General features: G+C 52.1%; 2 protein-coding genes across 2 annotated transcripts; both read left to right on the forward strand.

Moving 5' to 3' along the window:
* The first annotated feature begins 13,001 nt into the window (after positions 1-13,001).
* LOC101545901 (keratin, type II cytoskeletal 2 oral) lies at positions 13,002-21,179 on the forward strand. Its single transcript, XM_055129334.1, has 9 exons — positions 13,002-13,654; positions 14,732-14,952; positions 16,227-16,287; positions 17,010-17,105; positions 17,666-17,830; positions 18,207-18,332; positions 18,560-18,780; positions 19,803-19,837; positions 20,228-21,179. The coding sequence occupies exons 1-9, from the start codon at positions 13,043-13,045 to the stop codon at positions 20,785-20,787; spliced, it is 2,097 nt and encodes a 698-aa protein (XP_054985309.1). The 5' UTR covers positions 13,002-13,042; the 3' UTR covers positions 20,788-21,179.
* A 23,095-nt stretch (positions 21,180-44,274) lies between these two features.
* Positions 44,275-51,764, forward strand: LOC101543616 (keratin, type II cytoskeletal 3-like). Its single transcript, XM_004601832.2, has 9 exons — positions 44,275-44,973; positions 46,363-46,583; positions 47,207-47,267; positions 47,912-48,007; positions 48,169-48,333; positions 49,291-49,416; positions 49,935-50,155; positions 51,017-51,051; positions 51,311-51,764. The coding sequence occupies exons 1-9, from the start codon at positions 44,275-44,277 to the stop codon at positions 51,652-51,654; spliced, it is 1,968 nt and encodes a 655-aa protein (XP_004601889.2). The 3' UTR covers positions 51,655-51,764.
* The last annotated feature ends 6,881 nt before the right edge of the window (positions 51,765-58,645 follow it).

The following is a 58,645-nucleotide window of genomic DNA, read 5'->3' on the forward strand; positions in this document are numbered from 1 at the left end:
CCCCATCAGATGCACCAAAGCGTTTCACGGTCAAGATACACCAAAGCGTTTCCCCATCAAGATGCACCAAAGTGTTTCCATGTCAAGATGCACCACAGCTTTTCCCCATCTAGATGCGGGTGGGGTGCAGATGGGGGTGGGGGAGTGGGAACTTCTGGGGTTCCCCAGAGTCACTGTCTCAAAGTCCATTCCATGATTTTATGGAACCCCAATCCATTGCAGGACTTGACAAAAAAGGGGGGTGCAGTCTTCCTTGTGGAACAGGTATCAAAGTTCTGAGAAGCGGCGGCATGGATCACTGCTGTCTTCCCGACAAATGGCCCTTCCTGTCCCTGAGCAAACACCCGAGCACCAGGCCGGTGTGAGCTGCAGGGTCTTCCCTGGACAGCAAACCCTTTTCCGGCAGGGTGAGCCGGCCCTGGGAGAGGGTCCAACTGCCCAGGCTGCACGGAGGCCGAGAGCTTCCTTGCAGATGGGAGGCTCAGAGCCAGCGTGGCTTGCCCAGGGTCAGACGGAATCTGAGTGGCTGTGCAGGGGAAGGCGTCTTTTTGGTCAGTTCCTGTAAGGGGACACAGGCGGGAGACCCCATATCTGCTTCCCATCAAAGGGCTGATTCCGTGGGGGTGAGCCAGGCAGGAGGGGACAGTAACTCCATCCTGCAGAAGGCATTATGGGGCTCCTTCCTTCCTTCCTTCCTTCCTTCCTTCCTTCCTTCCTTCCTTCCTTCCTTCCTTCCTTCCTTCCTTCCTTCCTTCCTTCCTTCCTTCCTTCCTTCCTTCCTTCCTTCCTTCCTTCCTTCCTTCCTTCCTTCCTTCCTTCCTTCCTTCCTTCCTTCCTTCCTTCCCTCCCTCTTTTCCTCCTTTCCCACAATTAGCATCACTGTTTAACTTCTGGCACCTGTCTAGATGTTGGTGTTGCTTTGGGGAGTGAAGATCAGATGTGTGCCCACTCTCATTTCAGTAGGAGTGCCTAACCACAGTGCAAACACATGCAAACACACGAGATGGTTTCAGAAAAGCGTGTGAAGAAAGAGGGTCAGACTCAAGAAACGGCAGGGCAGGATACTGACTGTAGGTGGAGAGGGTCAGTTCAACCCCCGGGGCTGAGGATGCCCCTCCCCCACTGTGAGGGGTCAGGCAGCCAGTGGTATCTCTTCCAAAGGTTAGAGAAGAGGAGCAGGGGGTGGGTGTGAGGAGAGACTTGGGGATCTTTGGTTTTGAGTTTGGGGGAGGGCGTTTGGGCCACACCTGGCAGGGTTCAGGAGCTACTCCTGGATCTTTGCTTGGGGATCATTCTGGCAGTGCTGGGGACTGAACTGGTGATGACCGCATGCAAGGCAAGTGCCTCAACCCCTGTACTTTCTCTGGTCTAAGCATTTTTATGGATGGGTTGGAGCAGTTCACAGGATAGTGAGAGGAGATACCCAGAGGCTGCACTTGGAGACATGAGAGTGGGCCGAGAGGGACCCCACATTTGGACATCACTGGCGTAAGGACGGGGACAGATGAGTGACCCCAGAGAGAGGGCACGGAGAAGGCTGAGGCCGGGCCTCAGGGAGGCCCAGCAGGGGGAGTCAGGAGGAGGAGGAGGGCAGTCAGCCATTCAGGAGAGTCTCATCTGTACGTTTCAGACGCTTCCAGTGAGAAATCAAGGGTGTCCCTGACCAGGACATCCCAGAATAGAGCCAACCTTCCCGAGACCCTGGGCCCCCAGACCCACATTCAGACAGTTCTCACCTTGGAGCCTCCTCGCTAGATTCTGGCCCATGGCCACACTGTGGGGGGGTCTACAGAAGGACCCCACTACTTAAGAAGCCTGCAGTGGAGGGGCAGAGGACCAGGAAGCCGTGAAAGCATTTGTGCAGCATCCTGCCAGAGACAGTGCCTGGGGGCTGGCACAGGAGGAAGACCCCTAGAGGGTGGTTTCTCAGGGGTGTCATTGTCCTAGGGGATGGCCGGGTAGGTGACCTGGACACCAGAATCTGAGTCTAAATTCTCCTCCTCCTCCTCATTCTTCTTCCTTCATCCCCTTCCTATCTTCCTTCCTTCCTTCCTTCCTTCCTTCCTTCCTTCCTTCCTTCCTTCCTTCCTTCCTTCCTTCCTTCCTTCCTTCCTTCCTTCCTTCCTTCCTTCCTTCCCTCTTCCTCCTTCTCCTCCTCTTCCTTTTCCTCGTCCTCCTCCTCCTCCTCCTCTTCCTTCTCCTTCTCCTCCTCCTCCTCCTCCTCCTCCTCCTCCTCCTCCTCCTCCTCCTCCTCCTCCTCCTCCTCCTCCTCTTCCTCCTCCTCCATTAAATCACCATGAGATACACAGTTACAAAGTTGTTCATGATTGGATTTTGGTCACACAACATTTCAACACCCATCCCTTCACACCAGTGCACATTTCCCACCACCAATGTTCCCAGTTTTCCCCCTTCTACCCTTACCCTAATCTGCCTCTTTAGCAGGTACTTTTTTTTTTTTTTTTTAGGTTTTTGGGTCATACCTGGCGATGCACAGGGGTTATTCCTGGCTCTGCACTCAGGAATTACTCCTGGCAGTGCTCAGGGGACCATATGGGATGCTGGGATTTGAACTCGGGTTGGCCGCGTGCAAGGCAAACGCCCTACCCACTGTGCTATCGCTCCAGCCCCTAGCAGGTACTTTCTCTCTCTCTCTCTCTCTCTCTTGCTCTCTCTTTCCTTCCTTTTGAGCATTGTGGTAGGCAGTATAGGTACTGGAAGGTTATCACGTACATCCCTTTACCCACTCAGCCCTGGTCATTTCTCATCCAGACTGAGAGCACCTTCTGGGGAACTTGACCCTATTCCCAGCAGTTTTCCTTCTTGGGCTCCAGCAATCAGGATTTCTTGACGAAACCTCATGCAGAGCCATGTAGGCCCCGATGTGGGTTCACTCTATTGTGCTTCACTAGAAAACCCCCTTTTTATGGACCAGTCATGCTGACAATGCTACTAGGGACAGAGCTTCACACTCTGTCTGTGGGACTCACTGCACCCTCCACCCTGTCCCAGTCCCACCCACCTTCCAAGGGCCCCTACTCGCTTCTCCCCCACAAAGCTCTCCTTTCCTTCCAGCAGCCACTGGTTTTCCCACTGAACCGGGGAGTTAATTACTATTATTCTGTCTGTCTCTTTGCCTCAGTGATATTTAGGCATTTATGAGGATATCTGCGTGAAGCCTTGTGGTGATCGTTCACTTCCTTCCTTGTTTCACTTAACACAGTCACCTCATGCTCTGCCCATTTTTGTCCCAAATGACACAGTTCCGTAGTTTGGGTGGCTGAGCAGAAGCTCCACCATTTCTTTATCCACTGAGCAGACTTTCCATCGTGGGAGAGAAAGGCACTGGTGCTGTGCTGTCTATTCCTGCTGCGTCCTCATGGGCAAGTTTCAGTTTGCCTACGGCAGGAACCGAGAGCCTGGGCAGTGCTGACTGTTCGGTCTGAACTTGGATGTGGGCCATGGGCCATGGTCAGTAGGTGTTTCTTGTGTTCTCTCAGTTTTGTTTCCGACCTGTCTTGGGGGTCCAGTGGCACATTCTCTTGTGCCGAGACCCAGAACTATCTCCCACCCCGATCCAGCCCTCTCAGCCCACCTCCCTTTGCCACCAACCCCCCCATCTCCCCCCCACCCCCAACTAGAAAGAACCTTTTGAACCAAACTACCCTGGCTCCAGGAGTTTGCTCACTCAGTGGATACCACATCCCCTGATGTTCAGGAGATAAAGATTATTTCCTTCTGGATTCTTCTGGATCCTTCTGGAATATGAGCTACAGATCAGAGCAAGACAATTCAGTGATGTAGACACAGGCACTGAAGACTGTAGCACTGTAGCACTGTCATCCCATTGTTCATCGATTTTCTCAAGAGGGCATCAGTAACGTCTCCATTGTGAGACTTGTTGTTACTGTTTTTGACATATTGAATACATCATGGGTAGCTTGCCAGGCTCTGTCGTGCGGGCGGGATACTCTCGGTAGCTTGCCGGGCTCTCCGAGAGGGATAGAAGAAGCAAACCCGGGTCAGCTGCACTGAAGACTAAGTGAAGGAAACCTGAGCATGGGTTCCCATGATACTCATCCCATGAGACAGATGCTGAGGACAGAGGCTTGCTCAAGCGTCTGTAGCTCGCTCTCTGCAGGACTTGGCTCAGGGTTGCCGGAACTGGGTGGGGTTTTTGCCAGCCATCAGCAGCATTCTTCGTCGGGGATTTGGCCTATCCCTCCTGTCTGCCTTCTCAGCATGCCAGCCCAGGGAGAATCTCTCTGGACCAGCCACGCAGACACCTTGCAATGGCGGGATATGGGAGACAAAGTCCCATAGTTTAGGTAAGCGCTTTCACAGGGTAGCTGTAACACAGCTCGATCCCTCGTGAGCCCTTCTAGAATGCAAATTCTGATGCTCTGAAGATCAAACTCCTCACCATCACTTCTGCACAGGCTGAATGCTGAGGGTACATTGGTGGTCTCATTGGTGGCAGCAATGGGATACCCCTGCAAGTGAATCCATGGTGACGTCCCCACATGAGGATGGCGTCATCAACAACTAGAGAAGAAAGGGGTGGGAAAAGAAGGCTCTGGGAGGCCAAAAAGCCATGGTTCCCTCCCAGGGAATGTCAGGAGGCCTTATTTGACTGTCAATGCTGAAAGAGAGTGATCAGTTGATCTGAACATCCTACCACGCAGGTGACACGTCCACAGCAAAGCACTTACCAACCTAAAGTGTCTGTGTGACCGCTGAGAAGGCTCAGCAAAGCCCTGGGTGCACCATTCAGCCCTGCCGGCAGCAAGGCCCTGGCTAGTGGGATGTGGGGGCGGAGCTGACTGGAGACCCTTCTGAAAACAAGGCCATGCGTGTTTGAATGTGGGAATGCCTCCTTCCCCTGACAGGTTTTGGAGATGAGCTGTCAGGCATGCAACGTGGCTTACTGTGAACCTTTGGGACACGAGAAACAGTTAAGGGGCTAAGGTGTCTGCTTTGCCTGAAGTTGGTCCTAGTTCACATTCCTGGCACCACGTACGATGTCCGGATCACTCCAAGGGTCAGTCCTGAGCAGAGTCAGGCATAGACCCTGAGCACACTGGGTGAGGGAAACCAAACCAAACTAAACAGAGGTGTGGGCCTTTCAAGGCCCAGGCCCTGGGCCCACAGCAGCCCGCAGTGCTGGTCAGTCTGCTGCTCTGTGTCTGTGAAGGCCAGTTCCCTGGCCAAGAAGCCCTCTCCACCCTTGACTACCGAGTTACTGAGATGTCCTGACCTCTCCTTGAGGATCTCAGGCAATTCCTCCTGAGAGCTTTTCCGGACCCTCTTGAGGCATTGAACATCTGTTTCTATACAATTTTGCTAGCCTTCCATTGCCACTGGCCGTAGGAAGTTTGTTTTTTTGTTTGTTTGTTTTGTTTCATTTTGTTTTGTTTTGATTTGGTTTTGGTTTTGGGGCACACCCAGTGATGCTCAGGGGTTACTCCTGGCTTGCACTCAGGAATTACTGCAGGCGGACCATATGGGATGCTGGGGATTGAATTTCGGTCTGTGTGTTTAAGAGAAGTGCTCTACCTGCCGTACTATCACTCCAGCCCTTTTGTTGTTTTGTTGTTTGTGTTACACGCTCGGTGGTGCTCAGAGACTACTCCTGGCTCTGGGATTGGGAGTCACTCCCAACAGTGCTCGGTGGTACCAGACCTCCTACATGCAGAGCCTGCGCTCTGCCCATTGAGCCATCTCTCTGGCCATCTAGAGTATGTTCTGATGACTAGTTTCAGTGTCCATTCTCCACACTAGCATGAAAGCTACTAAGGGATGGAAAAGCCTTCTTCATCTTTATGCCTCTCCATGTCCAGCTCTGCGGCCACTGTGAAGTCTTTGTTTAGGAGGTGCTTGAAAGGACAGGGTGGACTCTGAAAGGCCGCTGCTGTCCTGTGGCTTTGAAAAAGGTGACATGATTGGACAGTTTATTTGATACTTACTAGTGTGAGCCGTGGTCTGGGGCATTTGGCACGTGTCATCTCATTTAATCCTCAGGACTACCAGGAAAGGTAGGTAGCAATTATCTTCATTTTTTTCAGAGGAGGAAATGGGGCTTGGGAAGGCAGAGTGACATGCGTGTCATTGGGAGAGGAAGTAGCCAACTGGAGCCTCAAAACCAAGGCCTCCACATGTAACTCCAGTGCTATGCTGCCTCATGGGGCTGCCAGCTTCTAGCTCTCTGTTTCCTGGATCTGGCACGTGATGCCAGCCACTTTCTGGACCACAAGGAGCCAGACATAAACATGAAGTTCCTCTGGGAAAATGGGAGGTTTCTTTGTGCATGTGTGTGGCAGGGTGGGTGGGTGGGTAGGTGAGGGGGTCCCCATTAACTCGAAAGAGTTCTGATATCCATGGATAATGCAGAGTTGGAGTTGGGGAAATACCTTGATATATAGGTGCTTCTCCTTGACCCCCAAGAGGAATCCATAAGGTTTTAAAACCATTTTCATTTTCCCAAGTGGATATGTCAAGTTATGTCTGCTCATCAGGTGCTATGGGGTGGCTTCTGCACATATCAAAGAAGACATTGTTCAGACATGGTATCATCGGACTTACTGACAGATCCATGATCCGTGGGTTTATGTCTGGCTTTGAAGGTGGACTGTTGGATTATATCCCAGTTTGGTCAGCTAATGGACTTGGGGCTGATGAATTAACCTCCCTAAGTTCATGTCCTTCATTGGTGATATGACTGAGAACTCCAGCCATGCAGAGTTTCCATGGCAATAAGAAAGGATGCTGGCAAGGGTGCAGCCGAATTCAGTGCCTGACTCAACCCAGATCAGTTCCACATTCTTTTCACAGTCAGGTGAAGGGGATCAAGGTTTGAAAGAAGATGTTCCCTGGACTAGATCTTGGTCCTCACAATTCTGGGAAGTTTCAGGGAGCTTGATAGCTCTGTTGATGGGTTGATTTCATGACTGCTGAGTGCTGATTGTGGGAAATCGACTTGGTTGGTCATGGCAGAATGGTGTGTAGGTAACTCAGGGGACAGATACTGTGATTCCTGGCAACTTCTTGCAAACATCATCTGCCTTGAATACTGCCTTGATTGTAATTGGGGCAACTGGTAGAGCTGCTCTCTCCTCTTCAGGCTTCAAATGAACAGCTTTCAGGATGGCATTGCACACTGACCCCTTCGTCACAGGGCTGCTGGTGCTGACCCCCCAGTCCGTGTAAAAGGTAGCTTATCCTCTCCCTTACAGCTCTGTTGCAGTCTGCTGAGGTTCTACAAACCCAAATTTATAGGGGAGAAAAAATCCTTAGGCCAGAGGGTTAAAGGACATAGGGTAAGTGCTGAGGCTGGGATTTAGACATGGGCTCACTGCACAGCCTCCATAGCTCCCCCTCTGAGCTGTGAGGAAAGAGAGAGAGAGAGAGAGAGAGAGAGAGAGAGAGAGAGAGAGAGAGAGAGAGAGAGAGAGAGAGAGAGAGAGAGAGAGAGAGAGAGAGGGAGAGAGGAGAGAGAGAGGAGAGAGAGAGAGAGGAGAGAGAGAGAGAGAGAGAGAGAGAGAGCAGAGAGTCGTCTGAATTCCACGAAGCCAGGCTGCCTCTGAGAAGAAATGAGGCTTCTTTCCCACGGTGCTCGTGAAGGAAGATCAATGGCTTTTGAATGACTCCAAAGATTCATGGGTGGTGAGAAATATTGCTGGGCAGGAGAATGTCCCCCAGGACCTTTGCTGTGTCCCAGCCCTCTCAGACCTTCTCCTGGCTTCTTCACCCACAAACTTCTTCACCCACACCCAAGTTTTCTTTTAGCTTCACCGTCTGACTTGGAGCAACTGCTATCTTTCCAGGCACGAGATGCGTTGGCTTTATGTCTTCACCCCATCCGTTATGTTTTGTCCATGCCAGCAGGTAGATTAATGTTTTTCCAAATGTTTTAGTGGCATGTTGTGAGTGGTTAAAGAGGATTTTGTTGTGAACTTTGGCAAGTTTTGAATACATAGAAGAAATTTTTACAGGGCTTGTTAGGGATTTTAATACATTAATAAACTTATTAAAAATAAAACCGAAGAGAAAGCCATTGAATTTTCACTTCCCCAGTCGATTTGATCACAGAATATATTTCTTCTTTTTATCTTGGCTATCTTAGGGAACTTAGGGGCTGGAGCGATAGCACAGTGGGTAGGACGTTTGCCGTGCACATGGCTGACCTGGGTTCGATTCCTCTGTCCCTCTCGGAGAGGCCGGCTAGCTACCGAGAGTATCCCAACCATACAGCAGAGCCTGGCAAGCTACCTGTGACGTATTCGATATGCCAAAAACAGTAACAACAAGTCTCACAATGGAGATGTTACTGGTGCCCACTTGAGCAAATCCATGAGCAACGGGATGACAGTGACAGTGACATTTTAGGGAACAGAATTCTGCCCCAGATAAGTCCTCGGAGAGTACCTAGATACAGAAAATGATTTAGGGATAAGTTGAAGAGTGAGGTATGGGAAGGAGAACTAAATTAGAATAAATGGTGATTCCAACAGCTAAGTCTTGTAACAAAAGGTATGCATTGTCCTGAAATGTTTACTTTCCTGGGGTGGGGGTGGGGTGGGGGTGAGGACACACCTGGTGGTACTCAGAGCTCACTCCTGGCTCTGTGCTCAGGGATCACTTCTGACTGGGCTCTGGGGGACCATCTGGAATGCTAGGGATCCAACTGGGCCTGCTGTGTGCAAGAATGCAAGGCTAGTGCCAGACCTGCCTATCACTTCAACCCTACAGTGATAATTTTTCGTTCAGGGGAAGTGTAGCAAAAATGAATGTCCAATTTTGTAAAACGAAATGACTTTCTTAAAAATCGTATCAGTGAAGCTGATTAAATGAAGGGTCATGTGATACCCTCACCCTCGGCTATCATCCCCACCCTGCTCCTAGGGGGAGAAATTTGAATGCCCAGTTTTTTTTTTTTTTAAGTCAAACAAGTTTATTGAAAGAGAGAGGTAGATTAAGATACAGAAGATACAGTTGGAACGTTTGCCCCTTCTGGCAATGCTAAAGATTATTCCTGGCTCTACACTCAGGAATTACTTCTGGTGGTGCTCAGGGGACCATATGGTATGACGGGGATCAAATCTGGGCTGGGTTTGTGTAAGATAAGCACCCCCCCCACACCCCCCCCCACACACACACTGGTCGTGATAGCTCTGGCCCTTTGTCTGTCCAGTTTGACGTAGAGACAATGACAATGACAACTGTTGTGTGCTTCATCCCCCTGGTCCCGTTCATTTTCTAGGCCAAGCTTTATCGTTTTATCATCCTCACTGAAACTGAGCACCAGAGAACACCTTGGCTCAAAGGAGTACTCTGCTAGGTAATAATTCCCCAGATACTCTAGGCAAGGACATGTGGAGCCGGAATTCTCAGTCACATGACAACCTTTCCACAGAAAGTTCTGACAGACGAGGGATTAGAGCACAGACTGCTGACAGTAGATAACTCATTTAGATGCCACTTCTCCAAGAGATCCTGCAATGAATAAGGAAACTGTTGCCTGGGATGCTAACTCTGGATGCTGTCAGCGGCTTCCATCAATTGTTGAGAAAACAACCCCAACCTGCTAAATCAGGCGATCCTTTGGCAGGCTCGGGAGATGTGGATTAGGAAAACCCAACCCAGCCCGTGCTTTGGTGATCTGCCCATCCCCTGCTTCCATCACTCTTCTCCAGCATGTGCCAGAGTGGCAGAGCGCAGCCACCCGCAATGGGTTCAAGGGAGGGGAAGGGAGTCAGGCACAGAACTTGTTTGTTTTGGGCTCTCACCTGGGGCTGCAGGTGAGCCTGGCTCAGCTTTCTTCCTGGGAAAAGCATTTGATCTTTGGCTTTTGATGGAATTGCAAAGAATGTGTGAATAAGACCTCACCAGCTGGCATCCAATTAGAGGGTGGAGTAAATGTCTCTTGGAGGAACCCAATGCAGAAGGTCCTGTGCGGCTAGTTGGTGGAGGGATCATGCGGATTGAAAGGCAGACACTATCTATTTAAATTTCAAGATCATCTTTCAAGTAGGCTAGAAGTCTCATTTTCCAAATACCAAGAGAGAGGCTCAGAGGAGCCAAGTTCCTTGTTGAAGGTGACTACAGAGTGAGCCCTAGGAAGGAGGTTGAACCAGGTCTTCGGAGGTCACAAGCTGATAGGCTTTTTGTAGGGCTACATTTATCAGGTTTCCATATGGCATTGGGCGATTTTCCAAGGTCTTTCACTGTATCTCAGGAAGCGAAGGATGAACCATTGAGGTAGGAAGAGACTGGGAAGGTCAGAACACCAGAAACAAGGAGAGCTGGGACTAATGGGTTTGTTCAGGGCCTTCCATACTCAGGAAGCTAGATGCACATCTTCTCTAGTACTCATGGAACATTCTCCAGGATAGATCACATCTGAGGATGTAAGTCTAACTTACATAAATTCACATATATAAGAATCACACCAAGCATCCTATCAGACCACAATACCACAGATTTAGAAATTAATCATAAAAAAGATGGGGAGAAACTGTAACACCAGGAGACTGAACAACATGCTGCTACATAACAGCTGGATCAAAGAAGAAGTCAAGGAAGAGATAAGAGTCCTTGGACTAATAATAATGAAGAAACAAGTTACCAAAACCTATGGGACACAGCAAAAGCAGCACTTAGGGGGAAACTCATAGCAGCACAGGCCCACAAGAGGAAAGAAGAAAAAGATAAAATCAACAACCTAAAGACACACCTTAAATGTCTGGAAAACCAACAACAAATGAGTCCAAACACTAGTAGAAGAAAAAAAACCAACAGAGCAGAATGCTAAACATCGAGACACACAATGAAACTTCTCCAGGCAGAGGCTTTTTTTTTTCTCTTCACCACCCTGGCTTGCTTCTCTTTTGTTCACACTCAGCTTCATTTCTCTGCATCCTTTGGTGAGGTTCACAGGAGCACAAAATAGTCTCGAGACTACCCAAGGTCAGGCATCGGGATACCCTACCTCCATGCCCACACCAGAGCACCAGCAGTGCCTCCTGTGTATAGGGCAGTGCAGGATTTATTCAGTTTCAACTAAGCCCTTTATGTCTATCAAATCTCTTCAGTGAGGACACTCACTTGACAGAGTATCGGCTTGTATCAACCCCATTTAACAACTGAGGAAACCAAGACACACAGAGTCCAGGGACTTGTTCAAACTCAAAGGGCCTAGAGAGTGGGGAACCAGGAATCAGCTCTGGGAGAACTAGAGTCCTGAGATTCACTTCCTGGGACATTTTTCGGGACCTCTCAGACCAACAGTGGGCCCCAGATTGTCCCATCACTGTTAACGGGGCTGGTGTTGTGGGGATAGACCAACCACCTGTTTTGATTGACCTCCTCTTGTTCCTGCCTAGTGAGCGTTCTGAGGGCGATAAGCGTCCAGGAGCTTACTCTTGCCACGTGTGGGCGTGGGGCAGAGGTGGACGGCCACAGGCTGGGGCGCAGTTCTTTTGTCAGAGGTTGGGGCAGTGATGCTGTGTGTCCACTCCACTAGCCAGGCTCCTCCAGCTTTCAATCCTAGGTCCAATTGGAGCAGCCTAGTCTAGGCCAGCGTTTCTTAACCAGGGGGCACAGGGTCTCCTGTGGGCCTTCGGGATATATCAAGAAGCCGCAGGTGAAAATAACCTAAATGGGGAGGGGGGAGGGAAGGACACTGCACCAGACAAGTGAGCCAAGCAAGTAGGACAAAGTGGGGGAGTCAGTAAGGAAACAAGGTTGGGAGGGGGTCGGGGAAAACTGGCTGAGAAACACTGGTCGGGGGCTGGAGCAATAGTACAGTGGGCAGGGCATTTGCCTCACACATGGTCAACTCAGACACTCCAAATGGTCCCCCAAGCACCACCAGGAGCAATCAGAGTAGAGAGAGCACTACTGGGGGTGGCCCCCAAAACAAAAGCAAACAAAAAAAAAAAGAAACATTGGTCTAAGCTAAGGTTTCCCAAACTTTCGCAGTCATTAGGGTCCCCTGGAGGGCTTGTGGATGCTGTAGACACCCAAGTCTTTCCCCCAAAGAGGAAGACTTCCCAGAAGACTGGAATGGGACTTTGGTATAGGCATTTCCATTCTGAGACTGGGACCATCAATTGTGTGTGTGTTCACCCCAGGTGAGCAGCTGGCCCTTTAAGGCTAGGAGGACTCAGTCGTTTCCTGGGTGAGCTCAGGACCAGGTCAAGAACTGAGGTGGGGTGATGGAGCCGGACCAGGTGCTGGAGGGGCTGAGGTGCAGAGGCCACCAGCTCTGGCATGGCCCACAGAGTAAGATGAAGGGGCCTTGGGGCCGAATATGGGCCAATTGGAGGGTTCCCATCTGTCCCCTCCAGCTTTGGGTGCAAAAATAACCAGATGGGCTTGGTCTGAACGCCTTCCCCCTTACATCCCTTCTTCCCACGCCTCACATCCCTCACTTCGTCCCACTCCTTTGCCCATCCTTTCACAGAAGATGCCTCTCCGTGAACAGGCCCCTTGGGGCCACTGCACCTCTCTGCCTGCCCCCCTGCTTCCCTCTGGACGTTTCTCTGGAGAGGTGGGAGAGGGTGTCCTGCCGCTGAGCCCCGGTCCTCGGGCCCTGCAGGGAGGGCCCAGCTCAGGCGGAAGAAGTTGCTGGGTCCTCACCTCTGCTGCCCAGTCAGTGGCTCCTAATCCCCCGGTGTCAAAATCTAATTCCGCCCTCTGGGTCAGGTGGCGTTTGGGTTCCCGAGACCCTTGAGGAAATCACCTGGAGGGAGGAGAGCGCCACTCTTTTGTCAACAGAGGCAAGTTTGGGTGATTAAGCTAAGAAAGCAAAGTCATTTGGGTCCAGAGGATTATTTCTGAGGTGTGTTGGGAGCCTCCAAGCAACTTATTGCCTGGGAGGCAAACCAAACCCAAGATGACTCTCAGCTAATTGCCCGCCTCTCCTTCTGCCAAGCCAGGCTTCGCGGTATATAAGGGCCGGTCTCCTCCGGTGTCCCCATCCAGTCTTCATCCCTCTCAGCTCTTGCTCAGTGCCTGCTAGCTCACCTCCAAGCCTCTCGCCATGAACAGACAAGTCTGCAAGAAATCCTTCAGCGGCAGCAGCCAGGGCTTCTCCGGCCGCTCGGCGGTGGTCTCCGGGGGCAGCAGCAGGATGAGCTGCGTGGCCCGCTCTAGGGCAGCCGGTGGAGGGGCGTGTGGGGCCCGTGGCGGTGCGGGCGGCTTTGGCAGCCAGAGCCTCTACAACCTGGGTGGCACCAAGAGCATCTCTATCAGTGTGGCCGGGGGCTCCCGGGCCGGCGGCTTTGGGGGAGGCCGAGGCAGCTGTGGCAGTGGTTTTGGTGGGGGCTTTGGAGGAGGCTTTGGTGGTGGCAGAGGAATGGGAGGAGGATTTGGAAGTGCTGGTGGCTTTGGAGGTGCCGGTGGCTTTGGAGGGGGCTTTGGAGGTGCTGGTGGCTTTGGAGGTGCTGGTGGCTTTGGTGGGCCTGGTGGCTTTGGTGGGCCCGGTGGTTTTGGCCCTGGTGGCTTCCCTGGGGGAATCCAGGAAGTGACTGTCAACCAGAGCCTCCTGCAGCCCCTCAATGTGGAGATCGACCCCCAGATCGGACAAGTCAAGACGCAGGAGCGGGAGCAGATCAAGACCCTCAACAACAAGTTCGCCTCCTTCATCGACAAGGTGAGGGTTAAGCCCAGCTGTGATGGCTGGTGGGCTGCCTAGGGGATAAGTGGGTGCCAGTGGCCAGGCCAAGTGTCAAGGCAGGGGTGCTGGTCTCTTGAACTCATTCTGTCTAAGCCCCTAATTTGAGCATGTTCTTGCTCTTAGCATTCTGTTCTCTTAGCTGTAAAATGGGGTGAAAGAGTTCAGTTCCTGGTTTCCTTCTCTATATAGGACCAAAGACATAAGATGAGGGGAACCAGCACGCCCCAAGCCCATGTTCAGAAAGAGGCATTGCTGTGATATTGCAGAGTTGACTTTCAAGTACTCTTGAAAAGTAAATACTTGCTCATCTAAACCAAGCACTGGAATAGTGAGTCTCAGGGCTCCCCGTTGGGAGGTTCACGTGGGGCTGACTCTCAGTGAGGGGGCCTGGAGCTAGGGATGTGGCACACGAGGTGAAACAGGATCTGAGTGGAGGTGCTGTGCTGAGGGTGGAGTCTAGGATTCAAACCTGGACTAGCTATGAGCTGAATATTGAGCAGAAACAGTACTGAGAACGTTCTTGCTTCCAGACAGGCAGTGAAAACAGTCAAGGTCTAATTTGTCCTGCCTGTCTGGGAGCAAAAATGTTTTCAATTCATTAACTCTTTTGGGCAACTTTTCTCAGCTCTCTGAGTCCCGAAGGTTGTTAGGGGCCTTGACACAGCTTTGTAAGACTCACCTCACTTAGGGCAACTGAATCAAGTTCCATGAGCCTGGCTTTCCTGATTGACAAAAAGAGGGCAAATGATAAGGACAAATAAGGACAGATAATAATAAGGACAAATAATGAGGACAAATATAATTTAAAAAACGATATTACTTGTCACAGGGTGGTTGTGAGGAGGAGGTGATATAGAGTATGGGAAACCAGCGTGTAGAGAGAGACCCTGCCCATTCCACAGCCCCCCCTTTCACAGGCATCCCCAGTGCCCCCAGACAGGGAGGTGACATTGCAGAAGGATGAAGGGCGTTCCTGTCCACCCTGCACCCCCTTTGGTAGAGGTGGCCCTGCAGCCTGGTCCTGCAGGCTCACCACCTTCTCCCCCTGTCCAGGTGCGCTTCCTGGAGCAGCAGAACAAGGTCCTGGAGACCAAGTGGGAGCTGCTGCAGCAGCAGGGGACCAGCTCCGGCACTGGCACCAACAACCTGGAGCCATTCTTCGAATCCTACATCAGCTTCCTGCGCAGACAGCTCGACCTGGCTGTGGGGGAGAGGGGCAACCTGGAATCCGAGCTGAAGAACATGCAGGACCTGGTGGAAGATTTCAAAAAGAAGTGAGGACCCCTCGGGGGGAGGCCTCCGTCTGGGGGATTAGCAGGGAGGCCTGGCTCCTCTTTGGGGTCGCCACTGTTTCCCACTGCACCCTGGGTCAACACTCCCGATGGGCATGGCAGGGCCAAGCAGGGTGCAGCAGGACGGGCTCTGAGACTGCGGGGGGGCTTCTGAGCATGTGGCTTGAAAGCTCCAGGCAGGCCCCTCCACTACCATTCCCAAGGGACAGATAGGAGCGTCCTTCTGGAGTCTAAAGGTTCACAAGTCTTGCATGCTTTCACCCTGGAAGTGTGTTGAGAATGCACATCCTGGGTTGCAGTCCCAGGTACTCTGAGTCAGCAGGTAAGGGACAGGCCCCCAGGTCTGTGCTCTGCTGCTGCCAGGGATCCCAGGCAGATGGTCAGGCTTCACTGGGCACTGTTCTCAATGCGTGTGAGCACATTTCTCACCCAAGCCCAGCTCTTCCAGTATTCGGTACCTTCTAAACGCATTGGGTGGTATTCAGTACCTTCTGAGGCCTGTGGGTAAGAACAGGGCTTCCCTCCATAGGGTTCCAGGTCAGGGCCCCAAGCACGGAGTCCCTGTTCTGGAAAGGCGTCATTACAGTTAGGTGGTACAAGCCTGCTGGCACTGCGGGGGTGCTTGCTTACCCTGTGTTGAGCCACGGGCCAGGCTCCAGGAGTGTGGGGGCAGATCAGAGCCTCCTTGTCACAGAGCCCCATTCTGTAGACTTTTCCATTTCTCATTCTTCATGAAATCCAAATTCTCCATGGGAGATGATTATAGTCAGGGAAAAGGCTGAAATTCCGTCAACTTGATGCATTCAGAAGATACTGGTGGGTGGGAGAGACAGTACAGCATTTAGGGCACTTGCCTTGCACACAGCCCACCTGGGTTCTATCCTCAGCACTCCATATGGGCCCCTGAGCCCTCCAGGAGTGATCCCTAAGCACTGAGTCAGGAATAAGCTTTGAGCACCACCAAGTGTGGCCCCAAACGAGCACAATCATAAAAAGAAGATAACGGGCTTATTCTTTACTCAAATTCTGCTAAGAATCAACTTGAATGCAAAGAGGGGTGGCGGAAACAGGTAGAGATTCTGGGGACCGTTCCCCTCTCTGGGTTTTCCACCAGTGCCCATAGTGCTTTGGGCACACTTGTGAAGCCGGACCCGATTCCCAGCAGGGAGACCGTGCAAGAGTCATTGGGGACCTCAGTAATTTTATTCGCCACTTCTGAAATTGTCACCATGCAAATGTGTCTCCTTCTGCCCCAGGTATGAAGACGAGATCAACAAACGAACTGCTGCAGAGAATGAGTTTGTGGGACTTAAGAAGGTAAGGGGAGCGAGCGCGTAGAGCCAGCTGGGGGCCCCGAGAGCTCAGCTTCCATCTTCCGACAGGGTGGCAATTGAGGTATTTGATGAAGGAAGTGATGACTAATGAGCTGACTAGTAATGATGCAGGAATAACAAATGCTTTATGTGTGGCATTAATCAAGATCTTCAGTTTATCCATGTAGCCTAGATGTTATTAATAATCAGCAAATACTCCTGGTTTGTTTAAACTCGTCATCAAAACTGTGAAGTGGTGAGCATTCCATTTTCTCTAAACAGGAGGCTGGATGCTTTGTAACCCAGGTTACATATAAGTGTGATTATTTTTCTATCCTGAGTCTATTTGTTAATGGTTTATATTTTAAGATACTGGATCAAAGCAATTAAAAGGGGGAAAAAGCCCTTCAATATTTTGGTATTTTTTTGCCATACCCAAAAAGGGTATGTTCAGGGCTTACTCCTGGTTCTGTGCTCAGGAATCACTCCTGGCAAGCTCCAGAGAACATACAGGATGCTGGGGATTGAACACCAGTTAGCTGTGTGCAACTTGAATGCTGCCTACCTGTTGTACTATTGCTCTGGACCCAATTTTCTTCCTTTAAAAAGGGAGATGGGAAGTCAAATCGAAGAAGGGAAGGAGGAGAGATGAGGACTTAGGAAAGACTTATGGGGGGGTGGGGCTAAGGCCATTCTTTGGGTGTCTGACCCATCCCAACCCCCCAGGATGTGGACTCAGCCTACATGAACAAGGTGGAGCTGCAGGCCAGGGTAGACGGCTTAACAGATGAGCTCAACTTCCTGAGGACCCTCTATGAGATGGTGAGTCCTCCCTTTGGCAAGCTCAGAGCCTTGCTATCTGCCTTTCCCTGAGCCTGCACCCCAGGTACAACTGTGGGGGGCAATCAAGTGGCAGGACACTCACAAAACCAGCCTAGAGCATGGCCTTCCTAGGAAATGCTAACTGAACTGCCTCAGCCTGCAGAGACCTGGCAGTGGGCCCTTCTCTGTTCTGTTTCCTCTTTGTCCTTAACCTGTTTTATTCTCATACCCCCACTGACTCCTTCGCCAGGATGTCAGCCACTTCCGTCATCCTCTTTCTGCTGCCTGTCCATGGGAACCCACTGTGTTAGACCCACTGGCCGACACCTCCAGGCTGATCCCTGATGATATTGGTGCATTTCCTTTTTCTTTTTTTCTTGAACCTTTCTGCCTGGCAACGCTTTGTGTTTCTTGTGCCTCAAGTGAAAGATTATTTTTCTGTCCCACACCTGCCCCCATCATTGGGGACACCTCTGCGAGTAGAAGATTCTTGAATGTTACCATTCCTGGCACTCCCTACTGCTAGGGGATGGTGAGAGTGATTGTCATGCTCCCCACAGGAGCTGTCCCAGATGCAGAGCCATGTCAGCGACACGTCCGTGGTCCTGTCCATGGACAACAACCGCTGCCTGGACCTGGACAGCATCATCGCCGAGGTGCGCGCCCAGTACGAGGAGATCGCCCAGAGGAGCAAGGCCGAGGCCGAGGCTCTCTACCAGACCAAGGTGGGTGCTGAGAGTTTCTTATCCATCCACGGAGGGTGTCAGGGAGGCTGTGATGGTCAGTCTGGGGGCCATGGGGGAGACTCCTGTTGGCTGTACCCTTTGCATCCACTGCTCTAACTGTTGTCCAGTTGTACCGCACTCTCCCCCACAGTGGACACAGTTCTACCTGATACTTCCAGACCACGCAAGGGTCATGCAAGGCCACACAGTGCTGACTAGCTGACTCCGGGGAAGCGGGGTGGGAGAATCTCATACCATGGTGGCTCCATGCTCCCTGCCCTGCTGCCTTGAAGGAGTCTGACTGAAATTCAAGTCTGAGTAGATGATGCTGGGGCCACACTGTACCAACGTGCCACGGTCCCATCTGTCCCTCCAGCTGGGAGAGCTGCAGTCCACGGCCGGCAGACACGGGGATGACCTGAAGAGCACCAAGAGCGAGATCATGGAGCTCAACAGGATGATCCAGAGGCTGCGGGCAGAGATCGAGAACGTCAAGAAGCAGGTGGGTCTGCGCCATAGGGAGAGGTCCTTGAGGTGTCCTCAGCCCTGGGACACAAGAAGCAAAACCCAAGCCTTGGCCTCAGAGTCTCTGTCCTTAAGTGGTGTCACATGTGAGATGGTTCTGGCTAACAAAGGGACACGGGATCCTGGAAGATATCTGTTTGACTTAGTCAGCTGTTTGTCTCTGGGTCACTGTGCTAACTGGTCTCTGACTGCTCCCTGCCCCAGAACGCCAGCCTGCAGGCCGCCATCGCCGAAGCAGAGCAGCGCGGGGAGCTGGCCCTCAAGGATGCTGACGCCAAGCTCCGAGGCTTGCAGGATGCCCTGCAGAAGGCCAAGGACGACCTGGCCCGGCTGCTGCGCGACTACCAGGAGCTGATGAACGTGAAGCTGGCCCTGGACGTGGAGATCGCCACCTACAGGAAGCTGCTGGAGGGCGAGGAGTGCAGGTGAGGGGTGCAGTGGTGTCAACGTACTGCCAATAAGGTCTTTGTTTTTGTTTTTTGTTTTTTTTTTTTTTGCTTTTTGGGTCACACCCGGCGATGCACAGGGGTTTCTCCTGGTTCTACACTCAGGAATTACTCCTGGCAGTGCTCAGGGGACCATATGGGATGCTGGGATTCGAACCCGGGTCGGCCGCGTGCAAGGCAAACGCCCTACCCACTGTGCTATCGCTCCAGCCCCCTGCCAATAAAGTCTTAGAGTGGACTTTGATGATGGAGAAAGTGGGCAAGATGACAAGGAGAGGACACGTCAAGGGACCAGGAGACTCCAGGAAGACAGAATGTAGGAAAGATCTAAACCCCCTGCCCGTGTGTGTGTGTGTGTGTGTGTGCGTGCGTGCGCGTGCATGTGGTGCTGAAGGTTGACCCTAGGGCTTCACATGTGCCAGGAATGAGCTCTGACACTGAGCTATAATTCTGGCCCTGAAACCTCACTTTTTTTTTTCATCCAAACCATTCAATTCTCCAACTGATTATGGACTTGTAGTAGACACCTTTGTTGGGTCTCACTGTGTGTACCGTGTATACAAAAGTGCTAGTACTAAGCTCTGGAACTTTCTAATGCCGTGTTTGGTAGCTGTGCTGTGCAATTCAGTAACCTGTAGCCCCGTGGACACTTGAAATGTGGATAGTGAAACTGAGGAGCAAAATTTGGCATTTAGTTTTAATTCAATTCAAGAGACTCACAAGATGAGTGGGTAGCTTGCTTGGAAGATAAAATATTGGGAACTAAGGATACAAGATGGAGAAAGCATGTGTTGGTGGAGTTTCTGGAATTTTCCACTCCTTGAAGTAGCCTGCATTCCTGGGAGACCTGGTCACACCAGGAAGAGGCTTTGCAATAGCCTCTCTTCCTCAGAAGTTTGACCCCTTGGAGGGCAAGTGGGGAGAAGGAGGTTCCCAAGGTCACGGACCATCAAGTCTAATGTCTCAGTGTAGAATTAATGCACATCTCGTTCTCTCTTTAGGATGTCCGGAGAGTGTCAGAGTGCCGTGTGCATTTGTAAGTAGCCCTTCAAATGCCCGGGGTAGAAGAGGTAGCATAAGACACCCTCATGGGCTGACCATGCCCTATAGCCAGGCCACCCAAACAGAGTTGGGGGACCTGGGTCATGACCACACCTATCACCCTAGAGCTATCCAGCAAACTGTTGGCTCCAAAGGGCAGCCCAGTTTGTGGGGGATGCCGAGACATGTTTGTGGGAGCTCCAGAAGTGTCTATGCACTGAGCAGGCGCTCCCCGTCCAGGTTCTTTCACGCTTCACCCCTTGAGGCCTCAGGGACGTTGCACGTCTTTCGTCTTTCTCTAAGTCCCACAGCCAAGCCGAGCAGAGCTGGGCCCCAGACCCAGGCCTGCGAGCCGGGTGCTGAGCGCCTGTCCTCTCTCCCACAGCCGTGGTTAGCAACGTCTCCAGCAGCAGCAGCAGCAGTGCTGGCGGGAGCCGGGGAGGCTTCGGAGGGGTCAGTGGCAGCAGCAGCGGCAGCTTCAGAGGCGGCAGCAGCAGCAGCGGCGGCAGAGGCAGCAGTGGTGGCGGCTATGGCAGCGGCAGCAGCAGCAGCGGGGGCCGGGGCAGCAGCGGCGGGTTCCAGAGCGGCAGCAGCGGGTTCCAGAGCGGCAGCAGCAGCGGGGGCCGGGGCAACAGCAGCGGGTTCCAGAGCGGCAGCGGCAGCAGTGGCGGGTTCCAGAGCGGCAGTGGCGGGTTCCAGAGCGGCAGCAGCAGCAGCGGGGGCCGGGGCAGCAGCGGGTTCCAGAGCGGCAGCAGCAGCAGCGGCGGGTTCCAGAGCGGCAGCGGCGGGAGCAGGCTGGGCAGTGGAGGCAGCAGCTCTACCAACCAGAGTGGCCTGGGCTCCAGCTCCGGAGGCATTCAGACCTCGGGCAGCGGCGGCTACAAGTCTGGTGGTGGTGTGCGCTTCTCCCAGACCCCCAGCTCCAGCCAGCACAGCTCCAAGTAATCCCTGGTCATGTCCCCCCCTCCCCGCCTCCTGCAAAATGGTGCACCCCTCTCTCTGCTAGCCACCCTCAACCGCAAGTGCCTGGAGGCTCTCTCCCCTCACCCCCTCCCTCCGGATCTAGGTAGGGAGGCTCTACTGCGAGTCCAGGAGGAGACCCCTCCGCGGAACCCCCACAGTGGCCCCGACTTTGGACACGACACATGAACTTACACCAGTGTGGAGCTTCCCAGTGAGACCCCCATCCCCTCCTTCTGAGGGGCTGGAGCTGTAGGGATGACGGTCGGGCTCCAGGACAGCTGCCTTCCTGATCCCCACCTCCGTGTGTGGGATCCTGCCTTACCCACCTCTCCCCCATCCTTTGGTGGTGATGATGTTGTACTTTCCTGTTCTCAATAAATTGCACTGTATTTCACATTCTGGGGTTCAGCTTTCATTGAAGGAATCTTAGAATAAACAGAGGTCCCGGGGCGGAGGGAAGCAGATGGGGAAAAGGCATCTTTCAGAAGTTCACTGGTGGGAATAAAGGACCCAGATTGCTCCTGACTCTTCCTGACCCTTTGTTTGGGTTACTCTTTACCCTTCAAAGTATTAAGGGGGCTGGAGAGATAGCACAGCGGGTAGGGCACTTGCCTTGCATGCAGTCGACCCCGGTTCGATTCCCAGCATCCCATATGGTCCCCTGAGCACCGCCAGGAGTGATTCCTGAGTGCATAAGCCAGGAGTAATCCCTGTGCATCTCCAGGTGTGACCCAAAAAGCAAAAAATAAAAAAAAATCAAAGTATTAAGAAGACTCTCTTCCTGCCAACACAGTGCCTGGGATCTGAAGGGTTAATATGCAACATCTCCTTTTTCTCTGCTCAGGTTCTAAGTGAACAATAAAAAAAAAACTCTGCTGAACACTGAGGATAGAGGGAAGTGCTGTTTTACAGGGGGTTGGAGCAATAGTCCAGCCAGTAGGGCATTTGCTTTGCATGTGGCTGACCCAGGTTCAACCCCTGGCATCTTTTGTTCCCTGAGCATGCTAGGACTGATTCCTGAGTGCAGAACCAGGGATAACCCTAGAGCATAGCTGGACATGGCCCCCAAACAAAAAATAGAACAACAACAACAAAACCCAATAGATTGGGCCTACTGAATACCAACATTGTCCTTATTAACAACAAAGTGGTGTTGAGAATATGGCTTAGGAACGGGTCTACCCTTTAGGCTATACTTCCCTCCCGGAAGGTGGGAACTAGTTCTGAAGACTGTTCTGGAGACGGCGCACCAAACAGATTTTGCACAATGAAGTCACCACTAACCCACAAGTCCAGTTGTCAGCCTTATTTCATGGCTTTGTAGTCCAGAAACATCTCTGTGGCTTCTAGGAAGCCCACGGATATGAGCATCCTGTCCTTGGCCACTTCATCTTGATGGTGCCTTAGTGTCGTGAAAGTCGCCATGCTAAACCTGGGGATCCTTGCCTGCAGCTGTTCTTCAAAATACTTCCCACCAAAGAAAGGTATTCATAAACATTTGATGTGGAGGTGAGCTTATTCTCTTCAAAGTCCTGGTCACACATGCCCAGAAGATTTCTCTGCAGTATCTGGGACCCAGGTACATCCATGATGACGTCTTCCCAGCACCCAACTGCTGTGTTCAAGGTGGCTTTGGAGGCAGAAGAGACATAAGATGTAAGACTCTCTTCCCCCACCACTTCCTTCTCCTCCACTGGGTGTATCCTGTGTAGGCACAGGCGCAGACAAACCAAGCCTTTGGCCTTCCAACCTGTGAGGCCTGGGCAGTCTGCACCTGCTCACTGGGCCTCGGGGGCCCGGCCCTCAGCTCTGTCCCTGGCCCTTAGCAGACCTCAAGTAGCCACAGTCCATCTCTCATAACCACAGGCAAGGTCATCATTCTCAGTGACTGCACAATGTTCCCTGCTCTGGGTAGGGCACACGTGGAGCTGTGTGTCATACCTACTTATCCCACTGCCTCACGTGCATTCTCTGAATATTTGCTCTCTTCTTCAAGATACCCATAGGAGATCCATGTTTGACCCCAAGCATCACAGGAGCAGCCCCAAAGCAGCTGCTTAGAGTAACACCTGAGGACAGCATAGCCCCCAAACCCAACCCAACCCAACCAGCCCCAAACCAAACAAGCTGAGCAAACAAAACTTCCCAAACATGGTGTTGCACTAACATTGTCAAACAACTATCCAAAAAATACTGTCCCAATAAAAATAGAAGTCATGTGTGAAAATTCTCTCCCCTCAGTCTTATGAACACTTTGTACCTCTCTTTTAATTTTTTGAGGGGAACTACACTTTAAGGTGCTCTGGGGCTTCTCCAGCCCTTCTTTGGAATTTTTTGACACTTTCCCAAGGTTTTAGATTTCATTTCTTTGACTACTAATAATGTTGCACATGATGAATATTCTTAATAATTTAATTTTTATTTTCCATGGATCCTCCCTCCCTCCCTTCCTCCCTCCCTCCCTCCCTCCCTCCCTTCCTTCCTTCCTTCCTTCCTTCCTTCCTTCCTTCCTTCCTTCCTTCCTTCCTTCCTTCCTTCCTTCCTTCCTTCCTTCCTTCCTTCCTCCCTCCCTCTGCCCTCGCTCCCTCCCTCCCTCTCTCCTTCCCTCCCTCCCTTATTCCCTCTCTCCCTCCCTCTCTCCCTCCCTCCCTCCCTTATTCCCTCCCTCCCTTTCTCCCTCCCTCCCTCCCCTATTCCCTCCCTCCCTCCCTCCCTTTCTCCCTCCCTCCCTCCCCTATTCCCTTCCTTCCTTCCTTCCTTCCTTCCTTCCTTCCTTCCTTCCTTCCTTCCTTCCTTCCTTCCTTCCTTCCTTCCTTCCTTCCTTCCTTCCTTCCTTCCTCCATATCCAAGCTGTGCTCTGAACTTACTCCTGACTCTGTGCTCAGGGATCACTCCTAGTGGGTTTTGGGGGCCATATGTAGTGTCAGGCATAGAACCTAGGTTGGATAGATGCAAAGAAAGCAACTTACCCAACTGTATTTTTAAAGTCTACTTCTGTTTGAGAAAATTATTTTCTTATCAATCTGTACATAGTATATGGATGAACAACTATAAAATATATTTTAAGCAATGTCCTTAAAATGCAGCCCTGAGGGCTGGAGCCATAGCACAGTGGGGAGGGCATTTGCCTTGCACGTGGCTGACTTGGGTTTGATTCCCAGCATCCCTTATGGTCCTCTGAGCACTTCCAGGAGTTATTCCTGAGTGCATAAGCCAGGAGTAACCCCTGTGCATCGCTGGGTGTGACCCAAAAAGCAAAAAATAAATGGAGCCCTTTCTGTAAATTCTACTGTATATAACTCCTGTTGTGTTATCAGGATTGGGTGAATTGGGTGAAGGAACAATGTACATGTATTGGCTGTCTTCCACATCCTAAGTATTGTGGAAGATCTGGGCATTCACTGATGTATCAATCTTTTGTGCCGAAAGAGTGATTCCACCTGTTCCAGCCTCCGCAGGAACTGTCCAGAGAAGACGTGCATGCTTCAGAATGTGTCTGGATTCTCCTAAAGGGACAAAACTGGGAGAAGATGTCCTGGATGGAGAGGGGCTTATCTTGATGCTATTTGTGGCAGGTTGATGTCTAACTGAGGGGGTTCGAGGTGGCACAATCACCCTTCTCTCCAGGCCAGATTCTCAATCTCTATCTTGCTTTTATCTGTTCCTGCCAGAGGACTGTTGCTCATGAGACCTGGATCCTCGAGACTCTTCCCCAACAGTGAGTGTCACTGAGCCTCGCCCCTGTCTGTGGAGCTGCTTCCGGGCGCAGCTGTGGTGCCTCCCCTGCAGCACCTGAACAACTCGAGTGCAGAGTCTTAGCAACATTCAGAAGTGCGCCTGGATGAGTGCCTTGTGGGGATGCTGAGAATTTTTAGGTTGCGTTGAGGAAGACAGGGGAGGAAAGCTGGAGGGGATGACAAGGGTGCACAACTGTGTGGAAATGGGACCCCTCCCAAATCCTCAGTGGGAGCTGAGACCACAGACTAAGCAAAGCAGAGGACCAGCCTGCAGAATTAGCAGCCTGTAGTGGATGTAACTGGGCCAATCCACTGTGTCCAGCACGGTCCATGCCTGCTTATGTTTCCATGTGAGGGTCAGACTGTTTGCTTCCAGGGCACCCACCACACATTGACCTCTCCTCTGAGCACCTTGTGATTCGGGCCACAGCAAATAGAATAGAACTGCTTTTAGGGGACCTTCAGCTCTCTTGCCATCTGAGGGCCCCAGCGTGGCTGCCTTTGCCACCTGTCTGTGAGAGTGGCCCTGTCATCTCAGGAATGAGTCCCATGGGACCAGTGTGAGACCCACTTGACACTCAGGTGTGAGGCAACATGTATCTCCCAGCTGTGAAAGCAGCCCCTGGAGATGGGAAGAACTCAGTCTCTCAAGTGCACCTGGCACTTCCTGTTCCTTCTTTACTGCCCCCATCAAATTATTTTTTAAAAATTTAATTTAAATTTAGATATTTTATTTGTTTTATTGAATCACCACGAGCTACAGTTACAAAGCTTTCATGTTTGAGTTTCAGTCATACAATAATCAAACACCCATCCTGGCACCATCCCTACATTTTTCACCACCCATATCCTCAGTATCCCTCCCTCTCATTCCTCCTCACTCCCTGCCTCTATGGTGGCAAATTTCCCTCTTACTCTCTCTCCACGTAGCCTCCATGAATTTAAATGACTCCCCTGCACAGGGTCAGAGAGCAGCGGATACACTTTACCACTCTCAGCATCCTTTGATCCCTGAGCACATGCAGCTGGGAATCCCAACCTCCTGACCTCTGGGACCAACAGTTTCCCTGTGCTCATAGCCTTGGCTCTTCTGTCTTCTGGGCATTCCCTCTCTCCCTCTTCCTAAATTCAAGGATGTGTTCAACAAGCACTGGGAGGATGACGAAGACCACATGGGACTGAAGAAGAACAGGAGAGCAGGGGGTCTGCAGGGAGGAGAAAGTGCTAGAGAGGGGAGCGGTGGCACTTTTCAGGGGTCCCGAGGCTAGATGGTACCATCCTCTCAGGGCAGGATTTCCAAGAGGCATCCTGGAGATGATGGCCAGAGCCCAGTGCCACACACATCTGCCTTTCTGCTGCCCGGGATATTCTGATTGCAAATCCAGGGGTAAGCCCTGAGCACTGCTGGGTGTGCCCCCTCCCTGGAAAGAAAGCCATCTTCAGGGAACAATTACTGACACTGGGCACTCAGTGACCAACTGCCAATCAGCCTTGTCACCTTAGGGGCAGCCTATTTTAGTAAACCTTTTACTTGGGGGGCACTTAGGCTAGGGTGTTGGGAGAATCTCATAAAATCGTCCCCATGTTCTCATTCCTTATGGGTCAATAGCAATCAGCCCTCTCCCCAGCAGGACCTGCTCTGTAGGACTCTTCATGGCTCTCCCATTCATGCCCTGAGATCTCAAGGCTCTGGAAAAGAAATGTATGAGTTTTATTTAGTAGTTGTCCAGAAATGGTCCTGAAATGAAAGTTCATTTCATCCTCCCAGGGAGGTAGGTGTGGTCCTCCCCATTTTGCAGATGGGGAAAGGAGAGTCAAAGGTTGCAGTTAGCAATTGGCAGAGCCAGGGCTTGAACACGGGAAGTTAGAACCTAGCACATGTTCTTGTGCTTCCCATCGGTGCCATAAGTACATGCATAGGTTTGATCTTTCATGGTAGATTTGAGTAGTGGGGCATCTACAGTCTCGATCACATGGTCTCTGAAGCACACCTTAGTCAGGAGCCTGCTCTGTCCGTGGTGCTGAAACCTAGCACAGCACCTACCAGTCTCTACTTCAAGATCCCGAGGATCACTACTGTTCCTTCCACACTCGGTTTCTCTCAGGTCCCTAAAGTTTTCTCCCTAGTTCTGACTGTTTGCGTTTGTTCACATAGTTCCTGGCTGAGATGAAGTGAGCATTTAACCCAAAACTTTAAGCTTAAGGATGGGAATAAATAAGTGAAGGGGGGCATTAAAGGATAAAAATTTCTAGGTATAGGGCTAGGGAGATGACACAAAGGGCTAGAGTACATGATTTGCATGCTGAAACCCTGGGTTCAATTCTTCTTTTTTTTTTTTGGTTTTTGGGTCACACCTGGCGATGCACAGGGGTTACTCCTGGCTCTGCACTCAGGAATCACTCCTGGCGGTGCTCAGGGGACCATATGGGATGCTGGGATTCAAACCCGGGTCGGTTGCGTGCAAGGCAAACGCCCTACCCGCTGTGCTATCACTCCAGCCCCTGCCCTGGGTTCAATTCTAAGACCAACCTCTGAGTTCTGAGCTGGGAGTGGTCCCAAAACACAACCAAGTGTGCGACCCCCAAGTTTCCAATTATAAAAAAGAGTACATCCGGGATCCAAGGAGGTGTCTCAAGTGGCAGAGCACATGAGACCCTGAGTTTGACTCCAATACTGTATGTCTGCCTCCACCTCTCAGCACCATTGAGTGTGGCCCCTATACAAATTAAACTAAGTTTTGGAAATACATTATAATATAATGTAATATATATATATTTGGTGGCCATAATTATGACTACATTTGATATATGAAAGTTTTAAGAGTAACTTTCTAAAATTAGAATGTATGAGGAGAAAATTATTCTTGTCTCTGTAAGATGATGGATATTGATTAGAGTTTTGTGATGACCATTTTGAAATGTCTGCAAAATAAGATCAGGGCCAGAGAGATAGTACAGCCAGTAAGGTGCTTGTCTTGCCTGTGGCTGAACCAGGTTCAATCCCTGGCACTTCATAGGGTCCTCTGAGTCCTGCCAAGGGTGATCCCTGAACACAGAGCCAGGAGTGAAGTCCCAAGCACTGCTGGGTGTGGCTCCAAAACTAAAAAAATGGAACCCAGACCAAAATGAGACTATTGTGTTGTATACCTGGAGCTAATATTATATTATGCATTAATTATAACTCAATTAGACAAAGGGAAAATAGGGGGGATATTTTGTCTTCTCTTGAAAATAAAAAAGACAGACAGAAAGGAGTCTGTCTGTAAACTATTTATGGATAATAAAATATAGTATGTTTTCTCTTTCACAAATATTCTTTCTGTGAATGCTATTTGGACTCAGAACACTTGTTGACTCTTTAAACATGTGTCGTTTTACTTCAACTCCTGTATTACTTGGATAAAAGGAACATTGCAAAAAACAACACCTAGTCTTCTTTTGATTCAGAAATGCATGTTGAACAGTACTAGGAACTGGGAACTCACTGAGAAAGGGAACAGTTAAATATTAGCTATTTAATTATTAATGTGTAATTAAAAATAATATCTTCCTCCAGGGATCCTTCAAGAAATATAGGAAACAATAAATGCAAAAGTACCGTATAAAATGAATGACATTCATCTATTGTCCTACATGCAAAGTTTGGTTAGCAGTTAGATTGTAGTCCTTAAAGAGCAAGAGTTTATCACACACTGCTTATATGTAATATAAAAGCGTGCACTCCAAAAGCACCAGATGACCAATAGACTCAATCTCAGATGGTATGTGAGAGCTAGACACAGCCCCTAGAATAAGCTAAGTACTCAATAAATGGGAACTATTACCTGTTAGATATGCATATGATCATGGGAATAAGTATGCGTAATTTAAAAAATGCATTAGATAAGCCTGCAGAGAGGGGTTGGTGAGAATTATTTATGGGAACTTTTTACTCCACAAGAAAGGAAAGCTGGCATCATTTGGGAAGAAAACTTCTGGGACAAGGGTTGTAGAAACATTCTTATCTTTGCTCCCTCACCCAGTGAAGATTCCTTTGAGATAAATCTCTTTTTAAAAGAGATGTCTCTTTTTGACACTTCAGTAGATTAGCACAGAGAGGCAAATGTTTGTAAATGTTTGCCCCTGTTTGTCTGAGGATTTGGGTTTAAGACAATAAATAAGGCCTGTGATGGAGCGCCAGCTCTCTCAGTGCACGAGGCCTCCTGACCTGTAGCTTTTTCTCTCTCATTTCAGTCTCTTTTCTTAATCCATAGATCTATTCACCAGGGGCTTCCCCTGATAATTACTGCTTTTAGGGCTGCCATTGTTAATTGATTTCTGAGTGTTGAGGAAGACAATCAAGGAAACATGAACTCTTTTCGACCTGGGAGATGGACCTGGCTGGACAGACAATTGGAAGTTCGTTATCATCATCCCAACCTGGAAATGCTTTCTCTGCTTTCCATACTCTACAAAGCCACCCAAGAACATAGGTCCAAGAGAACAGCGTTTCTAAGACCACCCAAGTGGTGCAAGAGATTAAATTCAATTAAAGTCTTTATCTAAACAATTTTGGGGTTTAGTGCAGAAAATTCTCTTGTCTCATGGCCACTCAAAACAAACCCTGTACATAATGAACGTTGGCTATGAGAAGATTATTAGAGGCTCACTCCATTCTGTCTTACACTGAGGAATAAGCCTCTGAAGGCTAGGAAGACTCAGAGGCCACACTGAGGGGTCCCCACTTAGATTCTGGAACCCCTGGAAACACTGCCCATAGCTGGCAGTGCTGTCCCTTCCTCCCATAGAGTATGTGAAGCTGAGTCCTTGTAAATTCTGCTCATCAGTCCATCATGGGCCTCGAGAGCAATCCTAGGTCCCTGCTACATGAAGGTCTGAGGGTGTTGGAGGAGGGTCTTCCCATCTATCAGATTCCTTCTCCAAGCACAGCATGTCCAGTTTCTCCTTCATTCTGGGGAATGCAACAACCCCGCCCTGACTTCCCCTCCATTTCCCTCCCCCCGGAGCCCCTCCCAACCCAACCTTCCAAGTGGGGCTTCCAGGCCAGGATAGTGGTGGGCATGGGCTCCCCTCGGAGCACCCTCTGAACCTGTAGCGGGCTTGGCATACCCTTCCTGCTTCTGACTCACCGGGACCTGAGCCTCTTGGTGTAACGTACTGATGTTGTTGTTTGATTGCACAGGCAGGGTTTTTCATTTCCATTAGTCTCTGTTCAATCTTTCTGCTATAGTGGGCTCAGGTTGAAAACTGTCAAGTCATTTTTGGGTTCCAACCCTTCATTCATCTAGGTTCAGGCCAGTCATAGATTTGAACTGTACATGTACAAGGGTACAGTGTCCAGGCTTGGTTGCTCAGGGAAGAAAAACTGCTTCTCAAAACGAAACTGCATTACTTTTAACAGAGAAGGCATTAGATTTAGAAATAGTTCAGCAAAATCCTTTGTTCTGTGGAGAATCTCAAACCAGTATCAAAGCAGAGATAATAATATGACAATGTCCCCTGCCCCCTACACCTAGCTCCATGGTCAGCTCAGGGTCATTTCCTCTCCGCACTATCCACTCCTTCCATACCTCTGGATCATAGTGAAGCAAATTCTAATTTTGCAGATTCCTCTAAAGGATAAATATCCTAACTCATATAACCACAATTTATAGCCCTGTGGGAGATATGCACAAACTTTGAACAGGATCAAACTTCTCTTTGGGTTCCCGTTCCCACGGCACGTCTCTGGGCCAGGGTCTGAGCAGTACCCATGTGTTTTTGGGCACATTCCCAGTCCTCTCTCATTCTGTGAAACTGAAATTTGTCTTAGACTTAACATCTTATTGAGTTACTGACTCACCCCTGCAATAATCTTGTTCAAAATGTACCTTTCTCCCTTGTATATATGACACATTATCTGACATTAAAATGAACCTCATATACATTTCTAGAAATATGCACCCATACTTCTAGAAATACTAATGCAGATATATATGTATACGTTCTGTTTTTCAGGGGAAGGGTGTCCCAAGCAGTGTGAGGGAAGCCCTGGGGACTCTCCTGGTGATTCTTGGCCAACAGGGATGATGGCTCAATACATGGGTCTGTGGTGCTTGGCCGCAAGCAAGGAAGGTGTCTTCACCCCAGTGATACCTTTCTGGCCCCATGTATGGACTCTTGAAGCCACCACAACAATCAGGATAAGATAACCATTCCACCATCCCCCAAACTCCCTTGCATTGTTTTTCCTTTTAAGTAGGGATCTCCACAGCAGTGCTGGAGGCCTGGGGGCCGCTTCCAGAGACACAGAGCTCAGTGTGGGCCTGGCAGTGTGGCACTGGACTCTTAATCCTAAATTGCATGGTCTGCAGCGGGTGCTGGGATAAGACTCAGGGTGCTGGGATAAGACTCGGGACCTTGAGCAGGCAAGGCTCGAGCTCCAGCCCTTTGAGTGGTCTCCTGGCAGTTTCTTACAGGCACACGGTCCCTCCACCTCTACTGAGAGCAGCCGCTGGTCTGTTGTCACTGTAGCTTAGCTGTTTCCCAAGTCTTGTTTAACCAACCATCCAGTAGGTAAACTTTTAAAGTTGACTTAGTTCATGACCTTTGCATATAAGTGGATCAACATGGAAAGTATCATGCTAAGTGAAATGAGTCAAAAAGAGAGAGACAGGGGCTGGGGTGATAGCACAGCGGGTAGGGTGTTTGCCTTGCTCTCAGCTGACCCAGGTTAGATTCCCAGCATCCCATATTGTTGGGGATGGACTGAGCTATCAGGGCGAGCCCACATAGACTGTAATACAGACAGGAACATTTGCCCCCTTCAAGCTGCCTTCAGAAAAATAATTTCAGTGTATTGAAAAGAGCAGTTTTCCTTCTCTCACAGAAGCCTGGCTGGTCTCTGACATGCAGATGGTGTTAGAGGCCTGACCTTTGATATTGTAAATTGTAGGCTCTGGCCCAGCCTAGTCTTTGGGATGTAGATTTTAGGTGCACCCAGTTTTGTCTTTGGGATATAAATCCAAGTGCTTTTAGTTCAAGAAAGGTTTCAGTTTTGGTTTTGTATCTTCTTTCCGAGGCCAAGATTACTGGCCTACGATGTAAGGAACTAATGCATATTCTACTGCCTTAATGTTCTTCCTGTAACATCTTTTGATGCCTTCGGTGACGTCACTGTAATGCGCCCTTTACAGTTACCATGATCAATAAAAGGAGATCCACGGGGCTCTCCGCCTTTGCCAAGAGCCAGAGGACCTTGGACCTCCATGAGACACATTTCTTCCGCGTTCTTTATCTCAGCGCCTCCGACCGCACGAATATTCACGCAACACCATATGGTCCCCAAGCACTGCCAGGTGTAATTCCTGAGTGCACGAGCCAGGAGTAACCCCTGTGCACAGCCAGGTGTGACCCAAAAAGCAAAAAAAAAAAAAAAAAAGAGAGAGACAGGCATAGAAAGATTGCACTCATCTGTGGAATTTAAAGTAACAGGATGGAAGACGAGCACCCAAGAATAGTAGAGATAAGTACCAGGAGGTTGGCTCCACAGCTTGGAAGCCGGCCTCACATGCTGGAGGAAAAGGCAGCTCAGAACACCAGGTAAAGTGTGGTTGGAGGACCCTCTGGGGATGGGTGGGGATGGGAGATGCGCGCTGAAAGTAGACTATAGATCAAACACGATGGCCACTCAATGCCTCTATTGCAAAGCACAACACCCAAAAGGAGAGAAAGGACAAAAGGGAATGCCCTGCCACAGAGGTAGGGTGGGGTGGGGTGTGTGTGTGTATGTTGGTGCGGGGGGGTGGCAGCAATACTAGGATCATCAGTGGTGGAGAATGGGCACTGGTGGAGGGAGGGGTACTCAAGCATTGTATGACTGAAACACAAGCATGAAAAGTTGTAAGTCTGTAAAAAAATAAATAAGTAAATAAATTTAAAAAGAACAAAAGGAACCTTCTTCACTGATGGAGTGTAGGATGACATTACTTTGTCCTCTTCCCCCTTGCCACGAGTATCTCGTCCCGGTTTTTTCCAGAGTTTAGGCTTACCCCAGTCTCACCCATCAAGGTATTCCTGTAATCACTTCTCTATGCTCTCTCCCAAAAAGAGTTAATCAGCTTCTCCCCTTAATCTGACTCTGCTAATTTGTAAGGTCAGACCTTCCTAGGATACTGAACTTATAAGTTAATATTGCCTTTCTCCTCCCCTTATGCCTTTTGAATAATTTACTTTAAAGCAATGTCCTTTTTGTACAGACATGAGAAAACAATATTATGCTTTTGTAACTTGGGACTTAATTGGCTTCGAATATTATGCATTCCCAGGCATCTGCTTTCTCCACTTAAGCCTCAGTTGCCCTCAGTTCCTAGCACCCCAAAAGCAGGGTCCCGACAAGGGACGGGATGGATCCAGGGCAAGAGGTGAGTTATGTGCTACCCTGGCATCGAGATGGGCCTGACCAAAGTACCTAATTCTTAACTATAAGTTAAGAGCTTGATTATAGACAAATGCTGTCATGATCCAAAAGTAATGATGAGACTAGGACCCTGCTAGGGATAGGAAAGACTGATCCAGCCTGAGCACTGTAGTCTGAGATCGAGATGGCCCCAGGAGAGCAATTCCATAAGCTTTAATGCATTTCTTATTGTGTCCATACAAAATGATTAATATTATGAATTATTATATGTTTGCTGGATGAGGAGAGGAGAAACACACTCATAGGACTCCGCCCTTGGGTGGATCTTCCTGCTGAAAGAGAGTCAATCCTAGGAGAAGCATCCCCTGAGGGAAAGGAAACTTACCCTATTGATTGTGACCACACCTATGTGTACGCCCCAAACCCCTCATGCTGGGGGGATTTAACTAGGCTGTAAGAGTAGGTTGGGGGCCAGATCCAGAGATCCTGAGAGAGATCGAGAGACTAGAGAAGCGAGAGGGGCTGCAGTAGATCCAGAGAGAGGCCAGAGCTGGGAGTGCGGGAGATGGGAAAGATGGAAGATTGAATAAAAGGTAACTAATCAGCAACCAGCTTGGTCCACGTTCTTCCTTCGCCTGTCCTTGACCACCGGCCATCCTGATCCAGCCCATACACAGCGGTTCCAGAGCACCGAACGCGTTCGGTGCTCACGCCCGTTGGCATGCTTTAGTTTTTTACAATGGAGGCAATGTCAAGTCACTCAGTCTCTGTGGAAAACAGTTTGGCGATGTATCAAATATGTAAAAGTTGAACTACCATATTCCACCCCACATCTATCCCAAGAATACAAAAACACTTATTTGAGAAAAAATAAAGCTGACTGAGTTCACTCAGCATCAGGCCTGGTGACCTTGTCTGCCAAGAGTACAGCATCGCACTACAGTGCTGCGTTTGCCCACCCGTCCCTGCTCAGAGGCGGGAGCTGGAGAGAGGAGCGGCCGAGGCTGTGCTGCAGGCTGACAGCAGGTGCTGCCTCAGGGGTCCGGAGCTCGCGCAGAGGAGGTGCCCTGCACGCCACAGGCTGGAAGGAGCCTGGGTGTGTTTGAATATTTAAGGAAGGAGGCCCTGGGATGCTGGGGGGTGGGGGGACATCTAGATCACAAGCTTTCTGTCCTAGGAGTTCCTCACTGCTGTCCCCAATACCCTCCAGCTTAGCTTGTCCCTCCCTCCTTTCCTCCCTCCCCTCCCCTCCCCCTTCCTTTTCTCTTTTCCTCCTCTCCTTACTTCTTCAAAATTTCATCTAGTAGAGAAGCCCTGGGGTTAAATGAAAATAATCATTAAATCCAGGCAGGCTGAAACAGAGGTGCTTTCTACCTCAAAGCTCTCTAATTATCTTTATTTCTCGGGGGGGGGGCACACTTGGCAATGTTCAGGGGTCATTCCTGGCACTGAACTCAGAAATTACTCCTGACAGTGCTCAGGGGATCATATGGAGGCTGGGGATTGAACCTGGGTAAGCTTCCTCCCTCCCTCCCTTCCTCCCTCCACCTTCCCCCTTCCTCCCTCCCCCTTCCCCCTCCCTCCCTCCCTTCCTTCCTTTCTTCCTTCCTTCCTTCCTTCCTTCCTTCCTTCCTTCCTCCCTCCCTCCCTCTCCAGGCCAAGGAGCTGCACTAATACCTTGGAAGTTCACCGGAGGCTTCTAACGAGCCACCCACTCTGAGCAGGTGCCAAGACAAGTAGGGAGCAGGGGCCGGAGTGAGAGTCCAGCAGGGAGGGCGTTTGCCTTGCACACAGCTCACCCAGGTTCGGTTCCTGGCATCCCATACAATCTTCTGAGCACTGTCAGGAGTAATTCCTGAGTGCAGAGCCAGGAGTGACCCCTGAACACCACTAAGTGTGCCACCCCCCCAGAAAAAGATAATTTGGGAGCTTGGGGAGCGGAAGGCAGCTGTGTCTCAGCCTGCCTGGGTTCATGAGTATTTCCAGTAACCCTGCAGGCTTCTCTACTCCCAGATGAAATTCTGAATCTCAGTGTTCTTCCCCAAACTCAGCTCCCACCAAACCCGCTGGGGGTTCCCCAGTGCCCGCAGGGTGTGGCCTGTGGACAGAGCCCTCGTGACCTGAGCCCCCCTGACCCCCAGCCTCCCCTCCCACACCTCCTCCTCCCGACCCGTTCACAGGAACTGCTCCTCTGTCCCTGACATGCGGGACTTGGCTGGTCCTTCACACCCACTACCTGCGTCTATGCAGAGGGAGCCACTTCTCTGAACTGCATTGGTGCCGGCCCCCACAGCTGCCCTCGCCAGGGGCTTTGGTTATCGTCCCTCTTCTCTCACCTTTCACTAATGCCCACGGAGACCCAGGACGAAAAGCCCAGCTCGACCTCCTCCCTCTCAGTGCCTGCTTCCTCTGCCCAGGTCCTCCCCAAGATCAGCCCCCGACCTGCTCCGGGAGAGCAACAGCAATGAGCTTCTCTCCAAAGGCAGGGCCTCGTTCTTCCTGCTCTCATGCAGGGCCACCCCGTCAGGGCTTCCTGCTTGCCTGCCGCTCCCGCTGGGTCCCTGTCCCAGTGAGGGCCCAATTGTCCTCAGAAGATCGAGGCCAGGAGGATGGACACCCGGCACGCCGAGGCTGGGAATGGGTGAGTGTGAGGGGGGGGGGTGCTTCAAAGCAGAGGCTAGCTCAGTGACACTTCATGCCTCAGCCCTGCTCCCACAGACCAGGGAGAGGCAGAGCCATGAGCACCCCCAGGGTGCTGAATGAGGGCATGGCAAGTGATTCCTGCAGGGGACAGGCGCATTCCCCAACTAATTAGTGTGTTAATTAGTGTGCAATTAGTATGCCCTTGGAGCTCGTATGTTCTCTCTTTACTGATTGTACTGAGTGCCCGGGCCTTGAGCTAAGATTGGAGCACAGGGGCTAGAGTCGTAGTGCAGTGGGGAGGGCTCTTGCCTTGCATGCCACTGACCAGGGTTGATTCCCATCACCCCGTGTGGTCCTCAGAATCTGCCAGGAGTAATTCCTTGGGGGTTAGGAACCAGGAGCAAGCCTTGAGCACCGCCAGGTGTGACCCAAAAACAATGAAAGAAACGACACACACACATACACACACACACACACACACACACACACACACATAAAGATAAAAAGAAAGCTAGCACTCAGTGACTGGTATTGGAGATACGGGAGAGCAAGCTATTGGCCATTCTGGGGCCCCATCCCTGCCGCCCGGAACTGGATGCTGCCTTTATGACCACAGCACCTGGGTCAGGGTGGGGAGCTGACAGATGAGCCTAACATCCTAAAGGGCTTGTCTGAAACCGGAAGGCCTTGGTGCGTTCTGCCATGGCTCTAAGCCAGGAGACAGATGCTCATGGCCTGCTCTGATGCGTCTTCCTCCCCCAGCTCCTGTCACACCTTCCGCTCAGATTCAGGCCCTCGGGTCTGCGTGAAGCTCTCCCCATCAGAGGTTCTTTCTCTCCTCTTTGTCCTCACCCTGTTTTCTGTCCCCATCTGTGGTGGCATTCAGGGGTCACCTTCTCTGACCCTTCCCTTTATTTGATCACCTGGACAAAAGCATCCATGGCAGTCCCCCTGGTGGAGAGTGGGCTAAGGTCTTTTCCTTCTTTAGGGAGCTGTGCAGACTTTTGCTAGCATCTTGGTCATGACTTTTTTTTTTTTAATGTTACTCCTAAAAAGTTAATTTCAGGGGTTTGGATGAGGGGGATTTCCTGACAGCTGCAGGCAGCAGGACTGGCCTTATCAGGGCTTATCAGGGTCTGAGGACACGCTGTGGTTCTGTCCACAGGCCACAACTGCTGGAAGATGTCTTGGATCTGGGTGACAGCTCCGCTGAGCTGAGGTCACCGCCAGTCTAAGGATATTGTGAAGCTTGGCGGGTCCGAGGTCCGCCCCTGGTACCAGACCTTAAAGGAACTGTGTTCCTTCTAGGCTCTTTGCTCCACCCCAAACCAGTCCTCCAGACTTTGGGTCCCTCGTCTATCCTCAGTGGTAGTCAGGGACCCGTCAAGAGTGACTCGTGGTGACACGGGACCCTCCAGGACACCCCCACTCCATAGGACTGTGATAGACTCAGGTACTCGGGAAGCACATGACGAGTTCTATGTACTTTCATGGTCATCCGGGTGTCGTGGCTGCCATGGGAACCCCTTTGCGTTTGGCAGGGAGAGCTGCTCTGGGCAGAGGCCTTGGTGTGGCTCCAGCGGGGCAAGGAGAGAACGCGCTGGTTTTCCTGCCTCGACTTCTATTTTTTTGTGGTGGTGGTGGTGGTGGGGTCACACGTGGCTGAACTTGGGGGTTGGGGATCACTCCTGGTAATGCTCAGGGGATCATACGAGGTGGCAGCGAAGGGAACTGGGACAGCACCGTGCAAGGCAAGTGCCTTCCTGCCGTCCTGCCTCTCTGGCCCTCGTCTGGTCTTCTTGGCCTAACACAGGCTCGTTGCCACCCCACGAACCTGCTACTCCCGTTTCTGACAGCACAGGATACCGCCAAGTGTTTGGTCCTTTACATAGATGGAACTAGACAGTTAATGCCGACACTTTCGGGGGTGGGGGGGAGGGACATGGCCAGCAGTGCTCAGGACTTACTTCTGGTTCGATGCTTAGAAATCACTCCTGGCAGGACTCAAGGGACCATATGGGATGCTGGCGATTGAATTTGGGTTGGTCGCGTGCAAGGCAAATGCCCTACCCACTGTACTACTGCCCAAGCCCCAATTTTCTTTCTTTGAAAAGAGGTGGACAAGGCTGCGCCCCACATGCTCGGGCCAAACCTCATGCATGAGTGCAGTCAGACCAAACCCGGGTAATGTGGAACTTTGGGATCTTGGACTTTGTGCTCAACGGGACGGGGAGTGGAGATACTCTGCCCGTTTCCCCCAGTCTCTGGTGACCCAGGGGTCACGCCTGTAAGCCACCTCCTGCCTGTGCCACATAATCTCATCATCGGTCCCCATCCAGATCACATGGCTTTTTCTCCAGCCCATGTTATTTTCCATATGATTAGTCACTAATTAAAAATAAAATAATTTTTTTTCAGTAGCATGTGCCCTTGGATTTCTCTCTCAAGCTCTGTCTGGTTCCCTTCATGCTACATGGACTTCCTGAGTGAGTTTGTTACTTCTGTCCTATTTTCCCATTTGTTTATATTTCATTGACTATTGCCTGGCTGAGAGTTCCGGCAACACTTAATGAAATCTAAACAAATGGGCAAATAGCCTCCCCTCAGAGACTGATGATCTGGGCAACCTGGGACCATAGATGTATGTAACTCCTTGGAATAAACAGTTACGAAGCTCAGCTCGGAGCACGTGTATCCTTTTTATTGTTTTTGAGCCACTCCTGGCAGTGCTCAGGGATCAATCCTATTAAGCGCAAGGGACCATAAGGGTTGCTGGGGATCAAACCTGGGTTTGCAGGGCAAGGGCCCTGCCTAATACACTATCACGCTGGCCCCATCATGCCTTCTTTAACATGCATGGGGCTCTCCCTCCCATCTCCTCTAAAAATTTACTCCACTGAAGTATAATTGGCATAAAAGATCCAGGTGCCCATTTTCAGGGCACATTTCTGTGACTCGCCAAATCTATGTACCCATGTCATTACAACCATGACCCAAATATTGACAGCTTCAGAAATTCTCAGACCCAGTCCAGGGCTTGCTTCTCGTCTCCTGAGGTCAGTATCGTTTCTTCTATAGTGTCCTAGAAATGGAGTCGTACTGCATGCATCTGGCCCCTCACAAGAGTCTTGAGATCCTGCAGATAATTCTGGAGTGGGACTCCTTTCCCCGAGGCTGTGGTTTGCTGCCCGCTTTCAGTTTCTCAGGCAGTTCTTTGCCACCATCTGCACTTGTCCCCGCATCTAAAGCCGAAGGCCCAGCCCAGTATCTCGGACTGGGTAAACTCTACGTCCGGTTTGAAGTTGCACAGGTCACTCGCTCCTACTGTTGGTCAGCCTTCCGTGAAACGTGGAATTTTTCTCCTACAATAAAGTTTTTCCCCTCACAGTCTTTCAGGATAAAAGCAAAGTGGAACTGTTAAAAAAGAAAATAGGGCTGGAGCGATAGCACAGCGGGTAGGGCGTTTGCCTTGCACGCGGCCGGCCCGGGTTCGATCCCCGGCATCCCATATGGTCCCCCAAGCACTGCCAGGAGTAATTCCTGAGTGCAAAGCCAGGAGTAACCCCTGAGCATCGCTGGTTGTGACCCAAAAAGCAAAAAAAATAATAAAATAAAATAAAAAAGAAAATACCAGTGCTGGGTGACATGCCCTCAGACATTGAGTCAGGGAGCGAGGAATATGGGCCTGGATCTGTTCAAGTCCTAGAAGGTCAGCCCTGAGGGCCAGCCCCGGGGAGGGAACCCCAGCTTTTCAGCCAGGCACAGAGGCAGACTGTTGTGGGGGGTGTCAGTCTACCCCTCAGTCCCTGCTCCCCACCTGCCCTTCCTGTCTGCATTCCTCACACATGACCATGTGGACATCATTGACCTGTCACTTCCTGTTTATAAAATGTTCTACGTGGCGGTGCTTTATTCTTGCGCCCTGCTACTGGCTACTTGCCCACCAACCCGTCACTCATAATCACCTCCTCTGTGGGGCCTTTCCCAGTTTTTCTTCCTGGAAGGCCCACAGGCCTTTGCTCACCTGTCACCAGAACCCTGGTCCCCAAGCCCTATTGAGTAGTTTCCACAGCTGACACTCCTTCGGCACGACCTGAGCTCCTCCAGAGGGTGACTCCTGTCCCGTCGCTTCCTCAGAGGCTAACACTAGCCGACGCTCCACAGCTGACTGTGGAGACAGGGAAGAGCTGCTGGGAGAGGAACTGAATAGACTGTCCCTGGGGGACATGGCCCTGGACGAAGTTCTCGCTCAACATTGTGCCCCTCCCTCTTCCCTGCTCAGGGTCCGGGCCTCTTCAGCAGAGCCCATGCCTGACCAGCCCACTTCTGACCGCATCTGCTGCCAAGCTTGGTGTGTACACGCGAAACACTCTTGTCCTTTCCCTGTGGGGTCACACTTGTGTGAAAGCGTTTGCTCTGTGAGTTTCCAGGTGTCTGTGGCAGTGTGTCCATCAGGTTGTCTACCTAAAAATACTTTGAGAAACTGAAAACCCTCTGCAAATGTCAGATATGATCAAGTGCTTACGAGACTCTGAGCTGGTTTTGGGGGGGCGGAACTCAAATGCCCCGAGTTGTGTAAGACTGGCTGGCTTATTTGACTTATGGGCATGGCAGGGGCAACAGGTGTCCAGGGAACTGCTGACAGGAGAGCCCAGGGGCCCAGACTGGTCATTCACATCCTCATGGGTCCAAGATGGGGGTTGGTTTGGGGCCAAGGGGGAGGCGATGTTTGTACTTCAGGGAACCGTTCATGACCTATAGGGTGGAACAGGCCAGCACCAGGCTCTGTGGAAGAGAAGGGGTTCCCCACTAGGGCCGTGTCCAGGGGAGACAAGAGCTGTGACTCCTCGAGTCAGGGTGGCTAGATGGGCCGATCAGCTTGCAAAGCCAGGCCCCTGGTCCTGGCCAGAAAGCAGGAAGGTGGCACAGCACAAACTCTGCTCTTCGCTCAGGAATCTCGCATACCGCCCTGCTGTGGGCCATGCTGGGGGCTGCTCCTCAGGCCTTAACTCCCGACTGCACACTCAGTTCACGGGCCGTGTCCACAGCACAAGCAGATCCAACTCGGGGCTTGTTCCCTGACTGAGCTCCGGGCAGCCGTGGGCTTGGAGCTGTCTCCAGGGCCCTGAGTCTTGCACATGGGCCCCGTTCACAGGCGTTCCTGATGGGATGGGGCCGGCTGGAGGCCCAGCTCTGCCGCTCACTGTCTGGGGGGCCCTGCAGTGGCTTCTGAGGCCCAGTTTTTCTCCTCTGGACAACGATCCCGGACGGCAGGGATCTGATGGTTTCCGGTCTGGAAAGCTGAGGTCATGGACAAGCCGGTGGCTGGGTTGCAGTCTGCCTTTCTGCCTTGTGACTCTCAGCAACACGGCACTTCTGCTCCTGTTTCAATGCCCTTGGCTGTACTTGCTCACCCGGCCTCCCACCCACGCCATCAGAAGGCAGAGCCGAGGGCCCTCAGCTTCACTGGCTCTAGGGAGAGTGGGAGCCGTCAGAGCATCCTGCTGTCTGGGCCGTTCTATGGCCCTGTGCTCACGGCCTGCTGGGCTGGGGTGGTCACCAGGGCCCCCTGTAGTAAGGAGCAGTTCCTACGGGCAAGAAAGAGCTCACTCCCACCCCGGCCTCAGCCCAAGTCTGCCCAGGACCCCGGAGCTGGGGCCTTCTTCCTCCCGTGCTATCCCTGCCAGGGCCGCCTGGCCCAGGGCCCCTGCCTGCCCGTGCCCGTCTCTCCTCTGCGCTTTCCGCTGTACTCACCCACCTGCTGTGCCTGACCCAGCACCACCCAGCTCTGTGTGGGCCCTTGCCAGCCTGTCCTTCACCCAGGGCCTGCGCCTGAGTCCCCCTTCAGCCTCCCTGCTGCCGGCAGAGAGGACCCGATGTCTCAGGATAAGAGGAGGTGCTGGCCTCGGTCAGTCCGGGAGGCAAGGCTGTGGTCTTGGACAGTAGGGGTGCAGGGCCATGCCCTCCCGGGAAACACACAGCAGGCTGGATCCGGGCGACGGCTGGCCGCAGCCTGCTCTTTCTCTCTTAAGAGGCCCCCGAGGAACAGAGCTGGGCCTTTATAGTCTGCAAGTGGAGGGGATTAGTGGTGGAATTTGCCAGAAAGAAGGGATTTGGGATGGGCCCTCATTAGAGTCCCAAATTTCCACCTCAATTTCTTTGGAATTTGTCCTTGATGTGTCAAATGCAGACTGTCTTCTCAGCATATTCCTGCCGGCAACTGCCAGAGGGTGGAAGCTCACTATTAATTGCTCTCCAGGGCTTCTCTTTGATGTCAAGGATCTAGGACAGGGGTAGTCAGTCAGTCTGAGAGGGTGGGTCCCAGAGACCATAGGGTCTCTTTGGAGGAAGACATAGGGCTCACTTGGAACCCAAAGCACCAGCTGGATTTTGGGGAGTCCAGATCAGCCCCGGGATGGTGAGGAAAGCTATTTTGGCCAGAGCATTGTTTAGGGACTGCACCCAGCCCCCATCCCCCACTGACCCAAGCCCTGAATTCTGCAACCATTCTCCCCAGTCTAACCGTGCTTCAGATGCTGGTGGGCTATGGTGGTGCCGTGACACCGGCACTTTCTTCCTCCACTGCTGCCCCCACCCCTCACATTCTCTTCTGAGCCCTGGACCAGTAGACCCAATGTGGACTCCCTGCTGGGGTGCTCAGTCCTCACCATGGCCTGGCAGAGGCTGAGGCCTTTCGTGAGAAACTCGTTGGTAGCCCAGTTGAATGGGAACAACTTTCTCCCTCAAAGGCTGGGCCCCAGTCTGAACCCAGTTACCAAGCCTTCCGTTCTTAGGGCCACAAGATGCTTTGGGAAGACTTGGCCCCAGGAAACGTAGAGGTGGCTAGTGGCTAGGTTTGCAAGGGACATCCATCTGTGCTGGAGAGAGAGAGAGAGAGAGAGAGAGAGAGAGAGAGACAGACAGACAGACAGACAGACAGACAGACAGAGAACCGAATCTAAGGGGTGAGGGGGTGAGAGGGGGGCCAGTTCAGGCAGAAGCCTCCCTTTCTGCCCCTTTTTCTTTGTGGCTCGTTTTCTTGGTGAAGGGGACAAAAGTGCAGGTGGGGTAATGTCCCCAAGGCTGGGCAGGTCACTGTTTGGCTTCCTCCCATCTCCAGCCCCCTTGGTGGGGGAGTGGGGTCCAGGCAGGGCACAGGTCCAAGGAGATGGTGGTCAGATTGAAAGAGGAGAGGACAGTCTCGTTTAAAGGGGCGAGGGCATCTGTAGCGATGCGTTTTCCAGAAGCACCTTGGGCTTTACCATCAGGAGCAGAGTCAAGACCAGTGTTGGCTGCTGAGGGAGAGACCAGAGCTGACATGAGGTTCACACACCACATGGATAGATGGAAGGACCTCACCGCAGGCAGCTTCCTCCAGGCCCACAGACCACGGTCCTTCCTCCCTTCCTCCCTCCCTCCCTCCCTCCCCCTCCCTCCTCTCTGTCTCTGAAAATAGTGGTAAGGAAAGGTCACTGGACACTCACTGGGACTTCTGTAGAATTTATGGATTTGGATTTTAGTCACCAATAGGTCCTGGAAAGAGCTGGCGTCTTGGGCAAGCCCGCAGCAGAGCAGCGGGAACTGCTGAAGCCTCTGGCCCCAGAGCTTGGAAGACAGAGTTGAAAGAAATTCGGAACTTTTTGAACTCTAATGTGGAAAACTGAACACTGCGAAGAATTTTCGAACGCTCTCCTCTAGCCCCCGACGTGCTTGGCGTCAGTGCTGAAGTGCACCTCAGCACCCCAGGCCGGGGGCCGGGGGGGCGGTCTCCACAAGGGGCTCTGAGTGGAGAGGTGGCCCCAGGCGGGGGCAGCGGGCAGGCTTTCCTTGTTCTAGAATCTCCCTGGGAAGGAACCTGACCTTCCCAGGAGGTAGAGGTGGTGTTTTCTGCGAGCCGAGGGGAGGGGTCACAAGAGTCCCGGGTTGAGTTTCTGGGTGGAATTTTGGCCCTGTAAGGCTATGATGCCTCTGACCCCGACTCTGGTTCTAGACCTGCTCCCTGCTGGCCCTTCCTTCTACCCAGCCCTCTGCTCTCCCGGCCCTCCCCTTCCCCCTTCTCAGTCCTCAGCACACCCCTGTCCTCTGGGACTGACTTCTCATCCACCCACTCTCCCCAAGGCCCCTCTGGCCCTAGCGCCAGGGACCCTGCTGTATGCTTCTCCTGGCCAGTGTCCCCGAGGCCTCTACTGCACCTTCTCCCCCACACTTTATCCTTCCCAGCCTCCTTTTCCTTCATCCCAAGGTCCTCACCAGGGCTCTGCCTCACCCCAATACCTCTAGAGGTGGCCTGGTTGGGCAGAGTGGCCACCAGGATGCAGAAGAGACAGAGAAACGCTGACCTGTCACTCCCGGCTGGCGCCGAATGGCCGGGATTATGGGTTGTGTCCAGTCCTGCAGGAGGCCCCCCCCCTCTTGCGCGGCTTCAGCTTATTTTAGGTGAGTAACCCTGGGAAAAACAAGGCCAATTTAGAAATTTGGGGTGATTAGCTAGGTGTGTTTCGCATTTAGGACTCGACCTCTTGCTGCCAGGCAAACCAAAGCTGATAATACCTCAATTAGTTGGCTGGCACCGTTCGCCAGCCGGGCTCCCCGGCCCTATATAAGGGCCACCCCCAGCCCAGAACCCCACACAGCCTCTGAGCCTGCCACAGCTTCCAAACCCGCCTGCCTTTGGAATAACCGCTGGTCACCATGAGTCGCCAAGCCAGTCGCAGCCAGCAGCAGTCCTTCCGGTCCTCCAGCCAGAGCTGCCGCCAGGGCTTCAGCGGCAGCTCAGCCGTGGTCTCCGGCCAGAACCGGAGCAGCTGCAGCCAGACATGCGGCTCCCGATCTGGCGGCGGTGGCGGGGGCAGCGGGTCCGCGGCTTGTGCGCTGATGTGGGGCACATACGGCAGCAGGAGCCTCTACAACCTGGGCGGGAATAAGAAGATCTCCATCAGCGTGGCCGGAGGCAGCATGCAGCCGGGCTTCTGGGGGGCCGGTGGTTTCAGAGGCGGCAGCAGAGGAATGAGCGCGGGCTTTGGTGGAAGGACTGGGGGCTTTGGAGGTTTCAGCGGGGGCGCTGGAGGCTTCGGTGGAGGAGCTGGAGGCTTCGGTGGAGGAGCTAGAGGTTTCGGTGGTGGTGCCGGAGGTTTCGGCGGAGGAGCTGGAGGTTTCGGTGGTGGCGCTGGTGGTTTCGGTGGCCCAAGTGGCTTTAGTGGCCCTGGTAGCTTCGGCGGGCCAGGTTTTGGTGCCGGTGGCTTCCCCGGGGGAATCCAGGAAGTGACTGTCAACCAGAGCCTCCTGCAGCCCCTCAATGTGGAGATCGACCCCCAGATCGGACAAGTCAAGACGCAGGAGCGGGAGCAGATCAAGACCCTCAACAACAAGTTCGCCTCCTTCATCGACAAGGTGAGCCTGACTCGGGACAGGGAGAAGTCCGGCCTAATCCTCCTGGGCTCTTCTCTCGCTTCACGAGTCTGGGAGAGGCCCTGCAGGGTCCTCCCCTGCATGCGCCGCCATGTTGGATGCCCCTTTGGCCTCTGAAAACCGAACACTGTCTGTCTCCCCTGAGAGGCACTGTGAGCTGTTGAAAGGGAGGCTGGCTTTGCCGATGCTGGAATTTGTACCGGAGAGACAAGTTCCTCCTCCATGCACCGAAGGGGATAGAGGCTGGGGAGGGTGGGATCGAGTCGGGTGAGTGTACCCTGAGGAGCCACACAAGCTGGGCCCGCTGATTGCTGTGTCTGTGGCCATGTGGGCTGGGCAGACTCAGGTCTCCTGGTTGAGGGACACCGTGATGACTGCTGTGTGACCAGCAGGAAATTGGCCTTGGCCAGCTGCCAAAGGCCTTCCTAGTATTTCTGAGCATGATGTGTGGAGACATCTCTGTGACTGGGATTAGTCTAGAAAGGGCATGTGGGGGCTCTTAGTGTGAGGAATTGATGGTCCTCTCACCGGACATCTGCCCCGGGGAGAAGATAAACGAGAAGTGAGCCTTCAAGGTGGGGTGTCAGATGTCTTTGGGAGGAAAGCTCTTGAAAGAACGGTTAGTTCCGCGCAGATGCCTGAACGGCAGCATAAGTCACAGAAAGGATGACAGGGAGGGGAATGCGCTGCCCCTCCATAGGAAATGGGGTTCAGCACGCCAGGCCTTCTCATCCCACTCCAAAATGGTCCCAGGTCCTGGCATCCTGAGTGCCCAATGCAGGGCCTCTGCAAACATCTATTGAAGGGTCAGTTAATTGCGGCCTATTACACCTGCCTGGACAGCTGACCTTCAACTTGAGCCCCAAAGTGTTTTGCAGCAAAGGGAAGCAGGATATCTAGGGCCGGAGGTCCAGATCCAGCAGAGTCCTGTGTCGAGGCAGGCCTGGCAGAGGGGGTGACCCTAGGCACGCCTGGACCCGGTTCTGGGGTCAGGCTCTTGCTGAGAGCTGCAGCTCTGTGGCTTTCTTTACTCCCACCTGGGTGCAGAGTGCCCCGATGCACCACAAACCTCCTCCAGGGGAGGCCTGGGGTGGTGAGGACTAAATATGAGGCATGAACACACACATGGGAAGATCATGGAGCCGACGGAGGTGCTTGGTGGCTGTCTTGTGACTTTGGTTCCTTCCAGGCCCCCGCGTCCCTGTCCGTGCAGTGGGCACTGACCTCCCCGACATTAGCACTGAACTGGGGCGGCAGGCAGGGGCAGCCCAGCTGGAGAGAAGGGGGCCCCGTGGGTGTGGGCTCTGGGGAAGACCTGAGCTGGCCCCCTCACCGACGGCTCCTTTATGGCCCTTTCTCATTGGCTGGCAGGTGCGCTTCCTGGAGCAGCAGAACCAGGTCCTGGAGACCAAGTGGCGCCTCCTGCAGGAGCAAGGCTCTGACTCCAGCAGCAGCAACAACAACCTGGAGCCGTTTTTCGAGAACTACATCAGCAGCCTCAAGGACTTCCTGAACGGGCTGCACAACGAGAAGGACAAGCTGCAGGACGAGCTGAGGGGCATGGAGGAGCTGGTGGAGGACTTCAAGATGAAGTGCGTGCTGCCTGGGCCCCGGGGCAGGCCGGGGGAGGAGGGGGGCCCCAGAGGCGGATTCGGAAGGCCTGGGCTCTGTGCCCAGGTGGCATTCTGTGCCAGTTGGCTGCAGGCTTGTACAATTGTCTCCTACTTAGCTCAACTTTCAAACAACTTGAAAACAGCAGCTCCAGGCCTATGTGGGTCAGAAAGTCTTTTGGACATTTGATGATGGGGCACATTCATATGATTTGGAGCTTTTTTTTTTTCTTTTTGGGTCACACCCTGCGATGCACAGGGGTTACTCCTGGCTCTGCACTCAGGAATCTCTCCTGGCGGTGCTCAGAGAACCATATGGGATGCTGGGAACCAAACCCAGGTTGGCCGAGTGCAAGGCAAACGCCCTACCCGCTGTGCTATTGCTCCAGCCCTGTTTTGGAGCATTTTGAGACGTCTTCCAGATGAGTTTCATTTTCCTGTCAGTTGGCTTCTAAACGCAAAACATCTCACTCTAGAGCGATGGCCCATGCTCGGGGGCCCATGTCGTGGCCAAGCCCTGTTCTGGCGCTCATCAGCTCTGTGATGTTGGACACACTAAGGGGTGTCCCAGGGAAGGTGGAATGAAAGGGCCTCTTTTCTCCCAGGTATGAAGAGGAGATCAACAAGCGCACAGCCACAGAGAACGACTTTGTGGTCTTGAAGAAGGTAAAGGAGCTTCTCGTCCCTCAGGCCTAGTTCTATCCTAAGACCCCTCTGGGCAGAGGGCTTGAAGCTGAGAGGAGGCAGACGTGGCATCCTACCAGTTTCCGGGCTCTGTTAGGCTGTCTGGGTGAGGGCCAGGCTCCGGGAGGGAGACCCCTGACAGGCTGAGAGGGAGGTAGGACCTAGAGCCTCAGGGCCCTGTGAGTTCCCTCCCTGGAGCAGGCTCTCAGGACCACCTCGCTTTTGCCCTGATCCCCTGAGAAGTGCATGCAAGGCCCTTGACGAGATTAGGCTTGAGTTCTGATTAGAAGACAGGTAGCAGGAAGAAACAGGGTTTGTAGTTTTCTTCCCCGGGCAGGGTGGGGGTGGTGGTGAGGGAGAGACAAGAGTCTGTCAGAACCTTGTCACATTCTCTCCCCCTGGTCTCAGTGGCATGGCTCCGGCCATCCAAGTTCCCCTTGAGAGCAAGACACAGGTCCAGAGGCACAGAGGCCAGTCAGAAATGTGAGGACACCCACACCTGCGTGAATGTCACCGAGGGGAGGTCCTGGGACAGGGTGGCAGCCCATCCTCCTGTCAGAGTTAGGGATTGGGCACCCCGTGGGTGTGTGTGTGTTGGGGGGGAACAGTGACTGACTCCCTCTCAGGATGTGGATGCTGCCTACATGACGAAAGTGGAGTTGGAGGCCAAGGTGGAGAGTTTGGTGGATGAGATCAACTTCCTGAGGGCCCTCTACGAGGCCGTAAGTCTCCATACCCCCAGGGGGTCCGAGTGGGCTCTGTCCCGACAGAAACATCCCTCCCTCCCCCTGCTCCGCAGCCCACGCCCTCTTCCCCCGCACCCCGCCACCCCCCAGAGTGTGGGTTTCCTCAGAGGGGACATGACGACTGCCTGGCTCTGTAGGAGCTGGCCCAGATGCAGTCAGACACCAGCGACACGTCCGTGGTCCTGTCCATGGACAACAACCGCTCTCTGGACCTGGACAGCATCATCGCCGAGGTGCGCGCCCAGTACGAGCTGATCGCCCAGAGGAGCAAGGCCGAGGCCGAGGCGCTGTACCAGAGCAAGGTGGGCAAGCTCCAAGCAGCACTGGGGGGCTTCTCTCCTGTGTCCAGGTGGGCAGAGCCTGGCTCCCCGCCCCATTCTGCTGCCATGGCAACCTGCTACCCTTCCTGCCGGTTTGGGGTTGATCCCAGAATCCCTCCTCCTATACCTGGGAAGCCCCCCCACTGCCCCCGCACCTGGCCCTGACCTAGTTGTCTATGACGTCCCCCCAGAGACACAGTGGCAGTGCAGCAGGGGTGCTGCTGGGGGCTAGTAGCTAGGAAACCAGGGAAGCTGCCAGTGAGCGGCCCCTCCCCCATAGAAGATTTCCTGCCCAGAGTGTTGAGGCAGAGAAGTCCGATCACCAATCCCTCGGGCTGGAACAGCGTCTTGCTGGCACCGGCCCATGCGTGGTTTGCGTTTGAAGACCTGCTGGGTTGAAGTCAGTATCCAGAAGAATGAGGGGAAGGTGTTGGCAGGGGCCTGAGCAAGTTAGTCTCTGGACACGAGGAATTCTGGGCACCTTCCCTCCCTGCACCCCCTCCTCCTGGCACCAAGCAGGCCATCGCTGGCCCCTGATGCTTGTGACTCCCCTGGCTTTTCTGCCTCGAAGCACTTGGCAGTTAAGGAGATGGTTTTGGCCTCAGGTGTATTTGCCATCGTCTTGTGCTGTCTGTCACTCAGCAGCAGGTTGAGGCTGGTCATGGGCTCAAGCAGTCGCGCCTCAGTTTCCTTATTCATAAAATGGGGATGAGAGTGCCCTCCTCATCAGGCGATGGTCAGGTATAAGTACCAAGGTGCGTGGTGCCAGGACTGATCCACAAACAGCAGCTGCTGTACCAGGGGATGGGGCGCCTGGGTCCTCTCACCTGGTCCGAGGGACCCAACTGTTCCCGATTTCCTGCCCGCACCTCGGGAGACCTGGGCCAGGGTGCTGGCAGCCCCTGCTGACTTTCTGAGAGTGTGACTCTTTCCCCTCAGCTGGGTGAGCTGCAGAACACAGCGGGCAGGCACGGGGACGACCTGAGAAGCACCAAGAGCGAGATCTCCGAGATCAACAGACTGATCCAGAGGCTGCGGGTTGAGATCGAGAGCGTCAAGAAGCAGGTGAGAAGAGGAAGAGAGGGCTGGGGCCAGAGACACGGGCTTTGGCTTGCACAAAGCTCGGGGTGGGGGGTGCAGCGCATACTATAGAGACCCCCGATATGTGTCTGGAGCAACTTCAGCTCGGTGCTGAGCCAGGAATGGTGTTTGGACCCGGAGACTGCAGGAAAAGAAGCGGCTTGCAGGAGAACCAGAGCAGGAGAATAGCCAAGGGCCACCTCTAGAGAGGCTGGGGCAAGAGAGTTTTTCTGATAATACAGGAAGGCTTCCTGGAGGAAGGAGGTTTTCTAAAGATACTCCTACCACAGGAGAGCAGAGGAGTTGAGGGGGAATCGGATTATTTCTGAGCTGCCAGGTGCTGCCAAGCCTGCTCTGTGTCGTGTTAAGAACCAGATCCAGGTCCAGCTTGAACCCCTGGGGGCCGCTGTGGCCTCAACACCTTAATGAGAAGCAGATGCCGTTCACATCTGAGTGAATGCCCCCTGTCTCTAAACGGCACTGCCCCCTCCCCGGCCCCCCAGAATGCCAACCTGGATACGGCCATCGCCGATGCAGAGCAGCGTGGGGAGCTGGCCCTCAAGGACGCCAACGCCAAGGTCCAGGAGCTGCAGGCCGCCCTGCAGCAGGCCAAGGAGGAGCTGGCCCGGCTGCTCAAGGATTACCAGGAGCTGATGAACGTCAAGCTGGCCCTGGACGTGGAGATTGCCACCTACAGGACCCTCCTGGAGGGCGAGGAGTGCCGGTGAGTGGGGGCTCCCCTCAGGGCCCCCTGGCCTCTCCTGCCCGGGCCTGCTGCCGGGACGGTGCAGGTACTTGCACATGCTCCAGGCCCAGCCTCCTTCCCCGGCTCTGAGAGATTGCCAGGCGTCCAGGAGAGCCACATTTCCTGGACAACCGTCGTCCCCGGCCCTGGCCCCACCCCACCCCATCCAGTTCACAGGCAACACACCAGCACGCTCATTACTGGGACTTTATTTTTTCCCCATTGTCTTCATGGACTGGAGCGATAGCACAGCCAGTAAGGCGTTTGCCTTGCACGCGGCCGACCTGGGTTCAATTCCTCCACCCCTCTCAGAGAGCCCGGCAAGCTACTGAGACTATCCCACCCGCATGGCAGAGCCTGGCAAGCTACTCGTGGCATATTCGATATGCCAAAAACAGTAACAACAAGTCTCACAATGGAGACGTTACTGGTGCCCGCTTGAGCAAATTGATGAACAATGGGACAACCGTGCTACAGTGCATTGTCTTCATGGCAGGTTTTGGACAAATGGGTTTCTGTAGCTGGTCCTTGGACTCAGGGCTCTGACCGCTGCAGATTCAGATATTTATTGACCTAATGAGTGGGGAGAGGATGGGTCATCACCGGGGCAATCACTCTGTCCCTCCGACAGCGTTGGTGGAAAGGGTGGTGGTCTGGCCTGACCTCAGCCCAGAGAAACAGGCTCAGAGGGCTTGCTTGTGACCCCTGATGCAGTCCTTTCTTGCCGTGGCCACAGGCCAGTGAGAAGCTGGGGGTGGGGGTGGGGGTGTCAGGCTCCCCAGCCGCTCACCCAAGTTGGTGCATTATGAGACTGCTAACAGGAGGCTGGTTTTCCCGCAGGATGTCCGGGGAGTGCCAGAGCTCCGTGAGCATTGGTGAGTGTCCGGGCTGTGGCCCTGGGAAGGGGAGGAGGGTCCTGGCATACAGTTTCTTCACCCCGCGGGGGTCAGAGGGCTCTGCATCCCCTCTGCAGGGGGAGAGGTGGCAGAGGGGCCAAAGGGCTCCTTCCTCACCCCGGGACGATCACATGGGCGGTGCCCAGGGACGACTAGTGGGCTCGGTCCGAGGGCAGTCCCTGTGGGCTGGACGCAGGCCCCCTCCAGCGGTCCTCAGACCCCCGACGCTCTTTTGCAGAGATGGTTCACAACTCCAGCGGCGGGAGCAGCAGCGGCGGCGGTAGCGGCGGCGGCAGCGGCTACGCGGGCGGCGCCAGGGGCGGCAGCGGCTCTCTGGGCGGAGGCGCCGGGGGTCGCGGGGGTCTGGGCAGCCGCGGGGGCTCAGGCGGCGGCAGCTCCGGCGCGCGCGGCGGCTCCTATTCCAGCGGCTCCAGCTCCATGGCGCGCCGGGGCGCGTCCAGCGCGGGCGGCGGCAGCTCGGTGGTGCGCGGGGGCTCCGGCGCCTTCAGCAGCGGCAGCAGCAGCTACTCCCGGGTCTCTCAAAGTTCCTCCCAGAGCCAGCGATCCCAACAAAAATTCTAACCGGTGGCCCGGGCTCCCAGCCCCTTCCGTCCCACCTTGCACCCCAGCCCCGCGCGTCCCTTGCACTCCCTGAAACAGTGACACTCTTCCCCTGGAGCAGTTTCAGACCTGCACCCCAGGGCCAGACCTTCCAGGATGGGTGCTGAGGGGCCCTCGGTGCACTGGGAAGGGCGACGGGCTGGAACACCGCCCCCTCCCACCGGGCCCGCCCACCCAGTGCCACCGCCCAGCCACTGTCCCACTGCCTCCTGAGGGCACCCAGGTCCCCATCCTGGTAGCCAGAGTCCACTGCGCCCCCATCACCCTGCCCCCCGCCCCCATCTCCTGCTGCTGCTTTGACTTTCCCTTCTTGTCTCCAGGAAAATAATTTTCTGTTCTGTACCTTCAATAAACTGCATTGTGTTTCTGACATCGTGGTGGAGTTTTCACTGTGGATTCCAGGGCCGTTGGGCCAGGTCTCCTCCGCTGGCCAGGGGTGACACTGTCTCTTCCTGGCACCCAGCTGTGCCCTGAACAGGGAGAGCCCCAGAGTGAGTTCTGAGTGCCGCATGCAGGAGTGCGGCTTTCACAGAAATTGATTTACTTAATTGATAAGATTTTGTACCATAAATTTTTTTTTTGCATCGGAAAAATGTTAAGGGTTAAAAAGTCTTGCTTTTGAGTAATTTCAAACACATCTCAGATTGTCTAGTAATTACAGCTAATCATGATCAAATGAGTTGCTGATAGAGTCGAAAATTCAAAAACAATGATAAAAATGATAAAAGCAAATGTGTTGGATGACATGTACATCTGATGAGTACATTTGAACACGTTTGTTCTGACGCGACTTGGAGTCTTAACTAATAAGTTGTGAGAGTACACAGGTCACCCACCTGACCCTGCACACAGCTCAGAAGTAAGGTGGATCCAGGAAATTTATTTATTTCTTGTACCCCCAGCTATGCTCAAGGCTTACCCCTGATTCTGTGTTCAGGGATCACTCCCAGTGGGGCTTAGGGACCATATGTTGCGCTGGGGATGGAACCTGGTTGGGCCACATACAAGGCAAGCACCTTGCCGGCTGTATTTTCTCTGTCCCCAGAAAGTATTTGATCAAAACAGAGGGCACAGTGCAGGGCAGAGTATCTCCAAATATATGGAGAGAGAAACAAAAAGTCAAAGTGCAACTCAGATCTATTGGGGATTGGTGGTGGGCTACTGCAATCAAGAAGGGTTCATGAATATTGTGGTTTCCCATGCCTTTGAACGTGATCTTTACATTCAGTAGCAACCTGGAGCATGAGGTATCATTAGGTCTAACAAAGCACTTAATTTAAAATACTTCTTAGCTGGGGGGCTGGAGAGATAGTACAGCAGGTAAGGTGCTTGTCTTGCATGTGGCTGATCGGGGTGTGATCTCTGGAGCCCCACAAGGTGGTCTGAGTCTTTGAGGAGTAAGCCCTGAGCATTGCCAGGTGTGGTCCATAACAAACAAAAACAGAACAGAAGCAAAAACTTTATTGCTATGAAAATGAAAGCAAAGTGAATGCTTGCTGTTGGAAAAATGACACCCGCAGACTTGCTGGACACAGGGTCTTACGTGCATCTTCCATTTGTAAAAAGAGCAATGAAGCGAAGTGTGGAAACTGGGTTGGCCCGTAAAGAATGGTTATGGGTGAGTATCTGTGTGATACGTTCTTTATAAAATGCAGTTCTCATTAGCATAAAGGACTGACAAAGTTGTCAGATAAACAGAAAGGAGGACACACCTAATTTATGGTGATCACAGAAACTCTCAGTGGAGTAAACAGCAGCCAGAGTGTCAAACGCTCACCACGCTAGGAAAACACAACCAGCAACCACAGTGTCCGTGAAGAATGTCCCAGCTCTGAAGTACTATATCACTGTCATCCCGTTGTTCATCAATTTGCTCGAGCAGGCACCAGTAACATCTCCATTGTAAGACTTGTTGTTACTGTTTTTGGCATATTGAATACACCACAGGTAGCTTGTCAGGCTCCGCCGTGCGGGCGAGATACTCACGGTAACTTTCCATGCTCTCTGAGAAGGATGGAGGAATCGAACCCGGGTTGGCTGCATGCAAGGAAAATGCCCTCCCTGCTGTGCTATTGCTCCAGCCCATCCCAGCTCTAAAATCTTTTTTTTTAAAAAAACTATGGCTTCTTTATTTATTTTATTGAATCACCGTGAGCTGCACTTACAAAGTTATCAAGTTTGAATTTCAGTCATACAATGATCAAACACCTATCCCTCCACCAGCATACATTTTCCACCATCAATGTCCCCAGAATCTGGAAATAACCCAAGTGCCCAAGGACAGATGACTGGTTAAAGAAACCTTGGTACCTCTACACAGTAGAATACTATGCAGCTGTTAGGAAAGATGAAATAATGAAATTTGCCTATAAGTGGATGGCCATGGAGAGGAGAGTATCATTCTAAGTGAAAAGAGTCAGAAAGACCCAGCTCTAAAATCTTACCTTAACTGTTTAATCCAGAGGAAGGGAGGCCACCTGCTCTTAGAGCAGGTGAAGCCTCACCTCTCAGAAGCAAACCCAAAGCTGGCCACATTTCTAGGTTGTGAGTGGACAGGTGTGTCTTTAGGCTCAGGATAGGAGAAATGACTTTCAGCTTCTCTCCAACTGACCAAGGAATCACTATGGTCCTTGAAGTAGGTGGTTAAAGCAAAGTTCTTCTATGTCTTTTGAATGGTTTACAATAAATCACAAAGTCCTGTTTTCCTTCTCCAGTGATGTTCCTACTGACTAAGGGAAGCTGGAAGTGGGTTTGGTAACAGATGGGTACACATTGGGCAATACAATAATCACTAAAATGGATGTTCTATTGCTACTTGCTTGGCAATCTACTGACAGTTTTATTTTTTATGAGTGAGACCAGTCATCTTCACAGAGGCAGGCTGTGTTTTACATCCATTTTGAAAATGAATAAAGAGATGGATGAGTTGATCTAGGGTCATGCAATTAGTAAGTGGTGGAGTCAGGATCCAAATTTTACTTAACGCTGAAGTCCCCCAAAAGAGCCCCATGAGGCAGATAATGGGACTGTGCAGGGGGGAAGTGCCCACACTTTGGAGCACGGCTGCTGATGGAAACTGCCCCTGTGTTCACTAGCTGTGATCACTTGGCACCCCCCCCCCCCCAACCCTCACCCAAGTCCCTCCAGTTAAACAAGATTGTGCGACACCCTCTATTTAACTCCTGATACACTATGAGAGCTTAATAAGGGGATGGTTACTATTTATGGACGACATTTCCAGAACTCACCTGCTCTTTTATGCTGAGGGCAATAATGAATTGTTCATTCTTTATGACCATCTTATATACTAGTCTCTCTGACCAGAGAAAGGAGAGTCACAGACCTGGAACTTGCCACTGGATTTATGTTCTTCCCCCCGCCTCCCCGTCCTCCCAAATGGACTTGCAACTCTGGTCCCTACCGCACTCCTGAGGTCAGTAACATTAAATATGTTTTTTTCTCTCTTGGATTCAACACAGAAGAGAATCACCTGCTCAGGCAACCCCAGTTCCCTGCCGGGCCTCAAAGTTTCTCTTGGAATTCAATCCAAGTCTAACCTGCAGCCCTGTTTTCCTTTGGGTCCACACCTGCGTGGCTTTGCCGCAGACAAGAGTTGGCAGCTCTATAAATGGGTGTAGAAATAGTCATGACTGCCAGCATGTTGGATGGAAGAGTTTAATATGCCTGGAACAATATTATCTCTGGATCTCAGCCATGAGAATGCTCAGGGCTGTGCTAGACCTTTTAAGGGCTCTCACTTGATAGCATCTATTAGGGAGAGGGGAGAGAGAGAGAGAGAGAGAGAGAGAGAGAGAGAGAGAGAGAGAGAGAGAGAGAGAGAGAGAGAGAGAAGAGACAGAGAGACAGAGAGACAGAGAGAGACAGAGAGGATTCTAGTCAAATGGATATCAGAGATTATTAACTCTTTTGGCATTTTGGGTTACATTCCTATGTTTAGGTGTTACTTCTGGCTCTGCACTCAATAATTACTCCTGGTGGTACTTGGGGAATCATATGGGATGCTAGGGATCAAACTCACATCAATCACATGCAAGGCAAATGCCCCACCTGCTGTACTATTGCTCCTGCCCCATTAGAGGATATCCTTACCAATTGGTGGCACAATGTGGAACTTGAAACCTTAGTTGCAGCCCCAAATACCTCCTTTATGCCAGAACCCATTGGATGCGTCACCAAGGGTGTTATTGTGTGTCCAACACCCCTGTCCCACCTGTAGGCAGGATCTGCTCAAGAGGGCAGGTGGAGTGCTACTTAGGAACACCTGTCCTGACTGCAGGAATGCAGAGGCTGCTGGGAACAGCTCACAAGTCTCTACACAGAGTTCTGAATTGAGAGGGAGGATCTCAGCTCTAGCTCTTATGCACAGTCAACTCTCCTCTGTCACATCGACACGGTTTCTTCCTTTCTTTGTTTCTGCTTCTTTCTTTCCTTCTTTCTTTCTTTCCTTCTTTCTTTCTTTCTTTCTTTCTTTCTTTCTTTCTTTCTTTCTTTCTTTCTTTCTTTCTTTCTTTCTTTCTTTCTTTCTTTCTTTCTTTCTTTCTTTCTTTCTTTCTTTCTTTCTTTCTTTCTTTCTTTCTTTCTTCCTTCCTTCCTTCCTTCCTTCCTTCCTCTCTCTCTTCCTTCCTTCCTTCCTTCCTTCCTTCCTTCCTTCCTTCCTTCCTTCCTTCCTTCCTTCCTTCCTTCCTTTCTTTCTTTCTTTCTTTCTTTCTTTCTTTCTTTCTTTCTTTCTTTCTTTCTTTCTTTCTTTCTTTCTTTCTTTCTTTCTTTCTTTCTTTCTTTCGTCACACGCAGCAATGCTCAAGGGTTAGTCCTGGCTCTGCACTCAGGAATTACTCCTGGCGGTGCTGGGGGGACCATATGGGATGCCGGGGATCGAACCCTGGTTGGTCAGGTGCAAGGCAAACATCCTACCTGATGCACTATCACTCCAGCCCCAGGTGCTTCTACTCTTAAGAAGGAAGAACAGTGGCTTGGGAATGTGGGAACCAAGGTCAGGGCTTGACTCAGGCCACAGGCAGGCCGCAGCAACTCGACAGCCCTGCGATCCCTATTCAAGGATATCAACCTTCACCCTACATCTGGTCTATTGTGCTCCTCTATTACCAGGTGGGAGCTGCCTAGAGAAATCCTTCCTCCCCTCCCTCCTCTCTCTCCCAAGGACCCTGCCTGCTGCCACGCCCCTGTGACACTTCTGCACTGCGATATCCATCTCCAACCCTGGAGGATGCAGGACGAGATGGGGAGTAGATTTATGGGGGCTGCCTCTGCCAATGACACCTGTACCTCTCTCAGACCTTGTCACTGGTCCAGCCTGTTCTGGTGGCTGAGAACTGCCTGGGCCTCACCCCATTGGCAGCCCTGGGTTTCGGGGAATGGGAGACAGGATGGGCAGGCTGTAGACCACAAGCGACTCCCCACTTTCTTATGAAGGAAAGCACCAGGGCAGGTGGTGAGGGACGTGGGGGAGAAGGGGCACCTCTTATTCAAAGAACCCACCCTCCCTCGACATGTATTGGTGCTGGAATGGGGGTGTCTGGGCTCAAACCTTTGTTCAACCATTTTCACCTGTGTATTCTGGGATCGCTTACTTGATCTCTCGTATTCTTTTCTTCCATCAGAAAAATGATAATAAAAACTTCTTCATTAAGTTAGTTTTTTGAGTTAATGACAAGTATACTGAGTCTACTCCATTGACAAGTATAGCGCATGGCCCACACAAGCCATTTGATATAAGAAGTTATCAATATTACTAAGATGGTGATGGGTACTGTTAAGATGGTGATGATGACGGGAATGGAATGAATGGAATCTCAGGAGGTCATTTCACTCATTCTTCTATTTCTTCATACTTTACTGCTTATAAAAAACACTTGGGACTTTTGAAAAATTACTAAACGCAGACTACAGTCCAGGTGAGTGAAATCTGCAGAGGCGGCTTTTAAAGCTCTCCAGGTGAGGCCAACGAGCAACAAACTTAGAAACCACATCTATCTCTGTGCCAGCCAATCAGTGGAGGGCCTTTTCTTAGGGACAATTTTTCTGGAAATCTCGCCTACCATATAATGTCGAGCTGAGATTAAATGTCTCACTTGGGACTGGTACCATTGCTCTTGCTTCACATTTAAGCTGATGTTCTCTTGTTTTGCAGGAGCAGAGGGTGGCTGTTTACTAGTATTTGCTGGGCATGTCTTCCCTAGCCCTTCCAAGGAATGACGACTTCCCACCACCCAGTGACATAGGACACACAGAGACAGAGTTGGGTATTATGCTAGATGCTGACAGCAAGTCAGAGTTAGAGACCAAAGACGCCTTGTAAAGCCCGCTGTCTGGAGTCTTTACCTATATTTGATTTAAAGTCTGAATTCCCCCATGTTCAGCATGAGGTTAAGCGCTGGACAAAATCTCTTCTACGGCCTCTGTGCCCTCAGACTCTTGCATTCCCTCCGCTCTTTTCCATCCTTCCTCCAGGACGTTTCCTTCACAGCCACAGCCATCCTTATCCCGTGCCCCTCTGGGCTTTGGTGCCAATGGCTCCCCAGGTCCCTCCATGACCCTAGTTTCTACCCCCAGAGTACCCGCCTCATCCTGTCCCATACATCATGCCTGGAGGGGTGTTTGAGTCTGTTCCCTGCTTGGCGGAAACTTCTACAGTCTCTCCTCTTTATGGAAACTGTCCCCACTCCTTGCTCTGGTCTCAGGACTGTTGCCATGACAAATGTCATCAATCACACTAGCAGTCACTGACTGAGTGTTGACTGTCTTATGCACTGGACGAGGTCCTTGACGCACCAGAATCAGTGTTTCACGCTTTCCTGTGTGCCTCAGGCTTCGACTCCATTCTGATTCCTCCAGTCCCCGAGCCTGCCTGAGACCACAGGCCAGTAGAAGCAGGGCTGGGAGCTGAAACCGGTGGTGGCACATTTCAGGCTCA

This window comes from Sorex araneus, chromosome 2 (genome assembly GCF_027595985.1).
Source record: "Sorex araneus isolate mSorAra2 chromosome 2, mSorAra2.pri, whole genome shotgun sequence".
NCBI lineage: Eukaryota > Metazoa > Chordata > Mammalia > Eulipotyphla > Soricidae > Sorex > Sorex araneus.

Bases quoted from the DNA above. Each gene is read 5' to 3' on its own strand.
- LOC101543616 (XM_004601832.2), top strand. From the start codon at position 44,275: ATGAGTCGCCAAGCCAGTCGCAGCCAGCAGCAGTCCTTCCGGTCCTCC. The intron at 48,334-49,290 runs GTGGGCAAGCTC...CTTTCCCCTCAG, and splicing joins AGGCGCTGTACCAGAGCAAG to CTGGGTGAGCTGCAGAACAC. The intron at 50,156-51,016 runs GTGAGTGGGGGC...GTTTTCCCGCAG, and splicing joins CTGGAGGGCGAGGAGTGCCG to GATGTCCGGGGAGTGCCAGA.
- LOC101545901 (XM_055129334.1), top strand. From the start codon at position 13,043: ATGAACAGACAAGTCTGCAAGAAATCCTTCAGCGGCAGCAGCCAGGGC. The intron at 18,333-18,559 runs GTGGGTCTGCGC...TCCCTGCCCCAG, and splicing joins TCGAGAACGTCAAGAAGCAG to AACGCCAGCCTGCAGGCCGC. The intron at 18,781-19,802 runs GTGAGGGGTGCA...TTCTCTCTTTAG, and splicing joins CTGGAGGGCGAGGAGTGCAG to GATGTCCGGAGAGTGTCAGA.